Source organism: Tiliqua scincoides, chromosome 2 (genome assembly GCF_035046505.1).
Source record: "Tiliqua scincoides isolate rTilSci1 chromosome 2, rTilSci1.hap2, whole genome shotgun sequence".
Classification (NCBI taxonomy): Eukaryota; Metazoa; Chordata; class Lepidosauria; order Squamata; family Scincidae; genus Tiliqua; species Tiliqua scincoides.
The window spans coordinates 120078477-120130431 of NC_089822.1; the positions used below are offsets into that span (position 1 = coordinate 120078477).

General features: G+C 45.4%; 5 protein-coding genes, 3 non-coding genes and 1 pseudogene across 8 annotated transcripts in view; all 9 read right to left on the minus strand.

The window, feature by feature from the left end:
• The window catches only part of LOC136638723 (olfactory receptor 13H1-like), a 957-nt gene extending 109 nt beyond the window's left edge, over positions 1–848 (minus strand). The window contains exon 1 of the mRNA XM_066612757.1: positions 1–848. This exon is cut by the window's left edge and continues 109 nt beyond it. Coding sequence (XP_066468854.1) covers positions 1–848 — 848 coding nt within the window.
• An 8247-nt stretch (positions 849–9095) lies between these two features.
• Positions 9096–10052, minus strand: LOC136638724 (olfactory receptor 13H1-like). Its single transcript, XM_066612758.1, has one exon. It carries the CDS (start codon positions 10050–10052, stop codon positions 9096–9098), a length of 957 nt encoding a protein of 318 aa, XP_066468855.1.
• Positions 10053–22620: 12568 nt separating this feature from the next.
• On the minus strand, positions 22621–22693 carry TRNAA-CGC (transfer RNA alanine (anticodon CGC)). The gene has a single exon. It is a non-coding gene; the product is annotated as a tRNA-Ala (tRNA).
• Positions 22694–22794: 101 nt separating this feature from the next.
• TRNAA-AGC (transfer RNA alanine (anticodon AGC)) lies at positions 22795–22867 on the minus strand. Its single transcript has one exon. It is a non-coding gene; the product is annotated as a tRNA-Ala (tRNA).
• Positions 22868–24658: 1791 nt separating this feature from the next.
• TRNAA-AGC (transfer RNA alanine (anticodon AGC)) lies at positions 24659–24731 on the minus strand. Its single transcript has one exon. It is a non-coding gene; the product is annotated as a tRNA-Ala (tRNA).
• Positions 24732–25112: 381 nt separating this feature from the next.
• On the minus strand, positions 25113–25230 carry LOC136642711 (5S ribosomal RNA; annotated as a pseudogene).
• Positions 25231–27648: 2418 nt separating this feature from the next.
• On the minus strand, positions 27649–28608 carry LOC136638725 (olfactory receptor 13H1-like). The gene has a single exon (XM_066612759.1). The coding sequence runs from the start codon at positions 28606–28608 to the stop codon at positions 27649–27651; it is 960 nt and encodes a 319-aa protein (XP_066468856.1).
• A 6529-nt stretch (positions 28609–35137) lies between these two features.
• Positions 35138–36070, minus strand: LOC136641776 (olfactory receptor 13H1-like). The gene has a single exon (XM_066617803.1). The coding sequence runs from the start codon at positions 36068–36070 to the stop codon at positions 35138–35140; it is 933 nt and encodes a 310-aa protein (XP_066473900.1).
• A 14836-nt stretch (positions 36071–50906) lies between these two features.
• LOC136638726 (olfactory receptor 13H1-like) lies at positions 50907–51863 on the minus strand. The gene has a single exon (XM_066612760.1). It carries the CDS (start codon positions 51861–51863, stop codon positions 50907–50909), a length of 957 nt encoding a protein of 318 aa, XP_066468857.1.
• Between the last annotated feature and the right edge of the window lie 92 nt (positions 51864–51955).

Here is a 51955-nt window from a genome sequence, read left to right on the forward strand (position 1 = left end):
ACTGCAACAAATTTGTCCTGGTCTGAGGATCTGTCTGGTGGCTTCAAGTACATAGCTATGGCTGTGCCATAGAAGATCCCAACCACTGTAAGATGAGAGCCACATGTAGAGAGAGCCTTTCTCCACCCCTGTGCTGAGCGGACTCTCAACACTGCCAGACCAATGCGAACATAAGTCACCAGAATGAAGGCAAATGGTACAAGAAGAGTAAAAACACTGCTGCCTAGTGTAACACCCAAACTGGCAGAGATATCTGAGCATGCCAGTTTCACTACAGCTTGCACCTCACATAAAAAATGATTGATAACATTGTGACCACATAGGTGGATCTTCATGGTGAAGGATGGTACAACAGATAGAAGAAAAGCCAAGGCCCATGCAGAGGCAGCCAAACAACCACACACCTTTCTGTTCATGATCAGTGAGTAGTGGAGAGGGCTGCATATAGCCACAAAGCGGTCATACGCCATGACAGCCAGCAAAATGCATTCCGTCACACCAAGGAAGAGGGAGATGCGCATCTGAGCAAAACACCTGGCATGGGAGATGGTGGGATTTTCTGCAAGGTTGTGGGCCAACATCTGAGGGATCGTGCTAGAAGTGTAGCAGATATCAAGAAGGGAGAGGTTGCCTAAGAAGAAATACATGGGGGTGTGGAGGTGCGAATCTACTGCAATCAATAGCACAATGAGTCCGTTCCCCATGATGGTGATCAGGTAGAGGAAAAGAAACACCACAAAGAGCACCTTACGAATGAAGGGCTGGCTGGAGAGACCAGTCAGTAGGAAGATCTCTGGCTCACTCTCATTCTTGCTTGCAGGAAGGGTGGAATTGTAAAGTATGACCATGATGTCCTATTACCTGCATGGAAGGTAAAATGGGCAAATATACGAGATTAGTTGGAATATGAGATCATGTTCTCCTCATTGTTAATTGTGGACAGGTTATGTAATTCTACTAGTTTGCGTGTTCAGTTTAGCGTTATAGTTTAAGAACGTGAATCCGGCAGGTTAGTATTCCACCTAGCCTTAGAACCTTTGGGGCCAAATTGTATCCAACTTTCCAGCACGGATGTAACCGTTCCAATGGGCATGCACTGCATCCTGTGGTAGGGTGGCAACCCTGGATGTCTCCTCAAGGTAAGGGAACATTTGTTTCCTTAACTCTGGGCTGTAGTGCGGCTACGTTGCTGCTGGAAAGTTGGATAGGATTGGGCCCACGTAGATAGTGGGGAAGAAATACCCTAAAACCACAAGCAGCAACCTGGATATACAATAGCTGATTATTTTCTTCAATCCCAAATCCATTTACTAAGATAATAAATGTGCCTTGTACTGATGGAGACCCACAGGAAATACAAAGTGATGGGGAGATGAGACTCTGCTATGTTCAAAAGTACAATGAGGCGTTCCTTTATCTTTGCAAATACTTGTGCAGTGGAAAACATTTCAAGGTGTCGCTGGTATATTGATGAGCTTCCATGCCTCTGAACCTAGAAAACAGTAATTTGGGATAGCACTTTCTGAATCTGCTAAGTAGTTCTCAGTGCAGAACAACCTTGTAATGCGAGTCAGGACTCAATTCCATGTACACCTTCCTGGGAGTAAGGCCCATTGAATGCAATGGAACTTACTTCTGACTAGCTGTGCTTTGGATTTCTCTGTACATATTATTATCCCCATATTGCAGCCAAGGGCAGGTGTCTTGCCTCAGGCCACCCAGTGACTTAATGGCACCTCCCCCCCACCCCATTTTCCATCTGTCCACCAGTCCACCACACAAAGCGGCCAGTTCTGTTGGTCTCCTGGCTGGGTCATCTCTGCCTGCCAGCCAGAAAATTCTTAGCAACCTTTTTCAGTAAACTCCAGTGTCAGATTTCTTTCACCTGACCATCTTCAGACTGCAGGAAAAAACTATCATTGCCGTTCCTGCTGCATAGATGAGCTGTGACACAATTTCAGTGGCCGCTGGCCAGAACATGCCACACCTGAATACCAGTTTGCCTACCACTTCCAAGTAAGCTGGAGGCCCTATCAAGAGAAAGCATAATGCAAGCTTGCTTACAAAGGTACACACTCTGATCTTGATGTGCTTTGACAGTATTTTTCATAACAGCAATGACAAATTTTGGAAAACATATTGCAATCACACTAAGCTTCAGATGAGCAGATTTCTCTTCCTGTATTTTTCTTTATTATTCTCCCCCCTCCCCATCCTGTATAGCGAGATCCATCAGCCAGCCCTGATACCAAGCCCTGTAGCACTTTAAAACCCAGCTGTGGAAGGTTTCAGGCAAGTGGGAGGGTCAAGAGATGCCCCTTTTCTTCTCCCCTCCTGAAGATTCTTCCTTTTTTTCTGAAAGATTCAAACATTGCTTTAAAAAAATCCTATTCCAGGTAAATTTAAAACTGGGATAAAAGCGCTCTTCTTAGGGAGCTGCAGATACACTGTGGCATTTTGTTGTGGGTTCCCCTTGTTTTGCCCTAATAACTGCAGAACCTGTGCAATTATATTTGCACTCCCCAAGACATTTAAATATTTGTTTCCATGTTTTTGTTGGTTTATACAGTTATTTTGATCTTCCAGCTGTTCCTCTCTTCAAGCATTTTTATATTAAGACCTAGAAGACATTCTGGATCAAACTGGAACATCTTGTCCAGCATTTTGTTGCCCATGCTGGTCAGCCAGATGTGTTTGGGGTGTCTACCAGCAGGGCATAAAGTGACAGATTTTCTTGCTATTTGTTCCCTCCAGCAAGGTATACTGCTACTGAACAAGGAGGCTCCATTTTTCTATGGTGGCTAACATCAGCTGATGGACATCACCTCCATGCGAGGGTCTGATAGGGTGGTAAATTGGAGATATTTGGTGTTCTTTCTCTCAACTTTCCATCTGACAGCCACATTGTTAATTGTGGCTGTGAAGTGGGAAGACCTTACTTCCTCCTGTATACACCTCCCCGTGTGCCTTTGCCATAAGAGGCATGGGTGACCCCTATTAGAGCCTTTTCAGTGATAACACCAATCTTATACAATAATCTCCCCATCATGGTGTGGTTGATCCCTTCCCTAGATATATGTTAAAACCTGGCTTCTTTGTTCAGCTTCTGTAGGGGGTGATGTCCAGCAGTTTTGGTAGAGTTATTTACCTGTGGCTTTTCAGTTGTTCTGTCTTCTTTTACTTTCTAATTTGTTATTTCTTCTTTTGTTTGCACTTTGATTGCTTTATTTTATCGTGGATCAACCTTGGATTGCCTTGATAGGTAAGAATAGCAGCATAGAAAATGTTCTCAAAGAGAGTGTTGAATGTAAAACCTATGGGCATTTGAAATTCGCAGTGATAAATAAGAAAAAAACCGTGGGGAACTCACCTATCCATGAGAAAGGACCCTGAAGGGCTCGTCTGATCTTCTTCCTGAAAACATCTGGCTAGAGACAATTCTCTTGACTTCTGTTGCTTGATGTAGCTGGATCAAACCGCCTTGTGAAGTCAGCTGCTGAGCATGTTTATTTAGAATTAAGTACCATTTTAATCAGTGGCGTTTTCTCCCTTGTCTGTATGGAAAGGATTGCAGCCTAAGGACAATTAAAAAATAATGTAAAAATGTTTCATAAATAGCCATCATGCAGATAGTGAAACAGTTCTTGATTAAGAAAAAAAAATGGTAGTGAGAGCAAAGGAAGAAGCAAAGTAATTAAAAAATAATAAAATTCACCAAAAGCTAACAGAAGATAAACTTAACAGATCAGGTTAGGTCTATAGTGCGAATGTAAAATGGGTCAACATCCCTGCCAATTCCACTGGCCATTTACAACAGCTAGCTGCTGTGTAAGTACCTCACTCTCCATGACGCCTTCTATTTGGGTGTCTGCAAATGGATTTGATATCAGGACTACTGTATCAAGGCAAATCTTTTCAAGATGGTACTTAGTGAGAGGTTCCAAGAATGGTCTTATCCATAGAGGTAAGAGGAAAGATGAGATCTGGACACTGTGAAGCAACCTAAAAGCAACTCATTTGTGTGGCTAGAAACTAACAAAAGCATTTTCTAATTATAAAGGGATAAAACTCTTTCCAACAGACATTTTCCCCCTCTGAGCCATTTCAAAGGTTACCTGTGTGGGCAGAATCACCCATACCTCTGAGAATATGTCCCAAACTGGCAATTAAAATCTTGGCCCATGCAGGATATGTATGTCTTTCTTCCTGGCATTTTCATGCTCTATTTCATGCCAAAACAGCAGGCTATGATGGGCACAGTAGTATAATATGATCACAACAAATGCATCACATTTAAAGTATTTTTAAAAGAAGATCTCCAACCCTGTGTTGGATGAAATAAGCAACAGCTGTTAAACACGTTGCCCACTATATATTCAGCCACCGCGAGATGCCTCGATCAACAGGAAAACTTCAACTAGCTGTCAACTCATAAGAAAGAAAGGAGGCAGGCAGATCTCCTGAGGAGCTTGTCCCACAAACTGGGGACATTACTCAGAAGGTCCAACCTTGCATCTTTGGCAAAGCTTCCCAGGAAAGAGGACAGAAAGCAGAGCAGAACCTTTCTTACAATTCTAAAATTATGGGGGAGGGATGTAATGGAGAAACTACTTCCTGTGGTGTATCATTGAGAGCTAGCAAGGTCAGAATCAGTACTTTGAATTGTCCCCAGTGCATTGCAGTCAAGCTGGGATTGATGCTGTGGGGTGTGTGGTACCTGGTACCAGGGAAAATAGCATCAGGTTCAAGTCACCTGCAACGGATGCCACCCCCTTACTTCCACTGCAACGGGTGCCACCCCCTTACTTCCAACATCCAACTCTCCCAGTTCAGCCCCAAACTACCCACCCTGTCCCATTACCAGGGATGGAAACTCAAGTCAGGTGACTCGAGTTTGAGTTGCGAAAACACGTTTTTTGCCAATTCGTGTACACTTGAGCCACCCATGTCGATGACTCTGGCACTGACTCGGGCTTCAGGCCACTGACTCAGAAATGAGTAACGAATGTGGGGGGGCAGAGCTAACTCTCCGCAAAGTTGCAGTGAACTTTGGGGGTTTCCGAAGAGACTGCGAAATAGATGTGTTTTCATGTGCCTAAACAACTAAGGCACGTTTCGGTGCCAGGAAGACGGTACGAAGAGCTGAGAGCTCGAGCAGGGGGGTCCTTAGAAACAGACAATTTCAAGGATTTCTCTCTGTTTTGCTCTGTGCTGAATCATATCTATCCCAGGCGCCATCTTGGAGAAGCTCGGAAAGCTGAGAATTCGCCCTCCCGTGGCCTAGATACAACAACATCGCAGCGAAAAAAGCTATTAAGAGTGAGTAAACTTGGCTCGTTAAAAAGTTTTACCGAGAACTGTAAGTAAGAAGTCTGGAGGAGGAGGAGATAATTCTAAATTATTCACGCTGGCCATTAGCCACCCAAGGGGGGAATAGGTGAATTGGTATTTCCCCTGCTGGAGTAAGTACAAGATTATTTTTTTTAATGGTATGTACTGAAGAGAGATAAATAAGTAATCTTCAACGAAGGAAATAAAGTCTACTTTCATTTTCCCAGCAAAAAGCCTTGATTTAAGCCTGGTCACTGTTACTTTCGGTTTCTGAGCAAGAGGCTTGAATTTTTTTATTTTTTATTTTGGTCATTTAAAGGCATACTAACCTAATTTGAGTGTGTTGATTTGACTGACTTTTTTTTGGATATAAAAATTGGAAAGTAGCCCTGGATACAAAATTGGAAAGTAGCCCTGCAGGAAGTGGTTCGAGTTGGTGTTGATAAAAATGGCTTTTGAAAATTTAAAAGATGTTCGTGAAAGCGAGGCCAAGTTGGTGGATTTTGCGATGGATTTTAGAAGAGAAATGGAGCAACAGGTCAGAGAACTGTCTGAACAAATTGGGCAAATAAGCTCCTCCCTTGTAAACTCGCAGGAACAGATTGTAAACAATAGAGAAGAAAAAAGAATGGATCAGGGTGAAGTTAAAGAAGTGGAGTATTTTGAAATGGGACATGAGACGGAAGAAGCAATTGTCATAATAACTAAGAACCTTAAGGAAGGAAAAAGAGGAAATGTTCAGAGAGCAAGCTGTCTCAAGAAGAGGAAGAATTTATGGATTGAATCCAAGAATAACAGAATGAAAAAGAAGAAAGAAAAACAGAGGGGGCCAAGAAATTCAACAGAGTTAAGAAGAAAAAGAAGAAGTGGAAGAAGCAGTCGGAGGACTAAGAGGGAACACCAATAAGATAGAGTACAAAGTAAGCAATAAGAAGAAGGTAAAAATGGTTGAACAATAAGTAGAATTTTTTTTTTAACCATATTAAATCAAAATAGATGTAAATGAAAATTTGAAATATAAACATTGCGGAAATTAAGTGGAATTAAGATAAATATTTTATTAATTATATTAAATTAAATTAAAGTGGATGAAAAGGGAATTTGGAATATAAGTATTGTGAAAATTAAAGTGGTATTAAGATAAATAAAAGGGTTATTTTTTAAAAGAGAAGGTAAATAAAATAAATTATAGATGTCAATTTATTTTGGAGAAAATATTAAACCTGTATTTTGGGTTAATAAATATGTGGTAGATATGTGGTAGATAAGCGAAGTATAAATAAATAAAGCATTGTAAAAAAAGAAAAGAAATGAGGAGGAGCCCAAGAGGGTTTTTGCCTTAGAAGTGGCTGAAGAAGGCTGGAGGGGGAAGCAGGTGGGCAAGCCAGGGGCAGGTGGTTCGTAGCGATCACACTTTCCAGCCTCATGGCTTCTGTGGGCTCCTTTATTACTTGGGAGAAGGAAGCCTCAGACTTTGTTATTGACGAAAGGTTAATGGCCACTAACGTCTTATTGTTTTGAAGGAAGATCCAAATTAGTGGGCCAGCATTTCTTCAATAAGAATTTTCAGCCAGATTTTTCGAGGGTTGGCAACGAATGGGCATGTGTGCAAAACTTGCCTACCTGTCACACCTTTCACTGTTCCTTCTTTCTCCATTTCGTTTCTGCCAGAACACTGTTCCCTTGCTGCATTGTTCCTCCTCTCCAGTGGAGGCTGATGGCCTCCTTTTTACCCACAGTACCCTCCTCCCAATGATTCTGCATCATGAAACAGCATCATTCCAAGGTACCTCTGGGAATCAACTTACATGTAAGCATTCTCACTGACATACCAAGTAATATAGAAAATGACCCTTTCTCATTCTTTTATAATGTAGAAGTGATATTTTACAACTTTTATAAATAATAGACTGATTCCACATTGTATAATCACATTGAAACTGGATGCTTGAGGCTGAAGAATCCTGAGGTTTAAACTAAAAAATAGCCAGGTTCTGGATCAGGCTCTTAGGGCCCAGTCCTATTGAGAAACACTGATATAGACTAAACCTGCTATTCTATGCTCACTTTTGTATACGTTTCTTATTTCTATCCAAGTAAACATGCACAGATTTGCTCTGTGAGTCACGTTCTTCTGTAACATTATTCCATCCCAGTTCCATTTAGCATTATTATTATTATTATTATTATTATTATTATTATTATTATTATTATTATTATTATTATTATTATTATTATTGAATGAATGAATGAATTGGCAACCTTCAGTCTCGAAAGACTATGGTATCGCGCTCTGAAAGGTGGTTCTGGAACAGTGTCTAGTGTGGCTGAAAAGGCCAATTCGGGAGTGACAATCCCTTCCACACTGGGAACAAGTGCAGTCTGTCCCTGGTCTGTCTCCCTGGCTATGGGCCTTCCTTCTTTGCCTCTTTGCCTCAGACTGTTGGCCAAGTGTCTCTTCAAACTGGGAAAGGTCATGCTGCACAGCCTGCCTCCAAGCGGGCCACTCAGAGGCCAGGGTTTCCCACTTGTTGAGGTCCACTCCTAAGATCTTCAGATCCCTCTTGCAGATGTCCTTGTATCACAGCTGTGGTCTACCTGTAGGGCGCTTTCCTTGCACGAGTTCTCCATAGAGGAGATCCTTTGGGATCCGGCCATCATCCATTCTCGCGACATGACCGAGCCAACGCAGGCGTCTCTGTTTCAGCATCATCAGATCCTTCCACAAGGACATGAAGGGCACTGTTGTCTTCGATGGCTCCACATCAGACCCCTTTGACTTCCGAAGCAGTGTGAAGCAGGGCTGTGTTCTTGTACCAACCTTGTTTGGGATTTTCTTCGCTGTTCTGCTGAAGCATGCCTTTGGAACTGCAACAGAAGGCATCTATCTCCGGACCAGATCAGATGGAAAGCTCTTCAACCTCTCCAGACTGAGAGCAAAGTCCAAAGTCCAGCTGAAATGTCTGCGTGACTTCCTCTATTATTATTATTATTAGTAGTAGTAGTAGTAGTAGTAGTAGTAGTAGTAGTAGTATTTATATACCGCTTTTCAACTAAAAGTTCACAAAGCCGTTTACAGAGAAAAATCAAAATAACTAAATGGCTCCCTGTCCCAAAAGGTCTCACAATCTAAAAAGATGCAAATGAATACCAGCAGACAGCCACTAGAACAGACACTGCTGGGGTGAGGTGAGCCAGTTACTCTCCCCCTGCTAAAAAAAGGAGCACCCACTTGAAAAAGTGCCTCTTACCCAATTAGCAGGGGTAACATTAGCAGTATTCATTTAATGCACTTGGTTGGTCCCCAATTTTTCCAGTGAAATTATTGTGCTTAATATGTTGTTCCAAAAACATTTTGTAACTATTTCCTAATGTTTTTTCTCACTTGCCTCTTCACATACAAAATTAACCTTGAAGATGCCAAGTATTATGAGGTAAACTATGCCTTCTCAACATTCCTATATATGTGTTATCAGGACAAAGGTCAGTTCTTCTACAGAGAAATAGCTTAAAGAGGAATAAGTCTGAAGCTGAAAAAGGATGGAGGGATGGTGCATAATTCTTCAGCAGCTTGATATTTCTCTGCTTGAACAAGTACCTTTTCCCACTTGAGAACCTAAGAGGAATGTTCCAATATATTCATTAAATTTTAGGAATCCATTTTCCTTCCTGTACCTCATACCACAATCAATTTCTTAGTATATATTGCTTTGAGTAGATAAAATAAAGGTGAAAGACTCAAAAGAACTATTTCAATACATTTATTAAGCACCCATTTTCCGTCCCATCACTCTCCAGAACGCTTCTTTCACAGCCTTGTTCCTCAAACTGTAAATCAGAGGGTTGAGCATAGGGGTCACCACCCCATAGAAGATTGCAACAAATTTGTCCTGGTCTGAAGATCTGTCTGGTGGCTTCAAGTACATAGCTATGGCTGTGCCATAGAAGATCCCAACCACTGTAAGATGAGAGCCACATGTAGAGAGAGCCTTTCTCCACCCCTGTGCTGAGCGGATTCTCAACACTGCCAGACCAATGCGAACATAAGTCACCAGAATGAAGGCAAATGGTACAAGAAGAGTAAAAACACTGCTGCCTAGTGTAACACCCAAACTGGCAGAGATATCTGAGCATGCCAGTTTCGCTACAGCTTGCACCTCACATGCAAAGTGATTGATAACATTGTGGCCACACAGTTGGGTTTTCATGATGAAGAAGATTACAACAGATAGAAGAAAAGCCAAGGTCCATGCAGAGGCAGCCAAACAACCACACACCTTTCTGCTCATGATCAGTGAGTAGTGGAGAGGGCTGCATATAGCCACAAAGCGGTCATACGCCATGACAGCCAGCAAAATGCATTCCGTCACACCAAGGAAGAGGGAGATGCGCATCTGAGCAAAACACCTGGCATGGGAGATGGTGGGGTTTTCTGCAAGGCTGTGGGCCAACATCTGAGGGATCGTGCTGGAAGTGTAGCAGATATCAAGAAGGGAGAGGTTGCCTAGGAAGAAATACATGGGGGTGTGGAGGTGCGAATCTACTGCAGTCAGAAGCACAATAAGTCCGTTCCCAGTGATGGTAATCAGATAGAGGAAGAGAAACACCACAAAGATTACTTTACGCATGAATGGCTGGCTGGAGAGACCAGTCAGTAGGAAGATCTCTGGCTCAGTCTCGTTCTCGTTTGCAGGGAGGGTGGAATTGTAAAGCCTGGTCATGATGTCCTCTTATATGCATGGAGGGTAAATAGAGAAAAATAGATTAGCTGTAATGTAATGTCATGTTCTCATCACTATTTGTGGAAACATGATGTAATCCTACTTGTTTGCATGCTCCTTTTAGTGCTACAGTTTAAGAACAGACTTTGGCAGGCCAATATTGCATCTAACTGTAGTATATTCATGAGTAGTAGAAATGTTATAAACCCTGCAAGCATTGATCTGGAGACAATCAATTTACAGCGCAATCTTAACTTGCGCTGGGACAGGCCAGCATGCCTGCGCTGTATCCAGCACAAGGTTCAGGCATTTAGTGGCTCAGTCCAGGGCAAGAGGAATCGCTTCCCCTTACCCGGGGGGGAGCCACTGCAGCCCCAGTGGGGCTACTCAGATCTTCGCCACCCCTGGAAGTAGCACAATTCTGAGCAGCCTAGGGCTGGCCCAGGCTGCCCAGGTACAGGGTCAGGATCTAGCATAACTGCTGGATCTGCTCCCTGACCGCCCATCCTCAGCAATGCCTGCTGCCCACTCCCCACCCTGGAACGCCTCCCTCCTGCCTCCTACCCGCCCTCCCCAGACCCCTGCCATGGCCGAGCTTGACCAGCGCAAACTCACCTTTCCCAGAGCCCATGATGGCACAGGGAGGGGTGCTTCCGGAGTGGCGCACTTTCCTGACACTCCTGAGCCAGCGCAAGGGACTTGGGCCAGCCTAACACCATGTTAGGATTGCAGCCTGATATGGATATATAGTATTTCCTAATCTTCTTCAACCCGAAATCCACTTACTAAGATAATAAATGTGATTGTACTGTCAGAGATCCCTAGGAAATACAAAGTGATGGGGAGATGAGAACCTACAACGATCAAGAGGACAATGAGGTGTTCCCCGAGCTTTGCAAATATTTGTGAACTGTAGCGCTTTTCAATGTGAAGGGAATCTGGTTATCCCCTTCCCCCTGCATTCTAAGTCTGAAAGAACTCAGAGAGACAAACAGCCCACTGTTCTGACATTCACTTCTTCTGTTTATTCAAGACAATTGTCTGGTACAGAGTCACTCACAGCTAGCATGCTGGTCAGCTATGAGAGAGATGTACAATCAGATACAGACATTCCATGTTTATATATCTGTTCCAAATGCCTGATACATATTCAAAATTCAATCCATTACCAAAATTGGCAGATTCACCTGCTCCTTATAGATTAGTTTCTATTCTCAAAGTCATATTTTTTTCAAGAAAGCACAGTTTGAATACAAAATTCTACTCTCCTCGTGTTTCCTGTTTGTTGAGATTAATTACATTCTTTTAGGGAAGGTCAAGTCACATTCCTCAAGCAGAGATATCTCCTCCCGTTACTCAGAGACTATGGACCTCCATAGATAAAACCTGAAGGCTGAACACATCATGGTATAGCATATTACAGTTGTTCCCAAACTGATGGGTCATAACCCACTGGGGAACCAGAAAAGGGCCATTCCCTTTTAAAGGGAACGGCCCAGAAATTGGCACCAACGCGACTCGGGCAATTGTGCTGCTGCCGGGGACAGAAGGGTTTTTTAAACTTACCTGGGGGTCGCTATGGCTCTCCAGAGGGTCTGGAGAGCCTGTGACTCCCTCTGTAGCTCTCCATGAGCTTCCAAACTCCTTTGAAAAAGAAAAAAAAACTGGTTGCACAAAAAGAAACAGGAAGTGTTATTTTTTGTTTTTCAAAGCCGATTGGCGACTCATGGAGACCTGCACAAGGGGTTGCAGGCTCCCCAGACCCTCCGGAGAGCCACAGCAACCCCCAGGTAAGTTCTAAAAACTTTTCTCTCCCTGGCAGTAGCACGATTGTCTCGATCATGTTGCTGCCCCCTCCCCATACTTACAGGGTTCCCAAAGTCTGAGTAGGACTTTGGGAACCACTGGCATATTATATATCCCAGTTCCAATAAGATGGGCCTTAATGGGCCTTTTCAGGACCACACATAATAGTGGACTTCCATTTTCTGACATCAGTGAAATATTCCATGCCACTGAACTTGGAAAATAATAATTTGGATAGAACATTTTGAATGTGTTAAAATGTGCTGAATATGTTAAAACCTGGCTTCTCTTTATAGAGGGGGGTGATATTCCACAGTTCTGATGCAGTTATTTTGCTATGGCTTTTCAGTTGTGCTGTGTTGTTTTACTTCAGGCCTATTTTTTAAATAGTTTTTTTCTACCTTTGGTAGTATTTTTTAATGTTATTGAGGACCTCCTTGGGTTGCCTTCATAAGTAAGAATGGCAGCATAGGAAATGTTCTCAAATACATGAGTTTTGAATGTAAATCTTATAGACACTTGAAATGTGCAGTATAATTGGAAAAAGAACCTTGGAGAACTTACCTTCAGCCAGTGGAAAATGACCATGAAGGACACGTCTGATCTTCTTCCTGAAAACATCTGGCTAGAGACAATTCTCTTGTCCTCTGTTGTATGATGCAGCTGGATTGGACTGCCTTGTGCAGCCAGCTGCTGTGCATGTTTATTTAGAATTAAGTACCATTTTAATCAGTGGAGTTTTCTCCCTTGTCTGTATGGAAAGGATTGCAGCCTAAGGACAATTAAAAAATAATGGAAGAGAGTTTCATAAATCGTCATCATGCAGACAGTGAAACAGTTGTGGATGAAGAAAAAAATCCAAATCTTCCCAATTTGGAAGTAAGAGCAAATGAACAACAGCAACAATAAATTTACCAAAAGCTACAAATGACTATATTGTATGATTAGGTTAGGTTTATAATGTGAGTGTAAATTGGGTCAACATCCCTGCCGATTCCACTAGCTATTTACAACTGATCGGTGCCATGTAAATATCTCACTCTCCATGACAGCTCCTATTGGGGTTCTGCAAATGGATTCGATACCAAGAGTATTGCATCAAGACAAATCTTTTAAAAAATGGTCCTCTGTGATAAAGAGGACCTTCTTATCTGCATGGAAGAATAAACCTGAGATCTAGACAAGGTGGAGCAACTTCACTGGAAACCAACCTATTTGTGTGGCTAGAAACGAAGGAAGGCACCTTGTAATTATAACAGGATAAAACTCTTACCAACAGGCTTTTCCTGCTCTAAGAGATTACCTGTGCAGGCAGAATTGCCCATACCACTGAGAATATGTCCCAAATTGGCAATTAAAATCCTGGCCAGTATAGGATAGGCATGCCTTTCAGGCATTTGCAAGCTATATTTCCAGCCAAAATAGCAGGCAATGATGGGCACAGCAGTAAAATATGATCACAAGAAGTGTGTAACTTTGTATATACAGGTGGGGCCTTTGTATCCAACAGGAGATCCGTTCTCGGACCCCTCGCAAACACTCAAAAATGTGGATAAGGAAATTTGTGGTTTTGGCCCCTTTAAACCTTTCAAAGGTGACCGGAGCTGTGCTCTGGTCGCCTGTGGAGGGCTTTCTGAAGCCCAGAGGCTGCACGCATCCGCCTGCGGCCTCTGCAGGCTTCCGAATGGCCCCGTAGCACAAAAAAAATGCTACTTCCGGTTCCCTTATACCTTTTAAGGCATTCTGAGGACCTGGGAAGCAAACAGGCAGTGAATGCTGTCAAGCCGCGGCTGGCATTAGATGCAGCCGATTTTATTGTGAATTACACCCAAGCATTCTTTTCTGACAGCCCTCTTCATTTTGCCATGTTGTAAAGTAAAGTGACTATCGCTGTAGACAGTGGGCACCAGGAAGCAGCCAGAGGTCCCCTTCCCCCAGGGAAAGAAAGCCCCAAGCCTCACAATGAGGCTTCTCAAGCCTTTCTTTGGCTATTTTGTCGATGTAGACTTGAGAGACAGAGTTCAGGGTACGGAGAAGCAGAGCTCTGCCAATTCCACTCCCAGTTCCTCCTTCCCCCATCCTTGTTCCATGCTCCCCCCACCCCCCAGAGGCTGCACTGACACCTGACAGTTGCACTTACCCCCTGGTGGCGGCATGTCCTCTTCCTGTCAGCGCTGACTGGCGTGGACCCTGTTCCAGCACTCCCTGTTCAGCACTGGTTCTGGGCCAGTTTAGGATTGGACCCTAAGCCCTCACTAATGCATTCGGAAGGGCCGTAGACTTACTTGGTTCCCCTTGTCATCCCTCTCCATTCCTTTACTCTTCCCTGGTACTTTCCTGCCTCTTTCACTTCACTCCTCCCTTCCCTTCTCACATTTATTTCCACTCTTCCTTCCCTCTGGCCCAAACAGATCAGACTCAAGGCTTCTCAGCCTCTTCCTCCTTGCCTTCCTCTTGTTTTTGCCCTTCCTGCTTCCTCTTGTCCTCCTCCCTTCTCATCATCCTCAAGTCTTCCTCTTCTCCCCATCCTGCCTTGCCCCAATCTTAGACTGTCCCTATCATCCTCAACCCCTCCCAGCCTCCAGTGCTCTGGTACAGAGGCTGTTGAGGCCCAACACCAGTTCTCCACCACAGCTGTTGCTAAGGACAGAGGTCAACATTGCCACATCCGGAAGCGGAACACTGGTGTGGCGGTTGGCTGATTCCATAAAACACACATTTTTGTCTGGTTTTCTTTGGCTATCCTTTGGACCCGAGTTATTTAGGGCTCAATCCCATTGCTGGGCAGTGCCAGCAGCTGCTACGCTGCCCCAACAGCCACTGTTGCAGAAATTCTATAAGGCACATCTGCACCAGCAGTGAGGATGAGTTGCCAGCACTGATGCCCATAGCAGTTGGCGCTGACCTCAGTGCTGGGAAGATGACCCCACAGAGTGGCCAGTGGTAAGTGTTCCTGCCAGCCAGTGGAGAGGCTTTTGGGGGCACTGGGAGAGCAGGGTGGGGGTAGAACTAGGCCAGGGGAGGGCAGGTCAGAGGATGATTAGGCCCAGAAGGGGGGACAGAGATGGTGGCAAACACTGCCACCTGACCTGCAGGGCCCTACACTGGCCTTCTTGGTTCTGCACCAGAAAAATAGCTGGCACAGCTCTGAGGAGAGCCACTGGGGCCACTGGGGCTTTATTATCAGTATGGGAACAAACAGGGTTCCCTTACCCTGAGGAGACTCCAGCACCTGCCCCAGCCTCACAGGATGCAGTAGTGGCCCTATGACACTCCTGCAGTGCTGGGCACCAGACCAGCTTGGCATTGGACTGCCTGACTCTGGCTGGAGCAGCCTTTGATGTTGACAGTTACTAAAGCAGGGGAAAGTGGGGCTGTAAGGGGACCCAGAGGACAAAACCAGTCCAGCTCTTGGGGGGGGGGGGGTTACAAGTAGACTACCTTGGAATGCCAGATGCAGGGGACGGCATCAGGACTTAGGTTGTGTCTTGCTGTCTTTTGTAGTCCTTGCCTGAAGCATTTGGTGGGCCACTGTGAGATACAGGAAGCTGGACCAGATGGACCATTTGTTACCAAAAGGGCTGTTTTGTTTAGGGGGAATTATTACACTACCCTTATTGGAACCTCAGAATCGCAGGCTGGATAACAAGAGGGTGTAATGCCGAGAAATTCCCTTTAGCTCAAAGAGGAGACTGGGAGAAAGATAACTTTTAATAAAAGATTATAGTTTTATTACAAAAGCACAAAGGTAAACATAATGCACGTGGAAAAATGATAGGTATATGTTCCTTGGTCCTAGTACTTGAATCCAGTGTACCTAGCTTTCATGGTGGTTGCAAGTGGAGAGTAGTAGTAGTTAGTTAGTAGACCTTTAATGGCATAAATACATCTATAGCAAATTCTACAAACAATAACACCAAAAAGCGTGCAACACAAGCGATACGCATCAGAAAAAAACTATCCACAAAAAGTAAACTGCTCAACCAACCAGTACTATGACTCAGAAATCATGGCTTAGGATCAACTATAAAGTGTTCTGGGATTCCCAGAGCAAGTGAAAAAAAACAGGTCACACATTTTACAATGACAAATTAACTTGTCTAAAAGCAGGAGTTTTTGAAAGAACAAGAGCCAGGTATCTGGCAACAGCAAATGTCAAGGATCCAATAGCATCTTCCTTAAACCTTGAAAGAGAAAATTCACATTTGGGAGGATAATAGGAAAACCAGGTGGCTAAATGTAATTTTCGTATAGAAGAATGATGAGGACAGAAAAATAATATATGAGACAGAGTGTCTGGAACTTCCTTACAAAATAAACAAAGACGTTTGTCTCGAGGGATACACAAAAAACGACCATAATGTACTGCGGAAGGAAATATGTTAAAACGGGCTAGCAAAAAGGCTCTTTTCAGCTGTGGATTAGTGAGAGTGAAAAAGTAATTAGAAGTCAAAGCATGTTGATAGACCAAAGAAATATCAAAGACCAAAGTCAAAGCATGTTGATAGACCAAAGAAATATTCTTTGGAGATAGACCAAAGAAAAGAGGAGAACAAATGGGATTGAGGGTACTTTTGAGAAAATTAAATTCAGCCAAGAAAAGATTCTCCCTAATAATACTGTAAGCTTGTTGTAAGCTTAAATCTGCTAATGCTTCGATAGAAAGATTAATGGAAGAGAGTTTTGCTTCCACTGAACGAAACCAAGAGGAGATATAAGAATCCTTTAATAGAACCGAAATAAGAGAATCAGAGGACGGAGTTAAGTGAATTTTGAGCCAAAATTTAAATGTTAACAGCCAGGCATAGGTGGAGGGAAGATGAAGACCTAGCTCTATTAATATAGAAGAAAGACTAATAAGGCTAGGAATTCCAAGAATCTTCCGAAAGAAGGAAGCAGCTAACCGATCAATATCCTTGGTAACTACTTGTATCCATAATGGCACTCCATAAAATAAATGGGAAATAATCTTAGATTTAAAAATTTGAATTGCAGCAGGAATGAATTGATTTCCGGAATTAAAATGAAAATTTACAATAGCTGAAAGGTGGGTGTTAGTGGAAGAAATAATTGCCTTTTTGTGAAGAGACCATGATAGTTTATAGTGAAACAGAAGACCTAGATATTTAAAAGATTTGACTTGAAGGTACAAATAAGAATTGATTGACCAAATGGAAGGGGACCAGTGTCGGGAAAAAAACCATAATTTGTGTCTTTTTAGAATTAATGATGAGGTCATTCTTCTTACAGTATGATTGAAACTTAGTTATAAGTTCCCTTAGCCCAGATTTAGTTAAAGCCAAGAGAACAGCATCATCTGCATAGAGCAATATAGGAACTGGAAGATTATTAATTACTGGAAGAGAAAAAGAATTTGTTGCTAAATGAGAAGGGAGATCTGCCAAAAATAAATTAAAAAGTAGGGGGGCAAGGATACATCCTTGCCTCACACCCTTATTAATTGGAAAGCTAGAAGAAAGAACATTAGAAAAGGGAATCCGTACTTGACAACAATTATGAGAATGAAGTAAAAATAATAAACGGGAATCAATTCCCCGATTATTGAGCTTATTCCATAAAAGATCTCTATTTTTAGAATCAAACGCACCTTGAAGGTCGATAAAAGCAACAAATAAACTAGATCTGTTAAAAATATAGTATTTCTCTGCTAAAAATGATCAAAGGAAAGCATGGTCAAGAGTGGAGACTCCTGGGCGAAAACCAGATTGTTCAGTCCCTGGAAGGTTATTTGAGCGCACCCAGGACGATAATTTAGAAAGGAGGAATTTGGCATAAATCTTCCCAATGCTGAACAAAAGATTTATTGGTCGGTAATTGGACGGAAGAGCTGGGTTATCTTTCTTAAAAATTGGAAAAAGAAACGAATGCCGCCATGCATCAGGAAAACAACCCGAGGTGTTAATCAGGGTGAAAAGTGAAGCTAGAGCGTTTGCCCACCAACCAGGATTGCTTAATAGGACCTCATTAATTATGAGGTCAGGGCCTGAAGCTTTGGCAGGTTTAAGAGAGATAATTAGATCTTGAATCTCGGTCGGGGAAACCGGTTGCCATTCGGGGAGATTCTGAAGGGCATCATTTAGGAGAGGAGGGGAAGGATGAGAATAAAAGGTTTTGGAAAAGTAATCAACCCAAGTAGCCTCTGGAATTGGAGGGTGTATAACGTAAGGGGGACGACACGCCCTTGTAACTGCAGACCAAAAGGCCTTGTGGTTTTTGGACAAAATGGCTTGATGTAGAGAGGACCACTTTTTAAGGGCATAGTGTTGCTGTTTATCCTGAAACTTTTTACGACATTCACTTCGAAAACGAAAATAATTCCTTAGATTATGACAGGAAGGACAACTACGGATAGAATAAAACAAAGAGCGAACTAGCTTTTTAAGCCTCCAACATTCTGCATCAAACCATGTGTTGCTGGCGTGGGAAGAAGGTAGATTCGGACTAAGATCACTCAGATGACCAACCAAAGAAGCAGTTAAAGAATTAAAAACTTTAATCGCGTCAGGACAGGTCTTAGAAGAGGATAAATCTTCTAAAAGAGAAATAGTCATAGGAGCCTGAGTCCAACAAGCTAAGCCTTGCTCTGCTGCAGGAGTCCATCTGTAGGGCCGGGTTGGATTTGGGGAAGGCAAGGAAAAGGAAGGAGCCCCAGAAGGGATTTGAAGGGAAAGGCAAATAGGTGAGTGATCACTTTCTGAATGGGGACTAACATAAAAATCAGTGAGGAGGGGATCAAGGTCTGAGGAAATTAAAACATAATCACGCTAGCTCCTCTAGGAGAAAAATGAGTATACTGTGTGGAGAGTATTTGATGCATCAGAGGAAATTAGAAAAAGGAAAGGTGGTAGGGAAGGATTTTGGGGGTCCCTGGTCTGCCAAACCCAATTGCTAACTAAAGATGGGGAGAGAGGGGGAGAAAAAAAGGGGGGGAAGAAGGGAAAGAGTTTCAGGTGCTAGATAGTTACCTGTCCTGTAGAGCAGTGGAGGGGGGGAGAGTTCTGTGTAGAGGACCCTCTGACACAACACAGATGTGTTGTGTCCTTGGAGGGGGAGCCAGAGAGAGCGTGTGGCAGCCAGCCCTCTCTTAAAAAGGGGTTTTTTAGAACGTGCTGAGCTGGATGGTAGCTTTGCTTACTACCACCCAGCAGGATGCTTTGAGTAAGTAAAACAATGAAAGGATCAGGAAGTCAGTTATCAGCAATGGCTGGCTTCCTAGGTGAGGGGAACTTACACAATACAATGAATACAGTAACCCAGGAAGGCAGTTCAAATTTGCATAGAGTACTTAAACAGTGATTGAGTTAGGAGACACTTTTGCAAACAGTGATTGGGTTAAAACAATACAATGAATAGGAGACACTTAAACAATGATTTACTATGCCAGACTTCTTCCTATATGTGAATCATAGAGAGGTGAATTTTGTAACCATGAGCTTGTGACTTGACCTGATTGTGGCCTGTATGAGAAGTTTGGCCTGCATGATATTTTAGTCCATAGTAACATAACCAGATATAAAATCACAACTAAAAGGAAAAAGGGGATTTTCATGTAACACATTGGCCTGATCCAGCAGGGCTCTTCTTATGTTCTTGTTGGGGGGGGGGGGTTAAAGATAGCTTCTTTCTTCCTTGCCTCTGCTTCACTCTTCTTACTGCTTAAACTGGGAATGGTCTTGGTCTTAAACTGGGAAATATAAGTCTTGGCTGCCACCACTCAAGCTGGGAAGCTCAGACAAAAAAAAAGGCAGCCTTGGGAAAAGACTCTCTCCTGTGTTAACATCAAATACCCAAATACAGGTGAGACCTTAAAACAAAATGGATAAATGCAATGATCTGAGAGACAGGGTGACTGATTCCTTCCTGAACAAACATGGATCAGAGGAAAAGGAGTGAAAATACAGGAAATTTCTTGAAAAGTGGATGTCATGGTTATCACCAAAGGGGTCAGGGAGAAATTAAAGAGAATTCCCAAATCCTGTTACAGTCTGTGGGGCTTCCTCCCAGAAAAGTGGGGAATTTCCTGTTTCCCCAAAGAACAAGTGGGGTCCCACTTGTCCTGCCCTGCCCTCTGACTCTACTCAGCAGGCGGTCCTGCTAGTCAGTGGGGCTTACTCCCAGGAAAGGGGGGGACAGGAGGGCAGCCTCAGAGCCCCTCCCTGCACCTCTCTGCTCAGAAGGCAATCCCCATACAGACAGTGGGGCTTAGTCCCAGGAAGGGGGACAGGAGGGCAGCCTCAAAGCCCACCCTGTACCTCTCTACTCAGTAGGCAGTCCCTGCGCCTGTCCCTGCTGACTCCTGGGTAGGTGTGGGTTGGACTGGAGCCAAGGAACTGAGGGTGTTGCGCAGGCTCCTGCCCTCCTTTGGTCCTCACAACAACCCTGTGAGGTGGGTGCGGCTGAGAGAGTGTTGGCCAAGGGCACCCTGGACGCATCCTGGCCAGTGGGGCTGTGAGCCTGGTGAGTCCTGCCTGGCGAGGGGGGCAAAAGGTGGGTTCAGCGTGCACACCGGAGCCATTTCTCGCCAGCGGGGGCCCATGGCTTCCCCGGAGAGAAGGCTCGCGGCACAGAGAAGAGTCCGGCGGCAGCGGGCGCCTCGCGGCCCGGAGCTCCCTCTGTGCCACGTGGGCCGAGACTGCCCCCCAACGCGCCCAGCGGCTTCACCCTCGAGAACCCGTGTTGAGCAGGCGCCACGCGCTTAGCGGCGGGGAGGAGCCTCCTCGGTGAAGCACAAGCGTCCTGACGCTCCAGCCTCCCCGCGGCGCCCTCTTGGCGCGCGCACGGAGCAGCCGCGCAGGGCAGCCGGTCCCCAGGCGGGACCAGGAGCGCCCCAGGCAGCGGCTCTCCTTGCAGTAGCCCGGGTAGCTGCCTTGGCTGGCAGCCTCAGAGCCCCTCCCTGCGCCTCTGCTCAGCAGGCAGTCCCCTTACAGCCAGTGGGGCTCACTCCCAGGAAGGGGGGACAGGAGGGCAGCCTCAGAGCCCCACCCTGTGCCTCCTACTCAACAGTCAGCCCCCTTATATTCAGTGGGGCTTACTCCCAGGAAAGTGTGGGCAGGAGGGCAGCCTCAGAGCCCTCCCTATGCCTCTCTACTCAGCAGTCAGCCCGTCATAGTCCATGGGGCTTACTCCCAGGAAAGTGTGGGAAGGGGTCAGAGCCCCACCCTGGCCTTTCTTCTCAGCTGGCAGTCCTGTTACAGTCAGTGGGGCTTACTCCCAGGCAGTGGCATAGCTAATGATGGTTTAGCCCAGTGCCAAACTGAAAATGTTGCCTCGGAAGTGATGTCACAACAGGAAGTGACATCACACCCGGGTTTTTCAAAAAGTGAAAATTGGGAGGAGCCCATCTCCTCCCCCCAGCAGCTCGCCACCCACTTGCTCTGCTGCCTCCCCTCAGTCAGTGTCATAGCTAAGGCATCTATCTGCTACCTGAAATCAAAGAAGATTTGTAGCCCCCCTCCAGACAAAAATCAAATTTAATTAAGTAAATAACTAAAAAGTATGCCACTTATCGGTCAGAGACACTGTGCTGGGGTGAAGAGGGATCGTTATTCTCCCCTTGCTAAATATAAGAGGGGCACCACTTGAAAAAGTGCCTATTTACCCAGTTAGCAGGGGTAACTGTATGGAAATACATGGAAATGAGAGCTGATGAGAGTTAATATAACACCTTATTGGTTTCATGCTGTATCATGATAACATGTCATTGCAACATGTCAATAACATAATAACATGTCATTTCCTCTCAGAACAATCAGTTTCATTGGTCTGTTTTGAGTTAAGAAAATCCACTTTTTGTTCCATAAGGCAGTTATGTTTTCATTTTATGGTTAATTGGCCATAACTTGATAGAATACAGATATTTGAATGCAGTTTGCATTCAGCATAAAATTACCTTTCCAGTGATATATACCATGATGATATTGTTCATACATACCAAGATTTTCACAATTTTGGTCACTAGTGTCAAGCTCAGCTTGTTGCTCCCCTAAAGCTTGATGCCTGGTGCAGCTACTACCCCTTGCACCTCCTTAGCTACACCACTGCTCTCAGGAAAGTGGGAACCGGAGGGCAGCCTCAGAGCCCCTCCCTGTACCTCTCTACTCAGCAGGCAGTCCCCTTACTGTCAATGGGGCTTACTCCCAGGAAAGTGGGGACTGGAGGGCAGCCTCAGATCCCCTCCCTGCGCCTCTCTACTCAGCAGGCAATCAGGAGGGGCCTGATCCTGAACTCTCAGTGAAGGACCACTGCCAGTGCTGAGTGTTGCAAATGTACCATAAGTTATATAGAATATACCTCTTATATTTACTGCTGTAGAGTATTAATAAAACTGTGCCTGGAACATCTTCCCACAATTCATCCATGCTTCCACCTCCTCTACTTCTTTTTAATCCTTCATCACAACCCACCTTTCCCAGGAACCCTTTTGCCAAACATTATGTTACAGTTTCACTAAGCCACTGTAAGTGAAAAGGGTAAATAATTACATCGTCTTTCCACAACTGCAAGAGTGGGAGGTGCCTTTCTGCCACTTTTCTCGCTTGAACTTTGCGGTCTGCTCACTGTACAGCAAGAGGGCCGCAGTGGCTGTGGGTGTGCCTCAGCTACCTCAGTTAGAGTATACTACTAATAATGCCATAGCTGTGGTTTCATGCTCAAGTTGACCAGCTCGTGCAGGAAGATGTCTGTGGCTGGGTAGGCGTGCCTCTTTTGGCTTTCTGAAGGTGCCCTTATAAAAATATAGGTGTGGAGAATACGGGCATCGATCCCGTTGCCTCTCGCATGCGAAGCGAGCGCTCTACCATTTGAGCTAATCCCCCTGTTGGAGAGAGGCAGGATGCAGTGGCTATTCTGAAGGAGGAGAGATGAGAGTCCCTGGACTGTCTGACAGCCAGAAAAGAAAAATAGCAGCTCTAAGATCTGGAGAATGCAGGCATCGATCCTGCTACCTCTTGCATGCTAAGCAAGTGCTCTACCATTTGAGCTAATTCCCCACTCTATGGGCAAAAGCTTCTTGGGCCACCTGGCTTTGGAAGGAACACACTTCAACATCCTCCAACATCCTATAATGCCTTTGGAAGGAACACACTTCAACATCCTCCAGCCAGAGAGCTACTTCCAGTGGCTGGCTGGTTCAGAGGTATGTATCAGTTTGAATCCCAGGGGAGGCTATGCATGGAGGGAGGAGGGGCTCATATTTTTATGCACTCTCCACCACCATTTGCTTTGCTTGAGCCTGCTGCTTCATTCAATGACATGAGGACCACAGGGGCCAAGGTGTGGGCAGCCTGAAAAGGAGAGCAATAGCTTCAAAGGCTAGAGAATACAGGCATTGATCCCGCTACCTCTCACGTGCTAAGCAAGCACTCCACCACTTGAGCTAATTCCACATACTGCAACCAGAGATGTGACCAGCAGTCTCATAGCCCAATCCTGAGCTCTTCAGCGCTGGTGATGCAAGTGTTCTGCTGGTGTTGCAAACATGCCATAAGGCACACCCACACCACCCTGCTGCAAGTCAGTGCAGGTGCCAGCCCCGCGCTGGTTGGCACTGAGCCCAGCGCTGGCCAGATGCTTCCCAGAGCTAGGTAAGAGATAGCAGTGAGGGCCTTGGGATGGAGGAGGCAGTGGCATCGCTAGGCTGGTGTGAGTGGTGCAACCCGCACCAGGTGACGCGCTGGGAGGGGGTGATGTACTGCCCACCTGCTGAGCACTTGTCTGCAGGAGGGAGCATGGCTGGCAATGCGGAGTGTATGGGAGAGGTGTGCTTGTCTGCCTCCACTAGCCTTCCAGAAGGAGCCTTTCCATCCAGAGACTGGAGGGTTATTTGGTGAGTGGCTGAGCACTCAAGAATGCGCCCATGCAGTTCCCTGCAAACCTCATTTAGTTGAATGAGACTCACCCCCCAGCAGCTGAGTGTGTAGCATAGGATGGTAGTCTCCAAGGCTGCCATCCTAGACACACTTACTTACGTGGGAGTAAGGCTCAGTGAACTCTGTGGGGCTTACTTCTGAGTAGATGTGCTCAGGCTGCTGCTGCCCTTTCCCTTGCCAAGAACAAACACCATTTCTGAATAGAATGGGAATAATACCATCATGTTATATATCATTTGATGCATAAGTTCATGCAGAATGCATGAAACAAACCACACTGAAATACCTCTATTCTATCAAACGTTATAGCCAAGAAACCAGCAGGGGCGGGGCAATGACGCATCACCATGTTTACTGCCGGGGGTATTGCCCCACCCACTGCATGGGAGGAGGTCCATTATGGGGGTGACTTGCTGACCTCCCGCACCAGGTGATGCAGACCCTAGTGACACCACTGAGGGGAGGCATTCCAGGGTGGGAGAGGGCAGCGCAGGGGGGAACCAGAGCAGGAGGGGGTAGGAATGGCAGAGCTCTGCAAAATAACCAGTGCAGACTAGAGAAGTTTCATTTCAGGGCTTGGGGCTTCCCCAGGGGAGGAGACCTCTGGTGGCTTCTGCAGGACTGCAGCATGCAGCAGTAGCTGCTTTGGCACTGCTGCACCCGGCAGCAGCCCCGCCTTTAGGATTGGGTTGTCAGTGAGTCAGACTAGGGTGATAAGAACACCAAGGACATGGATTCAAGTCCCATGTGAGCCAGCAAGCGCAGAAAGGTGTTTGTGATGTGGGCATGGGCATCTCTTTTGGCTTTTTGTAGGTTGCCTTAGAAAAAGTGTGGTGTGGAGACAGGCGTCAATCCCAGATGTGTGGTCAAAGGGGTGGGCAGCCAGAAAAGAAAAGCAGCAGCTGCAAGGGCTGGAGAATGCAGGCATCGATCCTGCTACCTCTTGCATGCTAAGCAAGCGCTCTACCATTTGAGCTAATTCCCCATGCTGCAGGCAAATGCTCCTTCTGGCACATAGCCTCAGAAATACCTAGGAAGGAAAACATGACAGCATCCTCTGGCTGGAGGCCTGCTCCCACCATCAGGTCAGGTCCCAATTGGCTGCCTGATCTAGAAGTATGTCTGTTGCCCTTGGTACCAGAGGTTGTGAGTTGAAATCTTCAGAGATTTCATGCAGGGGGGAGATTTTATGCATTTTATGCAGAGAGGCCCACACCTTTTTATTGCCCTTGACCACCACGTTTGTTGCTTGAGCCTGGCAATCCTCTCCTGCAAAGTGGCCCCAAGTGCCAAAGGCACGGGTATAGCTGGCTGCTGCAGTCAATAAAATGGTTGGCAACCTTCCATCTCGAAAGACTATGGTATAAGCCTGCAGCACCTGGTATTCCCAGGTGGTCTCCCATCCAAGTACTAACCAGGCTTGACCCCGCTTAGCTTCTGAGATCAGACAAGATCAGGCATGTGCAGGGTAACTGTCAATAAAAGTGGACTGCAAATAATATAAAGGCTGTGGGTGTGAGCCTTTGCATTATTTTTTGCATGGTTCTGTTGTTCTGTTTGTTTCAACAAGCCAGCAGAGAACAAGAGGGAAGAGGTGATGGAGGATGGATGGTCTGCCCAAAAATAAGAGGAGGGTCGGCTCTGAAATGGATACTTTGCTGTGCTTCACTTCCCTTTCCCTGTTCACCCAATTACAAAGGTGGGAAACATGGGGATTATCTGCAAATTCAGGCAGTAGATCCACTAATCTAATCCCTTATCATTTTGATAGCAGTTATGGATATAATTTCTTTTGAAAACTAATCTTAACATTTAATCAAACTGATGCAAGCACCACAGTCAGGTCATAATGGGTGCTATATTGATTCCCAATGAAGCCTTGTAAAAACTTGTCTCTTTTAATTATAAAATGATGTGTCATGTTACAAATTCATGTACAAGAAATCACGGACAACAAAGTACTAATTATCTCAGACAGAAACAGTGGCATCACTAGGGGGTGCAGGGATGCAGACGGCACTGGGTGACATCCTCAGGGGATGTCACCCCTACTGGCCAAAATTTAGGAAACTTTTTGGAAAATTAGCATTTATGAAGAATACCATCATGCTATATAGCATTGGAAAGGTAACTTTCATGCAGAATGTAATGAAACAAACCATGTTGAACTATCTGTATTCTATCAAATGCTATGGCCAATTAACCAGAAGAAGAAAACATAAGTACCTTATGTTACAAAAAGATTTTCTCAACTCTTAACTGACCAATAAGACTGAATGAGACTGATTGTTCTGAGAGCCAATGAGATGTTATTATGACACAGCAGGGAACCCATAAGGCTGTGGTTCTCAAACTCGCAGACAGTTTGAGGACTGCAGTAAGTCCTTGCAGGGGAGGGGGAAAGGCAGTGACGCGACCCCCAAGATCACGTTGCTAAGACGGCTGCAGGGACTGGCATGTACTCACCAGTCCCTGAAACAGCCTCCCTGGGGTGCAGGGAGCCCTGCGCGAGCATCTGCAAGGCTCCCCAAAGCTTAAAAAGTGAAACCGCAGCAATCGCGCCCTGCCTCCGCAAAACTGGAAGTGGAGCGTGATTGCTGCACTTTCACTTTTCAAGCTTCAGGGAGCCCTGAAGGTGCTCATGCAGGGCTCCCTGCACCCCAGGGAGGCTGCTGCAGGGACTGGTGAGTACACGCCAGTCCCTGCAGCCCCCTTAGCTGCCTTCCCCCTGCTCCCACCCCTTAAGGGGAAAGAGGCCAGGGCCCTCTGTCTGGGGCGCTGTGACACCCCAGTTTAAAAAGCCTTGCCATAAGGTATTAGTATGAGCTCTCATTTCCAAGTATCAGAGCCAATACTAGAATTCTTATTCAATCGTGTGTCATCAAGTTTTGTTGGTTACTGATTTGTTGGGTGACCTGCATTGTTATATATTTAAATAAATAAATGAAGTGAACAGGGGTTACACCAACCCTAGTGATGCCACTGCATTTAGGCTGTGCAAACAAAATTGCATTTTATTCTGTATGGTCTGGTATGGGAGGAGGTCCATTATAGGTGACGCAATGAACCCTTGCACTGGGTGATGCCAACACTAGTGACACCTCTGGACAGAAATAAGATGACAGAAATATTAGCTGAAAACCTATTATTCCAGTACATGGTAAACATAACTTGTACATCTGCAGAAGTCAGAGGCAGACTGGATGGGTGTGGAAGGTTAGCAGGGTGAAGCAAACATTTCACATGTATGAACTGGATTGGGGACAAGTATCCTCTGAACCAACCCATTCATTGGGCAATCTAGTTATCCTTGGAATGCATATAGCACATTTGCAGCCCAATCTGATCCCCCCACCCCATAGAATGAAGCAAGTAGGTGCAAACTGTATGCTATGGTGGGAGGGGGAAGCAATCAGACAACCAGCAGGAGGTAAGTAAAAATATTTACTTATTTACAGGAGGTAAGTAAAAATATTTTACTAAGGGTGCAGTCATAACCCCTTATGTCAGAGCTTTCCAGCACTAGCATAGCAGTGCCAATAGAACACATGCTGCATCCTGCAGTTGGGTGTCACTCACGGAGGCCTCCTCAAAGAAAGGGGATGTTTGTTCTAGTACCTTAGAGCTGCATTGCCCTTATGTCAGTGCTGGAAAGCACTGACATAAGGGGTTAGGATGTGCCCTAAGTAAAAATAGAATCCTGGCACAAGTCGTTGCCTCCAGCTACACCTACAAATTGGTGTAACTACCTGCCACAATGGCCTCTGAAGCCTTGCTGTTGTAGGTTTATCTTTCTCAAATCACATTGAAACTGTACAATGAGTGGTTAAACCATTAATACATGATGGGCATGACAAAAAGGGTAGCTAGAGTTTCTAAAACAATCAGAAACCCAAGTGCTTTTAGGAGAGCGTTTTCCTTCCCATCACTCTCCACAAGGCTCCCTTCACGTCCTTGTTCCTCAGGCTGTAGATCAATGGATTGAGCACAGGAGTGATCACCATGTAAAAGACAGCTCCTAATTTGTCCTGGTCTGAAAAAGATTTTGTTTGTGGCCTCATGTACATGGCCAAGGATGAGCCATAGAAAATTCCAACCACAGCAAGGTGGGAGCCGCATGTAGACAGAGCTCGACTCCGACCTTTGACTGATTTGATCCTCATCACTGCCAGTCCAATGCGCCCGTAGGTCACAAGAATGAAGGCAAAGGGCATTAGAAGGGTGAAAGCACTGGTTCCTGATGACAGATTGACCTTCCCTGAGGTATCTGAGCATTCCAGTTTTATTATAGCTAGCACTTCACACATAAAATGATTGATGACATTACGGCCACACAAGTGGAACTTCAAGGTGAAGCACGGCACAACTGACAGCATAAGAGCAGCAGTCCAGGAGAAGACAGCCAGACACACATAGACCTTTCGGCTCATGATGAGCATATAATGGAGAGGGCTGCATATAGCCACAAAACGGTCATATGCCATGACAGCCAATAAGAAACACTCTGTTACTGCCAGAAAGAGAGTAATGCTCATCTGGGCAAAGCACTTCCCGTAGGAGATGATGGGCCTCCCCGTAAAGCTGTGGGCCAGCATCTGTGGGATAGTGCAGGAGGAATAGCAGATGTCAAGAAGGGAGAGGTTGCCTAGGAAGAAATACATGGGAGTGTGAAGGTGAGAATCCATTGTGATCAAAAAGAAAATCAGGCAGTTTCCGAAGACGGTGATCAAATAGAGGAACAGGAATGCGAGAGCAAGTGACATCCGCACCCAGGGCTGGGTGGAGAAACCCATCAGGATGAAGAATTCCGGCTCTGTGCCATTATTCCCTCCAAAGTCTACAGAATTGTTCATTTTTTCCATAGTCTCTGTTTATCTGCATGGAGAGTGAAAAAAAGAAGGTGCTACTTAACAGCTTCCACAATTTTATTCTATACTGTGGACTGGGGGGAGTTTGTTGTCCAAATCATATCTGTCTGCATGCTATATTTAATTATGAATTTGAATTACGAAATGGAAAGTGGGCTTTCTTCCCCTTCCCCTACATGCTTGCCTCACCTCTCATGACCCCAGATGTTCAGGTAGGAGTATTATGTTCAAACAGGGTATCTACAGGTGAAATCCAATGCACATAGGCCAGATTGTACAGTCAATATCCCAGAAAAAAAATCCAGGAATTGACTGTATAATCTCAAACTCCATTCATTGTACACATTTAGGCCTTATTGCCACCAGGATCCACCCCTTCCTCCCCCCCAAACACCCCCTGCTCTCTTCCCTCCTTGCTCATGACAAGCCTTCTCCACTTCCTTCCCTGCCCTGGTGCAGTCCAGGGTCCCTGGTGGTGGGGTTCTACACTGCAGCTACTTTGTGGTGGCAGCTTGAAATGGCCTTGCAGCAGTGTGATCTTTGGGCTGTCACTGGGCATTTTACAACTGTGGGCTGCTTGTCCCACTGCCATAAAGGCCCATAGGATTGGGCTGTAAACTATTCAAAGTACTTCATAATCATTATCTAAGGAATTGTTGCAAGAACCTTGTAAGTTAGCAGAGTGTTCTCATCTCCTTATTGGAAATGGAGGAAAGGGACTGAGAGTTAGTAGCCTGACTACTAGAGCTGCCAGATCAGTCAGCTGGAGGAACACGATTACCTTTAATGCTCCCATTGTGGTGGGACAAGAGGCAGTAGCTAAGGGCACAATCCTAACCAGGTCTACTCAGAAGTAAGTCCTATTTTGTTCAATGGAGCTTACTCTCAGGAAAGTGTGGTTAGGATTGCAGCCTGAGGGCCCAAACCTATGGTCTGCACTGCGCCTCTGTGGCGCGGACCACAGTCGCAAGCTCAGCTCCGGCCGGCGCTGAGCCACCGCCCGGTGGGCGCCCGCGTTCTGCAGCTCGGCGGTGCCTGCGACTGCTGGGCTGCAGAACAGCAAATGGGGCCGGAACGGGGGCGTTCCAGGGAGGGGGGAGGCCGGCGTGATGCGGGGAGGGTGGGCATGCCAGAGGCGTGCCTGGGGGCTGGTGGGAGGAGGATCCGCAGAGCTCTGCTCTGCAGGATCCTAGGTGTTCGTGGAGGCTGTGTGCCTTACATGAGCACCTTTAGCGGCGCCCAAAGGGTGCCGCTAAAGGGAGTAGCCCCACTGCGGATGTCCCCTGCTCCTGAGGTGCCTCCCACGGTAGCACGGGGAGCACTGGATTCAGCGGCAGCCCTTGTGGATTGGGCTGCCCGTTAGGATTGGGTTGTCAATCTCTGTCTGCTGCTGTAGGACAATCAACATGAGTAGGGAATTTCCACTTCTGCACTTGGCAGAGACAGTTCCAGTCTGCACTTTACCAACACTGAGTAGTTACTAGTAGATAGGTCCTCCTTTTGATGTTAACAGCCTGCACCCACCCAAGGGCATCTGAAGCAGAGATGCCCTGTTCACAGTGAACATTCTGCTATATAGGTATTATATACAAATATGATCTTTGTAGATCAGGAGATGTTAGACCAACTGAAATTAATAACTTAACTGGATATGAACTGATCTGGAACCATTTAAAAATCTAGCAACTGTTCTCATTTTTGTAGATACCCCTTTTGGGTATCTAAGCTTTTGGGTATCTAAGTAGAATTCGATATTCTAAGCTAAACTGGAACTGGAATTAGTTATGAAGGGGAAACAAGGAAGTTATCTTAAGGCCCAATCCTATCCAATTTTCCAGTGCCGGTGTAGCCGTGCCATTGTGGTAGGGAGGCAGTCACAGATCCCTCCTCAAGGTATGAGAACAGTTGTTCCCTTTCCTCGGGGCGACATTGCGGTTGCACTGATGCTGGATAGTTGGATAGGATTGGGCCGTGAATCAACTGATCTGAAATTCATATACAGTAGTAGCAACTTGCAGCATTTTACTTACAGTCAGTGCAACCCTATGCATATTTACTCTGAATCAAGTCTCATTCAATTCAATATGTAATATAGCTGTGTAAGGTATGGTTGCAGTCTGTATCTATGAGATAGCATATGAATTTTCTGTTTTGACTGTAGAATCTACAAACATTTGAATATCCAGTAATATCCTGGAAGGACTTACCTTATCTTCTGGCCCAGGAATCATCTATCCTTACATAAATGTTTTGTCCTTTGATGTTTGGTAGTGCTGGATCCCACAGTTCAGAGACGTTTCTAAAAGGATATGACAACATCTCATAACTTGTCATATAATAGGACTGGTTTAAGTGTTGCTTTAAGATTTTGTTATCATGACAACAGGCTAGGAAAGATTGCAAACATTAAAAAAAATTTAAGATCAGAGAAATATGTAAACAAATTGATGTGTTAATGATAATCAATGGAAACTATTAACAGCTGTACTGAGTCAAATGGCAAGCTACCATGCGAAGCAAAAACCAATCAAGCACACCTTTCATCTAATATATAGTGTCATTACCTTATTTGTGCAAACAGATATAAAGACAACTGTATAAAGTCAAAGATTTGGGGGAATTGGCATGATCATGAGTGGTAAATCCTTTTCACTTAAAAGCAGTAGTAAGAACTAGTCTAGACAACACGGAGTAGCATAATTGCAAGCAAATCCATTTGTGTGCTTAGAAAGTAATGAGAGTCTTCTCATTATGATTCAGAAGTATTGCCAACAACCTTTATAGACCTAAGTCATTTCAGGTCTGAGTTCAGAGAGGCTTAATAGGTACCCTTTGGGAATATAGCTAAAATCAGCAATAAAGTAATAGCTTACATGGGATAATTAACATCAAAGCTAGGTAGCAAAATTTATTGTCAAAATTGTACTTCGCTCTTCTGAATTGGAAGAGTTCTGCTTCCAAGAAGTGAGGGAGTGCAGTCTTCTGAAGTGAAGGAGGAATGCAGTGTAAACAAGAGTTTTGATTCCAGTGAATTGAGTCTTATTTCTCCCAGTCAAACTGAAAGAAACTGAAGGTGCTTAAATATCTATGGTGGTATACCTGCTATGTTTCTACCCAATACTGTCAGTAGATGTCAAGCAGCTTCAGATATCCTTCTTACAATGATATTGCTAAGGAATTCCTGGATGTCTATAATGAGACCTTTATCCATTACAGATACTGTTCTAGGTAGGTGCAGACACAGCTCACATGGGACCCTGGTCAAACCTGTTGGGTCTCGCTCTTGTTTTCCCTGTGTGAAGTACAACTCAGTCTCCTCTGTAGCTGCTCCAGAATTAATTGGTAGTATTGAGCTTCTCTGAAAACCAGTGGCAGGTATTAGATGTTCTTGTTGAGCAACGTAATTATATACCACTTGTCTGCCTTCGGGAACAGACAGACAGACTGAGTGAGTGAGTGACAGCACAATCCACCCCACCAAGTGTCTTAAAGGTACTGAAAAGCACATTCACAACTATAGGTTGAGTCTTATTATTCGCAGGTCTCACATGGATGGCAAAAAACACACTAAAGCAAATAAATTTAAAGAACAAAGTGGCTTGGCTCCTGTGATTTAAAAACAGCCTTGCAGACCTTTTGAAATGCACACAGAGGCAATCAGTCTCTCTCCAGGCACTTAGGCTTCACTAGGAGGCAGCAATCCCTCCCTTTCCTCCAGGAGCCCCAGCAAGGGGGAAAGAAAAGAGGAGGTGATAATAGCTGCCATTAAGTTTTCTTTCACTTGCTCATGAGGAAGGGAGGAGTGAAGCCAGCAGAGAGAATGACTGATGGATGGAACAGCCAGCTGCGCTCTCTCACATTAACTGTTTTGACTGTTTTCCTTTAATTTAAAGGCTACTTATCACATTGAGATAAAAAAAAAATCTGTGGATAATTAGGTTATACCTGTAATCACTTGCATGACTGTCTCTCTACATCAGTAAAAAGCAGCTTTTAAAACTGTGATTTTAAAAGGATGCATTTTTCCCCACTCTCCAGGGATCAGCACATTCCTCCTCATTTGCAGGGGTCCTATGTGTTGAGTCAAATCCGTGTATAAAAAATCCATGTATAACAAGACTGGACCTGTATTTGGGAGCAGTCTGAGCAGAGCTGAACCCGTGCCTGGACAGGATGAGTTTGTGCTAGCCTGGGCAATCCAGCACAGGGGGTGGGAGAGGGCAGCAGGAAGGAAGAATGGAGGTGGTGAGGAAGTGTTTTTGGGTGGGGGGAGGGCGACCCAGAAGGTGGAACGGACCCACGAGGGGGTGGGATCAGCCACAGCAGTGCAGGATGGATCCTTACCCCCCCCCCGCTCCCCGTCCCCAGCTTGAGCAAACTTACATGGGCTGCTTGAATTTGCGCCCAAGAAATCACAGGCACAGATCTAAATAGGCTGGCTGGCACGCAACACAGGGTAAGGGGAATAAAATACTCCAAGTTTCACCCCAGCCCTCATCTACCTTGCCCTGGATTCAGCATAGGCCAGTCAGCCTGCCTGTTCCAGTGTAAGTTAGGATTGTGCCCTCTATGTGTGCATGTGCGAAAACCTGGATTACAAGCTTTGCATTCTATTAAATGTGTGGCTTTATTGTATTAAAGCAGCCATTTTCAACCACTGTGCTGTGGCACACTGGTGTGCCGTGAGTGGTCCACAGGTGTGCCACAGGAATTTGAGGGAAGGTCATTTATTAGTAGGTTCAGTAGGGATGTGAGGCCCCCACCGGCAGCATTTTGTGCCTTGGCAATTATCGAAAACCTGATGGTGTGCCATGACAGTTTTAGTGCCTTGTCAGTGTGCCGTGAGATGAAAAAGGTTGAAAATTACTGCATTAGAATCTGTACAACTTGTCTGGATTTTAAAACCTGCCCTTGCCGTGTCACAAGGCCTTTGTGATGGCATGTATCAAAGTGTCTCTTAGAGTCTGAAGGTAACATGAAAACACATGAAACAGTTCCTGCTTGTGTAAAGGCATACATGGATGGATGGAACTGATAACTTGGATCCTTTCCAATCTGGTTTGCAACCTGGTTTTAACACCAAACTGCCTTGATGGCTCTGGTGGAGAACAGGTCCTTGGGGATAGACGGGGCAGCACGGCTCTCCTAGACAATGTGATGTCTTTTGATACCATCAGCTGTGGTAACTTACGGGGCTGGCTGGGAGAAATGGGACTTGAGGGCACCATTTTACTGTGGCTATAATCCCACTTCTTAAACCTCTTCCCGAGAGTGATACTACGAATCTAATGCTCTACCTGATGGCCACTGGACTGTGGGGTGCTGTAGAGTTCCAACTTATCCCCCATGCTGTTTAACAACTACATGAAACTACTACAAGAAGTCACCCAAAGGTTTCGGTTGAAGTATCAAGCCAATGGCACTCGGACCTACAATTTCTAGTCATAGAGAGGCGGTGTGTGGAAGCAATTTTGGCCTTGATGAGAGCTAACAAACGGAAACTTCACCTAGAGGAGATATATTCATGATTCCTCTCTTATGCAGGGGTGACAAAACTTGCTTAATCTAAGAGTCACATATGATAAATATCTGATGTTTCAGATCCACAAGAGAAGTGTTTGAGAACTGCAATATTTAAGAAGCATTTAAATTCTTAAATATATTTACTTACCACGAACATTAAACTTATGTTTTCATCCAGTAGACTCTCAGTTTATACTTGGTAAATAATTACAAAGCTTGAAAAAAAAATTATTTACCGTTTTTATTAAGTGTGATGCTAAAAGCAGCTCAGCCAATGTATTTTGAGGAGCTGAACATAATGTGTCAAAGAGCCACAAGATGCTTGCAAGCTGTGGTTTGGCCAGTGGCATACCTAAGGGGGTGCAGGGGGTAGCAGTTGCACCGGGCATCAAGCTTTAGGGGGGCAACAAGCTTAGCTTGATACTAGTGACCAAAATTGTGAAAACCTTGGTATGCATGAATAATACCATCATTTTATATATCATTGGAAAGGTAATTTAATGCAGAGTGCAATGAAATAAACTGCCAGAAAATGAAAACACAACTGTCTTGTGGAACAAAAAGTGGATTTGCTTAACTCCACACTGACCTATGAGACTGATTGTTCTGAGTGCCAATGAGATGTTATTATGATACAGCATGGAACCAATAACTTTTTATTTACTTAATTAAATTCGACTTTATCATATGGGGGAGGGGGGCTACAAAATCTTCTTTGACAGATAAATGCCTTAGCTAAACCACTGATTGGGGGAAGGCAGCAGAGCAAGTGGGTGAGCTGCTGTGGGGAGAAGGTGAGTTCCACCCAATTTTCACTTTTAAAAAGCCATGGCGTGATGTTACTTCAAGTTGTGACATCACTTCAGAGGCAACATTTTGAGCTTGGCACGAGGCTACACGATCATTAGCTACGCCACTGGCTTTGGCCACCCCAGTATTATAAGAAGTGCACCTTCTACGTTAGCCATATTAAAAAAAAATTTCTTATCATAATACAATATCACTCAATGAATTTTCTTCCAAAAGTCCTCTGCAGAGCTCCCTTTATATCTCTGTTTCTCAGGCTATAGATAAGGGGATTGAGCATAGGGGTGATTACTCCATAGAACACAGCAACTAGCTTGTCATGATCTGAGGAGGTTTTGTCTTGGGGTCTCAAGTACATGGCCATAGCTGTGCCATAGAAGATCCCTACCACAGCTAAATGAGAGCTGCAGGTAGAGATGGCTTTGCCCCGGCCTTGTGCTGAACGGATGCGGAGGACAGCCAGCCCAATGCGCCCATATGTCACCAGGATGAATGTGAAGGGCACCACCAAGACCAGAAAGCTGGTGACAAACATAATGATCTTGTTGAGGCGGGTATCGGAGCAAGCCAATTTGATGAATCCCTGTAGCTCACATGTGAAGTGATTTATCACATTGTGGCCACAGAATTTCGTGGGTTGCACAAGTACTGGTAACAGAGTCAGCAAGAAGGCACTAGCCCAAGACATGACCGCCAACTGGACACACACCCGCCAGCTTACAATGAGAGTGTAGTGCAGGGGACTACATATAGCCACAAATCGATCATATGCCATCACAGCCAGGAGCAGGGACTCTGTCATCCCAAGGAAAAGGCTTGTGTACATCTGAAGCAAGCATCTGGTAAAAGAAATAACTGGCCTTTCAACCAGACAATTGATCATCATCTGTGGGATGCTGCAAGATGAGTAGCAGATGTCAAGGAAAGAGAGATTGCAAAGGAAAAAGTACATGGGAGTGTGCAGGGCAGGATCAGTCACAACCACCATGACAATGAGCCCGTTGCCAATCAAAGTTACCATGTAGACTACTAGCAGGAACCAGAAGAAGATAGCCTGGGCCTGGGGATGATGGGAGAGCCCCACCAGGACAAACTCAAAGGTCTCATTATTGCTCATGTCCTCCATCATTGTTGATGCTTGCCCACCTGCAAAGAAAACAAATCAGAGACAAAGAACAGAGAGATGAGCATGACCAGAAGGTCTCTTTTCACAACTGAGCAGCTATGCTGTGACCTCTTGAAATTGCCTCCAAAGGCTGTGTGATGGGAGTATGTAGTCAATCAATGTCCTAGAGGCTAATCCATTCAATGAAGCAGTGCTGGCAGCTGTTGGGAGCTTACACTGAGTCCTCCCAGACGGAACTCCATCCGAACAGCCAGCTTCTCTCAGGCTGCCTGAGGAACAGTCTCCCTCTGGGGCAGTGGGTCAATAGCTACTGGGATCCTTTTTCCCCTTTCCTGCAAGAAGTTCATAGTCAAAGAGATGGCAAAGAAGAATGTCACCACAGAACACAGCATGCCTTAATGGCAGAATATGGAGTAGTCACCTTAAAGCATAACACAGTCAACAAAACTTTGCAGGGTTTTTACCATCAGGGCGGCAAGTTCCTTCTGAACCTACTCTTTGAAACGTTTGGAATGACTTGACTTCATGTTTATGGACACCACGTGCAGTTGTTTTACGGTCTGTTTTTCAGATGGACATTTGATTAGGGGAACAGGGATCGTGTCATGTGAAGTGAGTTCATGTGAAATATGTGCGTACCCAGTGGGACTGTTCTGCTCTGTTCATCCATCTTGACAGAGTGTGTGCAGGCTGTGTGCCTCTGACATGGTGACTGTTATCTGTGAAGCTGGATTTCAGCAATCCAGATTAAGAAAGCAGCAGTTAGAGTTGAACAGCACAATCCATCAGGCTCAGCCTCCGTTTGAAATATGCGCACCATGACACAGATGGTCCTTTCAACCTGAGCGCAGCCTGTGATAAGAGGATACCTGGGCAAAGAGGCACCTTATAAAGTGCTGTCCTTGTATATTTAGCAGGGAGAGCACAACTACCTGTCTTCAGTCCTGCAGGGGGTCTTTTCCAGTGGCTGATGCTGGTGTCTCTTTTCTTAAAGGTTGTGCGCCCTTTGGGAACAGGGAACCTTTTGATTTATTTTGCAATCTGATCCACTTTGTGAATGACCATTGTTGAAAAGTGCTATAACTGTACTGAATAACGACAACAACAAGAATAATGCCAGACACTGCAGGATGGTAAGAAGCACCACCAGGCAGCCTCACCACCAGCACCCTCAATTAGTACAGATGAGTACATTTGCATTTTCTGCCCAGTGTTTTCAAACTCAAAAGCATCTTTTTCCCGTACAAGGAGAGGTGTGTTTAAAAGAGCAGAAGAATCTGCTCCCGCTTTGGGAAGGTGATGCTATTGTCAAATCACTGCACTGATAGTGTTATGGATTCCTACGTTGCTTCCCATGACCAGCTGACTCTGCAATCTCTTTGCTAAGAAATGGTAATCATTTCAAAAAAAAAAATCAGGATATTCACAGTACACTCCTGAGTTTTCTGGTGCCCCTGGAGCAGCTGCACCAAAACAGCCACCACTGTATCAAAAGGGCACTGGGAAGCCACCTGGAGTCTCCTTGGGGAAAGAGGACTTTTGTCCCCTTCCCCCAAGGAAAGCCCCAAGGCCAGCAATAGGGCTTCTCAAGTCTGTGCCAGCTATTTTACCGATGCAGGCTTCAGAGACTCCATGTCGGGCTTTTCAGCCCAACACGGAGTTCAGAATGTGGTGGAGCAGAGCTCCACCATTCCCACCCCCTCCTGCCTGGTTCCTCCCCGCAGCTTGCCCTTGTTCTGCCCTTCCCCTACCACCACCTCAGAATTTCACTTCCAGCTGGTGCTGGGCCCAGAGCCTGACTAGCATGGGCCTGGTGCCAGCACTCCCTACTCGTTGGGTGGGGTAAACTAGCTGTACAGCAAAGTTACAGCACACAGGAAAAGCACTAGGGCTTACTGGTGCTTGGTGTGTTTAGGATTGGCCCCCAGTCTGCAGGTAAAGGAACTGTCAGTCTAGTACTGTCCAGTACTAGCCGCGTTTACAAATATCTAAAAATGTCAATGTGAACAGCATCCATGGCATTTTCCATCGTTCTCATTGCAGCCAGAACTAGAAAAACTAAGAATAACTTAAAATAATATGAAAGCATTCTGATTTGGAAAAAGCAACACTCTTCTACTACCCGATTGCAGAAGAAACATGGGCAAAGATGTGACAGGAATTATCTATCAGGAATGATCTAGACCAGTGGTTCTCGAACTTCTCCAGCCCATGGCTCCCCTGATCCTTGTGGCCATTGGCCACGGCTCCCCATTACAACACCTCACCTCAGTTACCCCCAAAATGGGGATGAAGGTGTTATAATTATACAGTAGAAACCAAAAAAACAGCTGCCAGCACTCTGAGGCTGCAATCCTAACCCCACTTTCCAGAGAGTAAGTCCCATTGAACACAATAGGACTTACTTCTGAGTACAGCTAGCTAGGATTGTGCCTTTTGTCTTATAATAGCAGCTAACATGGGAAGTAACCCCCCCAAAAGGAGTGTTCTGCCAAATCCCAATCCACTGGGCCTCGTGCCCGCTTAAGGCTGATTAGTTTCCCTTGTGAAACTCACCAGTGCAAAAGTCAGAGTCCAGTTCCAGTCCACAGATTCCAAGTAAACCAGTACAATCAATGAGAGTTGCCAAATCAGAGTCCAGAGCCAATAAGCCGAGTTACAGTCCGAGGTCAGGTTCCAGGTAAGTCAGTCAAATCAGTCAGGGTATCCAAGTCAATACACCAAGTCACAGTCCAAGGTCAGATTCCAAAGTCAATAAACCCAGTCAGTCTCACCTCATCTCCTCCAACCTGCACTCCTTCTACAACCCACCCCCACTAGTTCCTCCAGGTGTTGTTTGTATGCTCCCAGGTTCACTTTAGCCTTTAGTGGCTGCAGCTGTGCAGCACACCTCCAGCTACCACCTGGGCTTTAACCCTGCATTTACTTAGAGCAAGGGGCACTGTGGACACCACACTCTATCTGCTCGCCAGATCTTCCGCTATTCCACTACAAGGAGGCAGGAGGAAAAAGGGGGGTGGCCGAAAAGAATTGGGTGTTTTTATTTTTAACCAATTTTTGAAGACAAAAAGAGTGACTTTTTTCTCTTTGTTGAAGGGGGAGGAAAAAGAGAAAGGTGAGGATCCTGGGTTAAGCTGACACAGACTCCAAGCCTATGTAGGTCTACTCAGAAGTAAGTCCCATTTGAGTCAATGGGGCTTACTCCCAGGAAAGTGTGGCTAGGATTGCAGACACACCCAGCAAGATTACAACTCACCCCAAAAGTAGATGAGGGCTGCTCACACAGATACACCCCAACATGCAGATGCTGCCCCTGTTCCCCCCAGGCAAGACAGAGGGATGCAGGCTGGGCATTTGGACACTCCCCCCCCAAGAGCAGGCTGGCTCCCTCTTCCCCAAGTGGAGGAAAGCGCTTTGCTGCTCTCTCTAGGTCAGGCTTCCCTCCCAGTTTGAAGCCTGCCAGGAGCTCACCCTGTGCTGATGAGATGCAGCACCTCTGCTGCTGCCCAGCCAGCCTTCTCCCCCACCTTGTTTCCCATACCCTCCCCACCTCACGCTGCCCCACTGACCTCCTTCTCAGCCTCAGAAAAGCAGCAAGTCAGGAGGCAGCACCTACAGCTGAGCAGAGAAGGGCAGCTGCGGCCACCTCTCTCCTCCCCCCCAGATCCCTGGAGGCTAGCCACTCCTCACTAGGGAGGCGGGACGCACAGATTGAATACCTCAGGGCTCCTCAATTCTAACTGTTTGCACAGGGCCTCTTGCACACAGCCTTAGCGGACAGCGGCCGCAGCATGAGCCATCTTTTTAGATGGCCAAAATGAAGACAGTTCCCTGGGGTCAATGAAGTCTGGAAGCTTGTTTCAGGTTATGGATCTGATTACCAGCAATGGGCAGGGGATTTTTGTTTCAAAGGTCAGGCAACGTATGAAAAAAGGGTCAAAAAGTGCTAAGTAGTCAATATAAGAAACCATACTCAATGCAATATGAAAAAAGATAAATTTTAATTATGTCTATGGGGCATGATTTCACTGGAATCCCAAAGGCAGCAGGATCATGCACAAAAGTCATTAATTAGTGCTTAAATCCCAGCTAGTCACTTTTTTCCTCCTAATGATCAGATTGAATAGCAACTCTGTTGCATCATCATGATTTGGTTATAGTGAAGACTTTTGAGTCTTACCCTAAAGGAGTAGGTGTAACAATTTCATTAATTTAAACCAGCTCAGCCTAATTATAGGAGATGGCTTCAACTCTTTCTTTTATTATTATTATTTTTTTTTTTTTTGGTGTACAATCCAAATACTGTTTGAGAAACTTTTTACAATTTCTTTCCAAGTGGCAATTTGAATTTCAAGAGTTTGAAAAAAGACTGAACATTTCCCCCTCTAATAACAAATGTGCTGGGGCTTACACATATAACCACTCACTGAAAAAAAGAAGGAAAGAAAAAGTAGGCTACAATCCGGACTACCACACTTCCATTGTTGGTTACTACGGAAAAGCGGAAAAGAATACAGTGGTGCAGTGGCATTTGCAGGGGCAATTAGAGCTGGCCTAAAAGGTCACTTCCAGTCTCCTCCTGAAAACCAGAAGTGACCTTCTAAGGCAGGGGTGTCCAACATAAGGCCGGGGGGCTGAATGCGGCCTGCGGAAGCTTTTTATCCAACTTTTAGGCTCTCAGCTGTTGAGCAGTGCTGAGGTGTTGCTGCTGAAAAGGCAGCCGACATGAACATTGGGCTCTCCAATGAAATGGTGGTGAAAACACCACTCTCAACTATTTTCCTCCTTCTTACATGCAGCCCATTGATTCTACAGTTTTTCTCTCTTCCCTAAATAGTATTTATCTATCTCTGTTTTCCAACGATCATAGGTAATGTATCCCTAGCTTAATTATTCAAATCTACTTTCCAACTTATTGCATACATTCATAGCCCAATCATTTCCTGCGCTGGAACAGGCCGGCCGGCTAGCCTGCACTGAATACAGCGCAGGGTTGAGGCTGGCTGCGAAGTGATTCCCCTTACCCCGGTTAACGTAGCAGTGGCCCAGATGGAGGTTTCTACAAGGTAGGGCAATGTATGTTCCCTTACCTTGGAGTTGCATTGCCCTTATGTCAGTGCTGGAAAGTTGGTTAGGATTGCAGCCTATGTGTGATTGTTAGTATATTACTGGTCTTTTGTTTATTTAATTTTTCGTCCTGTACTTCATTTATTTGATTCCCCCTCCATATTAGAAATAATCCCTAAATCAACTGTGTACTGTGCTTTGAACCCTTTGACTTCTTTCCTTTTCTTCTCTAAAATACCAATTTCCCCTAAGTGTACAACTGAGCAGGTGTACTAACAATGGTTACAGTCCAATACAAAGTAAGGCATACATAACCTGCATGTGAGGTATGTTAACTGCAGATTTTTTCCCCTTTAGAATTACTTAATTCTCCCTTTCAGGTTTTGATTTCAGGGTTTGGTTCCTTGATACATTTTGGGGGATTTCCTAATCTATGAGCTTCCAGTGCTTCATTGGGTACAATCCAGTCCTTGACTTATGCCAGTGAAAGTCAATTGCACTGACACAGGAGGGTAGCAAACGTGCTGTAAGGCATGTTGGCGCCTCCTCGGAAGGAAGCCGTGTTACGTGAAAATCTCCTTTTCCCTTCCAAGTTGTGATTTTGTATGTATTATGGACTAAAACTCATGCAGGTCAAACCTCAGAATACAGGACACCCTTCCCCCAGTACACTTTTCCAAGGCCCTGGTAGAAGTCACAAGTTTGCACAACCTCTAGCAATGCAGGGATGCCTCCTGATTCAATTACTGTTATGCAAAACTAGCATGCACCTCCGGAGGAAGAAGTCTATTGTTCTATTGTTGTAGCTTTATCACTCTTAAGCACCTTATGCAAACTGCCTCCCTCCCCCAGGAGGCCAGTCATGGCTGATACCCAGTCATCATTTTCTTGCATGCTCCACGTGTCCTACTGTGTGTAGTGAGCATGTGCATCCAGGAGGCCACATCCGGGGGTCATTCACATCCAGCGTCCAGGTCAGCAAAAAGCCTTTTAAGAGAGAACTTCGCCACATGTGCTCTCTCTCTCTCTCTGGCTGCCCCCCAAGGCACAGGTCCTCCATAGGACTCTTCCACTCCCCCCAACTGCTTCCCAGGACAGGTAACTATATCTTGCGTCTGGAATCTTTTCCCTTCTCCCCCACCTATTTCTCCCATTCTCTCCCCATCTTAGTTAGCAACTAGGTTATGCAGACCAGGGACCCCTAAAATCCTTCCCTATAACCTATCCTTTTCTGATTCCTTCTCGGATGCACCAAATACACGGCACATGCAACCACCATAAAGCTTGGTACACTAGACACAAGTACTAGAAACCTATACTTATCAATTCTCCATGTGCATTATGTTTACCTATGTGTTTTGTAATAAAAATATAATCGTTGATTGAATAGTTATCTTTCTCCCAGTCTCCTTTTTAAGCTAAACAAGGAATTTCTTTGCATTACGCTGTCTTGTTATCCAGCCTGCGATCCTAAAGTTTCCAAAAGGGTAATATAATAATTCCCCTTAAAACATAACAGCCCTTTTTGGTAACAGCTGGGCCAATGCTCAGAGCGCCTTGCATCAGCATGGCTGCGCTGACGCAACGCTCTGAGGTAGGCGGGGGGCGCGGAGGAGGTGGGAGGGAGGGAGGCATGGCTGGGTGGAGGGAGGGAGGGCGAACAGGGAGCAGGAGGTGGGGCTGGGGTCCTGCAGTTATGCCAGATCCCAATCCCCGTTCCCAGGGAGAACGGAGCACCTCCAAGTCGCTCTGCTTGCCTTGGACTTGTGCCAGCTCAAGAGGTGGCACAACTCCGAGCAGATCCATAGGTGCCAGCGGCCCTTATCTGGAGGTAAGGGGAAATGTTTCCCCTTGCCTCTGGCTCAGCTGCTTATGGCCCCTGCCCTGCGCTGGATACATTGCAAGCTTCATGGCTTGCCCAGTGCAGGCTGGGATTGTGCCCGTTGTCTGATAGAGCAACCAGAGTGCTTAAGTTTGGAGCTATTTGTTTCTCTGGGTGGAGAATGTGTAATTATCCAGCCCGGGTTGTCCCAAAGAGATCAGAAAGGTTTAGGTCAGATCAGAAATTCATGGGAATTTTGTCTTCTTATGTTCTTACACCTTCATAAGGACCAGCCTATGTCCACAAGGAGGCCCCAACTGCTCAATCCCAGCAGGTACAGTGGACCATAACACAGGAAAGAGAGAAAATGGAGATAACTGTTATTATACAAATTATAAAGGAGATGTTTATGAAGATCATAAGGCCTTCTGAGGCCCGTGGAGGCCACATTTCCCCAAATGCAGTCACATACCATGGAAGCATCAAATCTAATATATTAAAAATAAAATATTGAAATGAATGGGGACCCACCTGAAATAGGCTCATGACCCACCTAGTGGGTCCTGACCCAATGTTATTATACAAGTTACAAATGAGATGTTTATGGAGATCATTAAGGCTTGGAGTCTGAATGCTCTTTTCTCCTTCCCTGTACTGGTCATATACTTTTAGGAATAATCGATTATTTAAAGTGCCAAAGTGATATCCTTGGAGTTCAATTAAAGACCAGTCTTGGAATCACCCCTGGGCCTACCTGTCATACTCCAGAGGACCCATAGCATGTTAACCACTAGGGATCAGGTGCATCCTAAATCATTACCTTCTTTCCCCACGAATAGAGCTGTCTTCAGTGAAACGCTTTCCACCATTTTTTCCATTGTATGATGTTTTTCCTCCTAGAGTGGACAAGGAATCTTGAATACCCCTCACAGCTCACAGATCATCAGGTGGAAACAGTGTGAGCATTGATCTTAGCAAAGCCCCAAAGCCCACTTTTGGAACCAAGGCAGAGATGAGCTTTTCCTGAAGGTAACTGAATTTCTCTGACCTTGAACACATGTGCAAGCTTGTTGGCAAGAAGAGCTCTTACTGCTTGACCTGGATCTTGAAAGGTACTTGGAGTAAAGAGTTCCAATTACGACATATCTCAGTCTTCTCTCAAGGCATCACTGTATGAATTGACGCTGGGTACTTTAGCTATAGAATGGATGTATGTCAAAACCAGCTTTATTATTATTATTATTATTATTATTATTATTATTATTATTATTATTATTAACAGTATTTATATACCGCTTTTCAACTAAAAGTTCACAAAGCGGTTTACAGAGAAAAATCAAATAACTAAATGGCTCCCTGTCCCAAAAGGGCTCACAATCTAAAAAGATGCCAGGAAATACCAGCAGACAGCCACTTTAGGACTGCATTTTCATTCTTGTGTATTTCTTTTAATGGAACCAGGGCCCAAACGTCTGCAACTTTCCCGTGCCAATGCAACCACAATGCAGCCTCAAGGTAAAGGGACAAACATTCCCTGACCTTGAGAAAACCCCCGTGACTGACCACCCCCTGCAGGTTGCAGCACACATGCTGTTGGCATGACCGCATAAGCACTGGAAAGTTGGATAGGATGGGGCCTCCAGTTATTCTGATGCTTTTGTAGAACTCAAGTTCCTTCCTGTTGCATTAAGTAATACATTTAGACTTAGTGAAATGCAGAGAGAATCCTGCAGCTGAGGCACAAAATGATGGCTAGAGGAGCACTGATAGCAGTGAACTGAGAGGACTGAGAATGTGGAAAGAGAAATAATGTTGAAGTGCCATAGAATGCATGCATGCAGACCCCTGATTCAGGTCAGGATTGTGGTGTGGGGTAGGGCAAATGCCTCTCTATCCCCACAATGGTCCTGATCCAGATCAGGGTCCTACAAGTGTGCTGTTTACAATCGGAAAAACAAATATGCCCAGCAATTGACATACATAATATCATCAAGTAACATAGGGCACAATCCTAACCGGTGCTGGAGCAGGCAAGCCAGCCCGCCCTCCCCCTGCCCAGCAACGCCCCCTCCCCACGCCCCCCACACCTACCTTTGCCACTTATGTTGGCACGCTCAAGCCGACACAAGCGTTGGCGCAGGAGCTGTGGTGGAGGCTTCTGCCTCTGTCCGTGTGTCAGCGCATCTGAATGCGCCAACACAGCTCCCGCCTAAGGAGGTGCAAACGTGCTTTACGGCATGTTTGCGACCCTCCAGGGCCACCTATACCGGCATAACTGCCGGTTAGGATTGCGCCCTCAGTGACATAAATAATAACATCTGTGCAGTAGAACTTTTGGATCTGTAAGAATGAAAGGAGGCTTTGATTTTAAACTGAATAAATGTATGCCACAGTTAGTGATAGTTTGGTTAATACTAATTTTAGGCTAATGAGTAAAGAAAACACAACTCTGGTTATAACAGTTCTTTAGTATCCAAGTTATTGGATAGGGAATTCTCCTCTTCCCTGTCCCCCCAACAAATAATAGGCAAGTAGATGAGATTGTACAGGTGGAAACTAACATCACAATCCTATGCATGACTACTCAAAAGTAAGAACCATTCTGTTTCTTCGGACTTATCCCAGGAAAGTGTGGATAGAAGTGAATTAGTACCCTGACTAGGAACCTGATGGAGCAAGAGAGATGGCTGCTCATCCATGGAAAGAGTTAGAAGTGCAGCTAAATTTCACCTACACTGAAATTTTCACATGAATTTGGAGACACCTGCCCAAATAAAATATCTGAGAAGTGATAGGAAAACAAGAACAGAATCATATCTGCAAGAGTAGCACAATTTCACTCCCTCTCATTCTTTTTGCGTCTTGAGCCTGCTCCAGATATCCCCACTTCACATCCAGCAACTGGGAGAGGGCAGCAGGCTTGTTGTGTCTGCTGGATACAAGCCTGCTCCCCTCTGCTGGATGCAGAGTAGGAATATCTGCCCTGCTCCTGACCCACCCCGCTGGCCACATCCCACTGCAGCCACACATTTGAAATTGGCAAAAGGCAGAAATGGAAGGAGCAGAGAGGGTTCCTCCACATGATTTGGAAAGGTCAGGGTTTCAAATGACATGGAAGAACCCCCTGAATGTTCAGTCCCATCCCCTACTTATAAATGGCAAGTGCCTGGTCTCCAGGCAAAGTGGCCAGCAGAATGTGTCAGTGTCAGGGTGCATGGTTAGCTCCCCCCACCCAGAGATTTGCTGAGTGTGTGCCCGTGAAGGGGGCATATCTTTTGGTTTTGTTAAAAGCCTTTTGATTTAATCTGGGTTCTAGTTTTCCTTAGGAGAAAGCAGTGGAGGTCTAGGGTGCCCTTGCATAATTTGAATATGACTTGAGTAGGCAGATTAATAAAAGGGATCATAGCCATTTATTTACAACTAGGCATCCCTGAGCTTATTGATTTCAATGAATCCAATATCTAGCTCAGAAATAGTTTGTGTGTCTACTCAGAATTATCTTCCACTGGATTTGGTAGGGTTTACTCTCAGGTAAGAGTGTATAGGATTGTAGTCTAGCAACCCAATCCAACATAAATCCCTGTGCGGTGATGTTGCAGGGCATCTTTGGCTGCTGGAGGTCTCTTTGGGGTAAGGGGACATTAGTCTGCTTGTCCCAGCAGAAGCTCCATCAGCCACAAGGGATCAACTGAGACCTGTGCCAGCGATATCACTGGTGCAAGTCCACGTTGATCTGTGTAGACAGATCAGGCCCAAGAATGGGTTTTGGATATAGAGCACAATAGCGCTGCCAGTCCTGTTCCCCTTCTGGCTCCAATCTGCCCACACCGCACCCCCTTTGCCACTCTGTTCCACCATCCACCATCCCGTTCAACCCTCTTTCTGCCCTCCTTCCGCCTCTGTGCTGGACCTAGTTGCTCCAGCGGGCCTCCTGACAACTGCTGGCACCAGGGGGAAGGCTTACAGCATCTTTGTAACTGAATGGACATTCTGCCTGTGCAGAACCTTCTTAGAATTGGGCCATACATGTGATTGATTTCAGCCAGAATAATGTACATAACGGTCCCTTCTATAGCATCCATTCCACTTCAACATGCTTCATTTTGTGATGGATGGTGGAGAGAATTAAAACATTTCAACTATTTAGGCATCAGCAGCACTTTGAAACCTTTTTCAGTGCCACATATAAACAATTTGTTCTATTTTTCCTTGCAGAAGAGACCCAGCAGAGAATGTAATGGGAGCTTCAAATAGGACAAGGGTGACTGAATTCATTTTAATCGGGTTATCGCAACACCCAAGAGCTCAGGCTGTGTTCTTTGGTCTCCTCTTGGTGGCTTACCTCATCAGCTTTCTTGGCAATGGCCTCCTCATCCTGCTGAGTATCGCTGACCCACGGCTTCATACCCCCATGTATTTCTTCCTCTGTGTCCTCTCCTCGATAGACCTCATCCTCACCAGCAATATAATTCCTGAGGTGTTAGCCAACTGCTTTATTCCCAGACCCACAATCTCCTTGTCCAGATGTTTGGCCCAGATGTACATTGGTCTATTACTCATTACAGCCGAATGCATTCTCCTTGCTATCATGGCATACGACCGCTTTGCAGCCATATGCCAACCTCTACATTACATGCAGATCATGAGTTGGAGATTATGCATTTCTCTAGTGATTGCGTCTCTGTCTTTCTCCTTCCTAATAACTCTGATCACAGTAGTGTTGCAGCCCACTGACTTCTGTGGCCAACACATCATCAACCACTTTGGATGTGAGCTGCAGTCTTTCCTCAAGCTCGCCTGCTCTGACACGCATATTAGTGAGATTTTCATGCATGTTTCCAGTCTCTTTATCCTAATACCACCCTTTGGTTTCATTGTTGTCACGTATGGGCGCATAGGTCTGGCTGTGCTGCGTATCAGTTCAACACAGGGGCGCAAGAAAGCGTTCTCCACCTGTAGCTCTCACCTCACGGTGGTGAGTATCTTTTATGGCACAATCATGATCATGTACTTGCAGCCCCAAGAAAAGTCTGTTTCTGACAAGGGAAAGGTAATATCTGTAGCATACTGGGCTCTAACTCCCATGCTGAACCCTTTGATCTACAGCTTGAGGAACAGAGATGTGAAGGGGGCATTCTGGAAACTGCTTGGAAGGAAATTGTCAGAGTAAAGTAGCATGCATTCCACTTACGTGGCACAGGTGCTCAACATTGGTAATATCTGATGGTGCTCATTTGATACATGAGGTAGTGGCAAAAGTTATGGCTTCTGTCTCCAGTGTGAGGTCATTTTAGTCAAGATTAACTTTCTTATCCAGAAATCCTTTTGGTTTAGAAAATGGGATAGTCAGGAGTGACTGCTATACTAGCACCTACTTATGTTTTTGAAAGGAATTGCTTGATTGTTCCTTGGAAAATGTTTGCCCTCTTGTGAGTTTTTTTGCTTTAAATTAAAAAAAAAAAGACCAGCTCCATAATGAGTCTACTTCTCAGTGTTTCTGGGATCTTTGCATTCATTGGTAAGAATGCAGCAAAGGTAAGACAGGTTTATTTCTTACTGAGTTACTAGATAGGTAGGACACTGACTGCAAATGTGTCCTGTTAGGCAGAGGCAGCATTTTCCCAGTGGCGTCACTAGGGTTTGGGTTACCCGGTGCGGAATGCCAGCGTGTCACCCCCCATGCAATGGGTGGGGCAACACCCTAAGTGCTGGGCGTGGTGATATACCATTGCCCCACCCCCATTGGTTTTTTGGCTGTACCTTTCGATAGAACAAAGATTGAACACATTCTGCATGGGTGGGAGAGTTCTGTGTAGAGGACCCTCTGACACAACACAGATGTTGTGACTCAAGTTCGAGTTGCGAAAACACGTTTTTTGCCGACTCATGTACACTTTTTTTTGCCGACTCATGTACACTTTTTTGCCAACTCATGTATACTTGAGCCACCCATGTTGATGACTCTGGCACTGACTCGGGCCTCAGGCCACTGATTCAGACATGAGTAACGAATGTGAACAACTCAAGTGAGTGGGTGTGCTTGCCTACTTTTCCCCACGGCTTGAAAGACCTTGTGGGACCATTTAGAAGCCAGCAGTTCCAGCCAGGAGGCAGGGAAAGCGTAATGTTTTCCGTTTGCATTGAGCAGGAGGTGGGAGAGGTAGGCAGGAGCAGGCTCTCTTGTCTGATTTCTGGGTAGTCTGATTTTTTTCTTTGGATGAGGGAGGGCAGAAGGAGGAGCCCAAGAGGGTTTTTGCCTTAGAACTGGCTGAAGAAGCCTGGAGGGGGAAGCAGGTTGGCAAGCCAGGGGCAGGCGGTTCGTAGCGATCACACTTTCCAGCCTCATGGCTTCTGCGGGCTCCTTTATTACTTGGGAGGAGGAAGCCTCATTGAATGACTGGCGCAAAAGGGCTACTTCTGAGTAGAGGTGCAAAGGATTGGGTTGTAGTGCTAAGCCTCCCAGCTGCTGTGTGTGACCCTCCTCCTGCTTGCCACTTCTGTCTTCACTCTCACGCAGCCTCTCCTGCCTTGCCCAGTCCCGTTTGGTCCATGCCCTGGTGTGCCTGACCCATGCTGCCCACTTCTCAAAAGACTCTAATCAAATTGATTTGGGAATATTTTGGGGGGGGGGGCGAGTCACCACAAGCACTCGCTACAACTCATGCACAAGCTGAGTTGCTGGGGATGGAGACTTGGGCACTGACTCGATTCTCACTGCAGTGCCAAGTTCCCATCCCTGTTCATTACTTCCAATCTGCCAACTCACCTCCATGGGCAGGCCTCCAACATCCATGATCTCTCTGGATGCAGTCCTGACAAGTGTGGCTCTAGTTCCCGTGGTAGCAGCAGCCCATAGAATTGGGCCATTAGTCTATATGTAACCTCAGACTTTGTTATTGACGAAAGGTTAATGGCCACTAACGTCTTATTGTTTTGAAGGAAGATCCAAATTTCTTCAATAAGAATTTTCAGCCAGATTTTGTGAGGGTTGGCAACGAATGGGCATGTGTGCAAAACTTGCCTACCTGTCACACCTTTCACTGTTCCTTCTTTCTCCATTTCGTTTCTGCCAGAACACTGTTCCCTTGCTGCATTGTTCCTCCTCTCCAGTGGAGGCTGATGGCCTCCTTTTTACCCACAGTACCCTCCTCCCAATGATTCTGCATCATGAAACAGCATCATTCCAAGGTACCTCTGGGAATCGAATTACATGTAAGCATTTTCACTGACATTCCAAGTAATATAGAAAATGACCCTTTCTCATTCTTTTATAATGTATAATAAGTGATATTTTACAACTTTTATAAATAATAGACTGATTCCACATTGTATAATCACATTGAAACTGGATGCTTGAGGCTGAAGAATCCTGAGGTTTAAAATAAAAAATAGCCAGGCTCTGGATCAGGCTCTTAGGGCCCAATCCTATTGAGAAACACTGATATAGACGAAACCTGCTATTCTATGCTCACTTTTGTGTACGTTTCTTATTTCTATCCACGTAAACATGCACAGATTTGCTCTGCGAGTCACGTTCTTCTGTAACATTATTCCATCCCAGTTCCATTTAGCAGCATACATTTAATGCCCTTGGTCAGTCCCCAATTTTTCCAATAAAATTATTCTGCTTAATATGTTGTTCCAAAAACATTTCATAACTATTTCCTAATGTTTTTCCTCACTTGCCTCTTCACAAACAAAATTAACCTTGAAGATTCCAAGTATTATGAGGGTAAACTATGCCTTTTCAACATTCCTATATATGTGTTATCAGGACAAAGGTCAGTTCTTCTACAGAGAAATAGCTTAAAGAGGAATAAGTCTGAAGCTGAAAAACGATGGAGGGAGGGTGCATAATTCTTCAGCAACTTGATATTTCTCTGCTTGAACAAGTACTTTTTCCCACTTGAGAATCTAAGAGGAATATTCCAATATATTCATTAAATTTTAGGAATCCATTTTCCTTCCCGTTGCTCTCCAGAACGCTGCTTTCACATCCTTGTTCCTCAAACTGTAAATCAGAGGGTTGAGCATAGGGGTCACCACCCCATAGAAGATTGCAACAAATTTGTCCTGGTCTGAAGATCTGTCTGGTGGCTTCAAGTACATAGCTATGGCTGTGCCATAGAAGATCCCAACCACTGTAAGATGAGAGCCACATGTAGAGAGAGCCTTTCTCCACCCCTGTGCTGAGCGGACTCTCAACACTGCCAGACCAATGCGAACATAAGTCACCAGAATGAAGGCAAATGGTACAAGAAGAGTAAAAACACTGCTGCCTAGTGTAACACCCAAACTGGCAGAGATATCTGAGCATGCCAGTTTCACTACAGCTTGCACCTCACATAAAAAATGATTGATAACATTGTGACCACATAGGTGGATCTTCATGGTGAAGGATGGTACAACAGATAGAAGAGAAGCCAAGGCCCATGCAGAGGCAGCCAAACAACCACACACCTTTCTGTTCATGATCAGTGAGTAGTGGAGAGGGCTGCATATAGCCACAAAGCGGTCATACGCCATGACAGCCAGCAAAATGCATTCCGTCACACCAAGGAAGAGGGAGATGAGCATCTGAGCAAAACACCTGGCATGGGAGATGGTGGGATTTTCTGCAAGGTTGTGGGCCAACATCTGAGGGATCGTGCTAGAAGTGTAGCAGATGTCGAGAAGGGAGAGGTTGCCTAAGAAGAAATACATGGGGGTGTGGAGGTGCGAATCTACTGCAATCAATAGTACAATGAGTCCGTTCCCCATGATGGTGATCAGGTAGAGGAAAAGAAACACCACAAAGAGCACCTTACGAATGAAGGGCTGGCTGGAGAGACCAGTCAGTAGGAAGATCTCTGGCTCACTCTCATTCTTGCTTGCAGGAAGGGTGGAATTGTAAAGTATGACCATGATGTCCTATTACCTGCATGGAAGGTAAAATGGGCAAATATACGAGATTAGTTGGAATATGAGATCATGTTCTCCTCATTGTTAATTGTGGA

What these genes read in the sequence shown, in the direction of transcription:
- LOC136638724 (XM_066612758.1), bottom strand. Translation starts at nt 10,052, where the DNA reads ATGACCAGGCTTTACAATTCCACCCTCCCTGCAAACGAGAACGAGACT.
- LOC136638725 (XM_066612759.1), bottom strand. Translation starts at nt 28,608, where the DNA reads ATGGAAAAAATGAACAATTCTGTAGACTTTGGAGGGAATAATGGCACA.
- LOC136641776 (XM_066617803.1), bottom strand. Translation starts at nt 36,070, where the DNA reads ATGGAGGACATGAGCAATAATGAGACCTTTGAGTTTGTCCTGGTGGGG.
- LOC136638726 (XM_066612760.1), bottom strand. Translation starts at nt 51,863, where the DNA reads ATGGTCATACTTTACAATTCCACCCTTCCTGCAAGCAAGAATGAGAGT.